Source organism: Humulus lupulus, chromosome 8 (genome assembly GCF_963169125.1).
Source record: "Humulus lupulus chromosome 8, drHumLupu1.1, whole genome shotgun sequence".
Classification (NCBI taxonomy): Eukaryota; Viridiplantae; Streptophyta; class Magnoliopsida; order Rosales; family Cannabaceae; genus Humulus; species Humulus lupulus.
This window is the reverse complement of record NC_084800.1, coordinates 111773702-111845790: the sequence shown is the minus strand read 5'-3', so window position 1 is coordinate 111845790 and position 72089 is coordinate 111773702. Positions and strand designations below refer to the sequence as shown.

The 72089-nt window shown below is 37.7% G+C and overlaps 3 protein-coding genes across 3 annotated transcripts; all 3 read right to left on the bottom strand.

Moving 5' to 3' along the window:
• Window positions 1-22764: 22764 nt before the first annotated feature.
• LOC133794011 (protein EXPORTIN 1A-like) lies at window positions 22765-25448 on the bottom strand. Its single transcript, XM_062231201.1, has 4 exons — window positions 25317-25448; window positions 24684-24781; window positions 24334-24442; window positions 22765-22899 (listed from the first exon to the last, which is right to left on the bottom strand). Exons 1-4 carry the CDS (start codon window positions 25434-25436, stop codon window positions 22894-22896), a joined length of 333 nt encoding a protein of 110 aa, XP_062087185.1. The 5' UTR covers window positions 25437-25448; the 3' UTR covers window positions 22765-22893.
• Window positions 25449-25892: 444 nt separating this feature from the next.
• On the bottom strand, window positions 25893-26542 carry LOC133794010 (probable sucrose-phosphate synthase). The gene is made up of 3 exons (XM_062231200.1): window positions 26372-26542; window positions 26220-26273; window positions 25893-26005 (listed from the first exon to the last, which is right to left on the bottom strand). The coding sequence occupies exons 1-3, from the start codon at window positions 26537-26539 to the stop codon at window positions 25964-25966; spliced, it is 264 nt and encodes an 87-aa protein (XP_062087184.1). The 5' UTR covers window positions 26540-26542; the 3' UTR covers window positions 25893-25963.
• An 18657-nt stretch (window positions 26543-45199) lies between these two features.
• On the bottom strand, window positions 45200-50836 carry LOC133798319 (coronatine-insensitive protein 1). Its single transcript, XM_062236554.1, has 3 exons — window positions 49603-50836; window positions 46962-47433; window positions 45200-46291 (listed from the first exon to the last, which is right to left on the bottom strand). Exons 1-3 carry the CDS (start codon window positions 50079-50081, stop codon window positions 45467-45469), a joined length of 1776 nt encoding a protein of 591 aa, XP_062092538.1. The 5' UTR covers window positions 50082-50836; the 3' UTR covers window positions 45200-45466.
• Between the last annotated feature and the right edge of the window lie 21253 nt (window positions 50837-72089).

The window sequence follows — 72089 nt, the reverse complement described above, 5'->3', positions numbered from 1 at the left end:
CCAAGCTTTTGGATGGCAGCCGACCCCCCAGCCAAGTGCCCAGACCTTTCCCGGATATGGGATGGAATATCCCACAAACCATTATCCGACACCCCCGGTGGTGCCAGGATCAACTGGCACTCATGGAATGACCTTCGCAACCCCGGCGGTCTATGGTCCCAATTCCTCAAAATATCAACTGGCACAATCCGCCCCATCTCCAAATATAGTATGGCGTCGGTCGGATACAGTGCCGCTCCCGGTGGAGCCCAGTCGTCTCTAATGGGGGAACAGAGGCAAATGTGAACCCTTCCCGGGGGAAGAGATTGGGAAAAGGACAAAACTGACCCGAGCCCTCCAAAAAGGGCAAGAGGGGTTACGAGCCCCAACACATAGAATATACCAACCTAGTGGACACCAGGGAGAATATATACCTGGCCATGGGAAGTACATTCCATTACTAGAAACCCACCCCCATGTTCAAAGGGGGAAAGAACTCAAGAGACATCAGCAAGAGGTGTGCCTACCACAAAGATGTGGGTCATACGACCGAGGAGTGTCGTTAGCTGAAGGACGAAATCAAAAATCTGATCAAGCTAGGGCATCTCCACCAATGGGTCAGGATGCCAGTGGGAGTTTTGGGACTGTCAGCAGCTCTCAGACAACCCGAAGGTCCGGGGGCACAGACCCCTCAGGGGGCCCCAATTATGCAGGCACCCGAACCAGGAATGTCATATCCCTTCGAGACTACGCCTCCACGGATAGATGGCCACGTGGACACCATATCAGGAGGGTCGCATCTGGGAGGACCATCCCAGAATGATCAGAAATGTTACCTGAGTGAACTCAACCATAACCACGAGGTATGCGCCTTGGTTCAGACCCCAGCGCAGCACCCTAAGTTGATGAACTTACCCATCACGTTCATGGAAGAGGATGCCCGGAATGTCCACTTCCTGCATCACGATCCTTTGGTCATTGATGCCCAAATCACCAACAAAATGGTGTCCAGTGTGTTGGTAGACGACGGAAGCTTCGTCGATGTGCTGTTCAAGCCGGCCTTCACTGCCATTAGCTTGACCGAGGCAGATCTGGCCTCATGTCCAACGCAGATTTACGGTTTCAATGGGGACTCAATACTCCCAATGGGGAAGATCCAATTGCCTGTAACGTTGGGGAACAAGATTCAGGGCTCGTTCAAAATTTGTACGTTCGTAGTAGTGAACTGCCCCATTGCTTACAACATTATTTTTGGCCATCCCGCGCTGGTCAATTTCGGTGCCATCACCTCCATCCGCCACCTCTGTATGAAATTCCCCTGCGACAATGGAGGGGTGGGAACTATCCGGTGAGACTAGAACAGCGTCCGGAAGTGTTATCACATCTCTGCCCGACTAATTTACATGGTCTGCTAAGAGCCTCTTGAGGCAGATATTTCTAATCCAATCTCGCCCCCTCCCCCGGTGCGTAGGATGGTTTGGGATGAAGATAAATTAGATCCGCGACTAGGAGCGAACAGGGCACTAGATCCCATGGAAGAGATAGAAGAGGTGTGCATCAATGACAACGACCCGACCAAAGTAATCCAGGTCAGGAAGAACCTGAACTCAAAAGTCAGGGCTGCCATTATCGCCCAATTCAAAGAAAACCAAGATGTTCTGGCCTGGTCTCATGCGGATATGACCGGGATCGACCGCAACATCATATGTCACGCCCTGAACATTGACGAGAATGCAACTCCAGTCCGGCAGAAGCGGAGACCTTTAGGGGCAGAAAGGGCCAAATCCCTAAAACTAGAAGTTGAAAAGCTATCCTCAATCAACTTCATCCAGGAGGATTTGTATCCCATTTGGCAGGTCAATCCGGTATTGGTTCCAAAACCGAACAGGACGTGGAGAACTTGCATCGAATTGACCTCAACAAGGCCTGCCCCAAAGATTGTTTCCCTCTACCCCAGATCGATCAGATGGTAGATGCGACATCCGGGTATGAGATGTTGAGTTTCATGGATGCCTACTCCGGATATAACCAAATATCAATGCACATAGCGGACCAGGAACACACCAATTTCTAGACAGACAACAGTGTGTACTGCTACATTGTCATGCCCTTCGGGTTCAAGAATGCCGGAGCCACTTATCAGAGGCTAGTCAATAGAATGTTCCGAGCCCAGTTGGGAAGGAACATGGAAGTCTACATAGACAATATGCTGGTCAAGTCCAAGACCTCCGAGGGACATACTGACGATTTGGCAGAGGCATTTTCCATCATTCAGAAGTATGGGATGAAGCTGAACCCCAAGAAGTGCACCTTTGGCATGGCATCCGGAAAGTTCATTAGCTTTATAGTAAGCTCACGAGGAATAGAAGCCAACCCGGACAAGATCAAAGCACTGATCGAAATGCCCTCGCCCCGGAAGCACAAAGACGTTCAAAGCCTGAAGGGAAGAATAGCGGCCCTAAGCCGCTTTGTCTCAAAGTCCACGGACAAGTGCATCCCATTCTTCAACATCCTTCGCAGAAGCCAAAGGTTTGAATGGTCGGCTGAATGTGAAGAGGCCTTCTAGAAGCTGAAGGAACATTTGGCCCGAGCACCAATTTTGGCAAAGCCAATAGATGGGGAGCCGTTATACCTTTACTTGGCCGTGTTTGAACACGCCATCAGCGCTGCACTGGTGTGGGAAGAGGGAAAAGTCCAGCTCCTGGTTTATTTCATGAGCAAAAGGTTATTGGGTGCGGAGTCCAGATACCCGCTAATTGAGAAATTAACATTTTTCTTACTGATTGAATCCCTGAAGCTGAGGCCTTACTTTCAAGCCCACACCATAAAGGTATTGACAAAGCATCTCCTATGACAAGTGTTACAGAAACCCGAGTCATCAGGAATACTCCTGAAGTGGGCCATGGAACTTAGTCAATTCGACATTGAATACATGCCCAGGATTTCAATCAAGGGGCAAGCCTGGCCGACTTTATCGTGGAGTGTACCAGGATCACTGAAGATGAAGATCTCGTAGACCCCATCGAGCCTCTATGGAAGGTCTTCGTGGACGGAGCCTCAAATGAAAATGGGGTCGGGGCCGGGTTCATCTTAATATCCCCTCAAGGACATCAGTTGTAGATCGCCCTATGCTTCCAGTTCGAAGCATCGAATAACGAGGTCGAGCACGAGGCCATGTTGGCCAGATTATGTCTAGCCCGGGAGGTAGGAGCAACAAGTCTAGAAGTCTACATCGGCTCCCAATTGGTGGTCAGACAAATCTCGGGGGAATAACACACGAAGGGGGAAAGGATGGCCGCTTATGTGACACGAGCCTGGGAGCTACTCCAACCCTTCAAGAAATGTTCCATCCACTAAATCCCCAAGGAACGGAATGTGTTTGCATACACATTGGCGAAGCTAGCCACGGATGTTGAAGCAGAGCTCTCTAGGCTTGTCCCAATCAACAACCTTCCCGCACCGAGTATTCAGGCCCCTGCAGTCAACGCCATAGACTACTCCACATCTTGGATAGGCCCTCTCCTCCATTACCTAACCACAGGGGGCTTACCCGCGGACAGGGAAGCCTCCAGGAAGCTTCAGTACCAGGCTCCCAGATACGTCATGATGGATGGAAAACTGTATCGCAGAGGGTTGTCCATACCATACCTTCGATGCGTGTCCGGGACAGAAATGAGTGCAATCATGCACGAAGTGCATGAAGGTTTCTATGGAGATCACGCAGCCGGACTCAGTCTGTCCAAGAAAATCCTAAGGCAGGAATATTTCTGGCCAACAATGAAGAAGGACTGTGTTGATTACATCCGCAAGTGCGAACAGTGCCAAAGGCACGCAAAGATCCCGCGAGCCCTTCCAACATTAATAACCTTGATGACCACTCCTTGGCCTTTTGCAGTGTGAGGAATCTACTTGGTAGGATCGCTCCCGACCGGGAAAGGTGGTGTAAAGTACACCATCATGGCCATCGACTATTACACCAAGTGGGTCGAGGCAGAACCAATGAGCACCATCACCTCCAAAAAGGTCCTGGACTTTGTCATCAACAACATTGTGTGCCGATATGGCCTCCCTCACAAAATCGTGTCCGACAACGGGAAGTAATTTGATAGCATCCACTTCACCGATTTTTGTGGAAGACATGGCATCATTAAAAGCTTCTCCGCGGTCATGAGGTCTCAAGAAAATGTGAAAACAGAGATCGTGAACAAGATTTTGAAGGGGACATTAAAGAAAAAGCTTCAAGTCTGCAAGAGCAAGTGGCCGGAAGAACTGCCTTGTATCCTATGGGCATACCAGACCACACAAAGAACGTCTACCAGACATACTCCCTACTCAATGGTGTACGGATGTGAAGTAATCATCCCAGTGGAAACGGTCGTCCCGTCTCACAGATGAGACACATATGATCCCGTCCAGAATTATGCCTTACTCCAAGAATATTTGGACCTCTTTGAAGAGATCTGGGAAGAATCCCAAGTTTAGCTGAAGTTGTATCAGGGAAAGATCACCAGGCACTTTAACTCTAAATTTAAAAGCTAAAAGTTTGAAACCGGTGATCTAGTCCTGAGAAGAGTCTTCCCTGCATCCCATGATCTGGGAGTGGGGGTTTTAGGACCGAACTGGGAAGGACCCTATGAAATCCAAAATGAAGTATGTCTGGGAACGTATCGCTTAAGGCGACTAGATGGAACAGAGGATCCAAAGGCCTGGAACGCAGAACACCTTCGCTGGTATTATCAGTAGTCGGGAAGGCATGGTTCTGTTCTTAGTTTTTCTTGTAAACAATGTACGCCCCAGGGCGATTTCTTACTTAATAAAAATGATGTGTGCAAAACATCATAAAGAAATATTGTAAAGAAATAAAGTTCGTGTCCATCTTTTTTTTACGAACAAGTGACCCAAGACTACAGTCTTCGCTCACTTGGGGGTGGGGTGGGGGGGGGGGGGGGGGTATGACCATCTATACAAACAAGTCTAGGAATAAAAACAAAACAGGATGCAAAACGCAAAGTTTATCCCTGATCTGGACCATATAGACTGGGTATACAAAACCCAACTCCCAACCAAATAGTACGCAAGGCTCAGGCCTAGCCCTAACCCAGACGTACATGGTCTGGGGGGTACAAAACCCAACTCCCAACCAAATAGGATGCAAGGCTCAGGCCTAGTCCTAACCCAGATGTACATGGTCCAGGGATACAAAACCCAACTCCCAACCAAATAGGACGCAAGGCTCAGGCCTAGTCCTAACCCGGATGTACATGGTCCGGGGGGTACAAAAACCCAATAAGACATATTGCCTAGGCCCAATCCTAACTCGGACATACATGGTTCGGGATTACGAAATACCCAAAAATCAGTTGACCTAATGTGGTCTCAAATAACCAAATACCTGTCCACGTTTCCTCTGTAATGGCCCAGAACCATTGGAACGTTAAATGTGATGATAATTATTAGCTCCCTAACGCTCCGGGCCATTGGAACCCGAACTATAAAATCGGGGTAAAAAGGCTAAATTATATTGACAAGTCCAAAACGGTCGAGGCCGTTGAGACCCAAACACGGGTCCCCAGACGGGCTAAATGCCTTCAACTTTTCTCTAGTGGTCTCGGTCGTTGGAACCGGGACCAAACATTCAACTCATGTTCATGCAAAGTGGTAAAATACTTAGTGTATCTTGGAGAAAAAGTAAATGAATGAAAAAGGGAAAACATGGTACAAGAAATAAGACCAATATATAAAAGCAAAACAATAAAATTGTCTCGGACGCATCTACGTCCATAAAAAGCGATACAAGTACAAAAGAAAAAAAAGAGAAACCACGGTTACAACTTAAAGGCCCAGGCCTAGACTTCAACTTGCTCCAAGGCCTCTGGAACGACTTCATCTTATTCATCCCTGGCCAAGAGCTCCGCGTCAGCTTTTTCCTTGGCCACGAATTCAGCTCTCTTCGCGGTAGGATCGGGGTAAACGATGAGGTTCATGTTTTTTTCCTAGAGCTAGGCCATATAGATGGCTTCATCAAAGGTGGCCCCCAGCAAAGCATCTTCCTGCTCCTTTGCTTGGCGAGCCTCTTCATTTTGTTTCACCTCCAGCTGAAGCAAGCTGTCCAGAACTTGGACCCGGGAGTCAATAGTTGAAACCTTCTCCTGATCTTGAAGAGATTGGGCCTCGGCTTCCTCCAGGAGGATTTTGGTCGATGCCTCTGAGCCACAAACTTGAAGAAGCTCTGCCTCCATACTATCCACCAACTTTTTGTGGTCGGCATCCTTCCTAGACAAAGTTTCCTCAAGTTTGGCTTGAATTCGGGCGGCCTCCTTGCGGTCAGCTTGGATCTGGACAGCCTCTTTGGCTAGGGCCTCCCTGGCGGCTTCCCGCTGGTTAATGGCCCCCTCCAGCTCTAACTGGACTGTCTCTAGCTTCATCGCCATCTCTGCCACCAATTTCGCGTTCCTATGGGCCAACAACGCGTTCTGGAACAAAACGAAGTTAGAAAACATACAGACAAGTATGTTAAAATAAAATATATATATATATATATATATGAACATATAACTTACATTCGTGGCTTGGTGACATAGGGCCTGGGATATGAACAGGGCATCCTGATTGCCCAGGGTGGCATACCGCTTCAGTTGCAGGTTGGACATTGTCGTTCCAACCTGGGCCAGCAAACTCTCTACCAGCGGAGCCGTGTCATGCCCCAACTTAGGTCGAAATCCAGTCTCAGCCACAAACCAGTCCGCGATCAGTTGGGAGCGTTGAAGGCATCCAGACACTCGTCAAACTCCACTTTCCTACGGATAGTAATGGCACAGTACACTTCCTCCCGTTTCGTCCGATTGTTTTCCCAGGCCTGGGCCACAATTTTTCTCTTGGAGGACCATGTCTCTTTCCTCGGGGAGAGCCGGGTTGATCGGGAGCACAGGAGCCTCCGGAACTTCTTGAGTAACAATAAGGCTCTCCCCAAAAGAATTCTCTTCAGTCGGGGCGAGCTCCTTGGTCCTGGCCCGTGTCGCGGGTTCGCTAACGGCCGAGTCCGCAGCCCTTTTCTCTGATCTCTGGTCTTCCAAGGGATCTTGCTCCAAGTTGATGACCGGAGGATGAGCAGGCAAGGATGGAACGTTCCCAATTTGCGCCGCCAGGGAGACACTTGTGGCCAAAGTCTTCTAAGTAACTTCCGGTTCCGGCCTTGATTCCCCGAGGACCAGCTCAAGCAATTTCATTTTAGTCGAGCCCTTACCGGCCTTCTTCGCTGAAGCCCTAGCAGCGACTGCCATGGCCTCGATCATCTCCTTCATCTTGGCCACGGGATTCGACATGATTGAATCGTCTGAAATGGGCAAACAAAAGATAGTCAGGAAGACATATAAACGGGGATGGGAATCAAAGATAAAACAAATATTAGTCTAAGGTCCTCCGGGACGAACCCTTATCTAAACCACGGGCATGAATCAACTCCCTTAAGGCGAAGGAATGAATGTGGTCCCCATGTCATCCAGGTCTAGAAAATTACCATATTGTAGGAACCCGGACGAATACATGAGGGCTGATGTATCCAGGACAATGGGGCAGGGAAGGCCCACTTCTCGGATGGCCCAGTCAGGTAGTCTCGGTATATTTTCCTATCCCTAACTAAGTCCTCGAGGTGAGGAGCATAAGTTAAAAGCAAAGGCAAATTACCTTGCCTTGAGATGCTGGCTCTGGGAGCCCCAATGTTCGGCTGAGCCTCCTCGAGGAGGGCGTCCAACTCCTCAGATGCAACTCTCTCTGCTTGGCGGGCCTGCTCATTTTTCTTCTTAGTCGCATCTGCATGAGCCGTAGCCTCAACGACCTTGATATGAACGAGGGCTAATTCCTCCCTTAGGGCGAGATCTCTCTCGCACTATAGTCCTCAGAATCTAGGGGTCGCGATTGTTTGGTTGGTCACGAGCATTCCAACTAATCATAAATTCTCCGTGTTCACGTAGTCCCCCACGTCTAGCTTCTCCATACTCAGAGTGGCGTAATACTTCTTTCGATCCAGGATTGACATGGTGAGGAGAGTTTGGGCATACGGTCCTGTTTTCCATGAGCATGAATGAGGAACAAAAAAAACAAAAGGAAAATGAAAAGGAGTTAAGGAGAAAACAACTTACCCACGCGCTAGAAGTCCAGCACCAACATGGGGTTCTTCTCCAGGAGAAACCCGGATGTCATGAAACAGTAATGCCTGACATCCCGGGGGTGCTTCCAGGAACTATTAGGAGCCGGATAGTTACCGCGGGGCTTCAATCCATAGAAGCCATCCCGGGTCTTGTCTTTGATGTTAAGCTACAACTCTAGCTTATAGAAGTACATCACCTCTGCAGGAGTAGGCGTCGGGATCTCCTTTGACGCACAGAAAATGAGCCACCCCACGAGCAACTTTGTAGGCCTGGGGCAAGAGTTGGAACGACGCGATTCCCACGAACTTAAGGAATCGCGCGAAGTAGTCATGAAGCGAGAGCGTAGCCCCCACACTAATATGGCCTATGCTCCAGGCCCCGAACTCACCCACGCTGGTGTGGGCCATCTCCTCCTTCCTAGCCAGCCGGTTATAGAAGAGTCCAGGAGTCGATTCTATTCCCAGATGCTTCTCCAGGGCATCCAACATCTGGTAGTTCCAAAACTTGTTCTTTTCCCCAACCATTTCCCATGTATTGCCCGTGGGGGGCTTGGGCCCTTCCAGGACGACGGGGCCCAAATTTACAAAGTCCTTCGGGTGAAGAGTGATGTCGTGGCTCATGATCAGGAATCTGGGGACAACAAAGAAAACAAAAGACCAAGTAGTCAGCACTAAAATCCAAGAAAATTGGTTAAGGTGCAGGGGTTTCTCCTAATACTACTTGGAGAAGTCCCCTCCAAACCCAAGACCAGGATCAATGGAGATCCCAAGAGCCTTGGTCGAGTACTAGGAATGAAAGGCTCCTTCCCTAATGATCCTAAATCAATTTCAGAAATTCTGAAATGATTCGGGATGGCTCTGCACTACAAATCATCATCGTACTCAGAACCACCCTATGCAGTGGTCCTGACCCTAACAATCCTATGGTCTCAAATGTAGTAAAAAAAAAGAGTAAAGTACCAAAAAACGTATTGTGGGGTATCTGATCTAGAAGTCATGGTGTCTCCGGCAATAAATTCGGCAAGATTTCGACTTTGAATCGACGGAGGCAATGCAGAAGCTCGTCCACTAGTTGAACCGGGACCGGACTGTCTGATGGTGGTACAGAAAGAGATTGATCCGGGACAAAACGGTGATGGAGATGAAGCAGTCATCGGAGAATCTCGTCGACGAACTCAAACATAAAATGCTCTCTCTCAACTCTAAATGTTCAGAATGTGTAAAGTAGCAAATGAAAATCTGGGGGTATTTATAGGGCCAAAAGCATAATATTTGATCCAACAGTTTAAAATAACTTCCCTCATCTAACGGTCCCAGATTGCGTAGAGGCTTTAATTAGCCCAATCGAGTATCGGATCATGGATTCGCCAACTCGCGATCCGCCTCCACCTGATCCAACGATCCACGATTAGGAAATTTTCAAAAAAGCCTCATCCAAATTTCCCAGATGGTACAAAGATATTAAATAGCCCACTCAATCACCCTATCAACATCACTGGTATAGATGGGATGCCTCGGAAGTCACGCTAACACTTGTCTGACAACACAACAATCAAAAGATTCTCTCTAGATTTGTGAGGCGCGAGTGACACAAACACACCAATTTCCAAGGAAAACATATGCAAAGCATGGGGAATTCGAAAGGACAGGCATCACCCAAGTGGCCCCTAAGTAAATGAACCCTCCTTCTGGGAAGCAAACCAGGTTGTTGGGAATTGATCAGGGATGCTGGGACAAGCCTCTTCCATGAATGATTAACCAAGTGGCCCCCATGAAAATGAACCCGTCTTCTGGGAAACAAACCGGGATGTTAAGATTGGGTCTGGGAAAGTGAAGCAAGTCTCCACTGTGCAAACACAGATGGAGACTTGGGGGGTAAATTTTATCCCCGTTTTGTCCCAAAACATGTGGCACGACATATTGGGTTTGGGGGCTCTTTCATAAAGATCAAAGTCTCAGCCCAAGCCCAATGGACAGGGAGGACCAGGGGCCTAGTGGCCCAAATGTCAACGAGCCCAAGACTGTTCAATGGGCACCACCATAACGAGGGAATCAAGACGAAGGTCCACATCCAGCTCCTCCTCCCGGTCCTGATTCAATGGCATCATCCGAGATGCGAGTAAGGGTGAGGCTCAACCATCTGAATGGATTGAGACATTGGTAAATAAACCTGAGTCCTAGTAAACAAATGGGATCCTAGTGAATGAATCAGGACATTAGTAAATGAACTCGGACCTGGTATCCAGGTTGGCAGGATTGAACTTCCCTGACTCTGACACATTCCCGAGAAACACGGAGCTTGGTCTCCCCAACTAACATGCATAAGAGGTTACATACAGAATGTACACTGATATTGGGGAATGGTACTACCACTACTCTGATAGATCCTGTCCTCAGGATCTCCTTAGAAGCCCACGCGGACCAGTCTGAAACTACGTACTATTGTCAGTTGTAAAGCGTGACTATGCCCAAGCCGGCCCAATGGGCCCTAGTTAGTGTGTATTGTTTAGCAAAGTTCTTTGTGTTAAGCCTCCATTAGAGAGTGAACCATGATTATATCTCTATTGGGCCCGGATTAGTCCGGCCCAAACCCAATGCACCCAACTGCCTATAAATATGACCAGTTGTGCACTGTAGAGGGGATCACAAAATTTTCTCTTGTAAGCAATTACTCTACTCAACTTGCAGAAAACCTCATTGTAAAAGCTCTCTAAGCTCTAATACAATAGACTCGTGGACTAAGGCTCTTTAACGCCCAAACCATGTAAAAAAACCTTTGTGTGATTATCTTTAAATCTTTTCTTTTCACTCTCTTATCTTTCTTAATTCTATTTTCTTAAAAAATTCGGTAAACAATTAGATCAAAGAGTTTAATTAATAATCTGGTTTATTGGAGCTTCATATTATAGGTTCATGGTCCCCAGATCACCTCTGTCCTACACTGTCAAGGATAAGGATGTCATAAGGAAGATTTGTGGAGAGAAGGACTAATTTGCAAATGAATTAATTTTCCAGGGTAAGGAAATAATTATGTGACAATTATCAGAAATCGGTTAATTGTGAATTAATTAATTATTTAACTATATAGTTTTTATTCTGAAAAAACTTTATGTTAAAATAAATATTAATCATGTTTGAATTAATATAGAGAGAATTTAATTATTATCTTAGTATAAGATATTTATTTATTTAAAACTGATACTTTAAGACAAAGTTAATTTTGAATAAATAGATATTTATTTTTGGATAAATATATTATCTTAAATATTAATTAAACAAACAAATGAGAAAATCAGGGAGAGTCACTTAGTGGCTCATGCCACTCACTGTATTGCACAGTGAGTGGCGCCTCTCTGGGATATTTTTATCCCTGAGATTTAAATTTTGAATTTCAAATGAATTTGTTTATTTAATTGAATTTAATTATTCTTAATATGATTTAAATTAAATAATTAAAATAGATGCAACTGATCAATTTTATTCAAATAAAATAAAATATTAATTAAATTAGTTAATTATCTTTATAAACCTGAAAGGAAACGATTCTTTTGAAAAATAAGTGTAAGAAATTGTTTTTTGACTATCAAACTCTCTCGAGAAAGAAACAATAGAATTAAACTATAGCCTCTCTCTTCTCAATTTTCTCTAGATCTCATGTATTGAGTACATCTAGAGAGTCTAAATCAACCTTTGAATCATGTTTGCCCACACACGTCATTGTGTGTTTGAGGATTGGCTTGGAAGGCTAAGGTGTGAGCTTTCAAAAAGGATAGGAAGATTGTTGATTTATACAAAAAAATTCAAGGACACTTGATAGGCTACGAAAGGTAATCTCTATTCCTTTTATGTGTTATTTAATATATCTGTATACATATGATCAAGGCTGGTATTACTAATTTTTTTAAAGATCATATTTCGTTGCGTATTCTTATTTTCCTCATTAATTACCAACACCTCCATCGTGGTGCTGTAAACCACGATATCATCTAAGTACACTACCACGAACTTGTCTAGATACTCATGGAATACTTGGTTCATCAGTGTGCAGAAAGTGGTTGGTGCATTCGTCAACCCAAACAACATAACTCAAAATTCAAATGCTCCATACTGAGTAACATAAGTTGTATTTGGCTCATCCCCATCCGCGATCCTCACCTGATAATAGCGCGATCTCAGGTCAAACTTCGTGAAGTACTTCGCTCCACTTAGATGGTCGAACAAATAAAAAATTAGATGGATGGGGTAGGTGTTGCAAACCTTCACTTTGTTGAGAGCCCTGTAATCAATGCACAGTCTCAAGCTCCCATCGTGTTTCTTCTGGAATAGCACATGTGTGCCAAACGAAGCATTTGACGATCTGATGAAGCCTGCCTCCAATAACTCCTACAGTTGCTTCCTCAACTCTTCTAGCTCGGGGGGTGCCATTATATAAGGCACTTTTGTTGGAGGTTTCACTCCTAGCACCAGCTCTATTTGGTGATCAATCCTCCTTCTTGGTGGTAAGGCTTTGGGGAGTTTATTTGGCATCACATCCCCATACATCTTCAAGACCTTTTTAATATTGGGTAGAGCAATCTCCTCCACCTTCTCTTCAAACACGATGGGTACCGCTACATAAGTGGGCTCCTGCCTCTTCATGACCTTCTTAAATTGTAAGGCTGATAGGAGCTTCACACCAGGCGTAGCATCACCTTTACAAGCATCATTAATAGTGTCTCCCCCATTATGAGCAAACTCCGAGTAACAGGAATGGAAATGGCTTCTTTCTCAGCTAGAAATTCCATTCCCAAAACTACATCAAAGTCGTCCATATGGACCACCACTAAGTCGGTCTACCCTTCCCACATGTCAATCTTAACTTTCACGCCCTTAGCCACTCCTGTTGCGGCTAAGGCTTGTGACCCACCTCTTTCTTCAGAATCAGTCCTAGTCGTTTGGCTTCAAGCATCGAGATGAAATTGTGTGTGGCACCAATATCGATCATCCACATACATCAATTCCTTCCCAAAGGTCTTCTTCCCTTTTGTGCCATGTTTCTTGAGAGCGTTCAACATACGAACAACGTTCATGTGCACGTACTCTTCGTCCTCCTCTTCTTCAAACTGCTCCTCTTAATAGTTATTAATACCAGCCAAGATCGTACACACACACACACACACACACACACACACACACACACCCACCCACACCCACACACACACACACACACACACACACACATATATATATATTAAATCACATACAATAAGATTAGAGATTACCTTTTGTAGCCTATCAAGTGTGCTTGAATCTTTTTATATAAAATCAACGATCTTCTTATCCAAGTTCTGAAAGCTCACACCTTGATCTTCCAAACCAATCCTCAAACACACAAGGACGTGTGTGGGGACGTAGGATTCAAAATGTTGATTTATGACTTTCTAGATGTACTCAACACATGAGATCTATAGAGATTTAATAGAGAGAAGTGGAATTGAATAATTTTCAGGTTTAGGAAAACTACCGTTCTATCTCAGAGAGAGAGTCTGACAGTTTATGAAAACAATAATCATGAAAAATATTGATTCTTTTCAGGTTTATAAAGATAATTAACTAATTTAATTAGTCTTTATTTTATTAATATAAAACTGATCAATTATAACCTTATTTAGTTATTTAATTTAAATCATATTTAAAAAGAATAATTAAATAAAATAAATTATTTGAAATTTAAAATTCAAATCCTAGGGTTAGGAAATCCCTTTGTGTGGCGTCACACTCAATGTACAGTGAGTGTGTCGACCACACCATTAGGGTTATCCCTAATTTTCTCATTTTTTTTATTTAATTAATATTTAAGACAATATATTTATCCCAAAATAAATATCAGTTAATTCAAAATTAACTTTATCATAAAATATCATGTTTAAATAAATAAATATTTTATTCTAAATAAGATAATTATTAATGTCTCTTTATATATTAATCCAAAGAAGATTAATATTTATTTAACCTCTAGTTTTTCAAAATAAAAATTATATAGTTAAATAATTAATTCATTCATAATTAATCGATTGCCCATAACTATCACATAATTACTTCATTGCCCTGGAAAATTAATTCTTTTGTAATTAAGTCATTTTCTCTACAAATATTTCTTTTGACATTCTTACCCTTGACAATGTAGGACATAGGTGATCTGGAGACCATGGACCTATAATACGAAGCTCCAATAAACTAGATTAGTAGTTAAATTTTTAATCTAATAATCTTATTTATTAATTCCATGGTTACTCCACTATAAATATGGAATTGCACTCTAAGTATTTATAGAATTATATTTACAGAGTTTTCCCTTGTAGTCCAATGATATATTCAATAAATGTAGTTATGTCCTCCATTTATTGGTTTGTTAATTAGAGCTGGTCAAGAATATCGTTTTACCCTTCTAATTACCTCTTGATTCTTAAGTATCATTAATTCATTAGTGAATAATTAATCTATAATCAAATTATAGAGTTGATCTCAATAACTATTCAGTTACAGAATTAACCCTTAAGGAAACCAATATTCGACCCGTTAGGAAAGTATGAATTCCATTATTGTAATTCATGTTCCCAATCATTCATGATATTGAATCTCCAAAACAAAATTCATTAGCCTCATTATACTAAGAAACCTTAACGAGTGAATCAAAAGATCCAATAAACACAAACAAGAGTTCATGAATACTCAAGATTTAGACTGATCTACAATTGATCATCTATTATGATAAGAATCAAATCTTTATGTCAAACGACAAGTTTATAAAGATAATTAATTATTATCGATCCTGTCATATATAATCTCTGTTATATACAACACCTTTACTAAGATGTCTATCCACATCAGTAATCTGAATCTAGATCACTTGCATCCTATATGCTTAGTAAACCGCACTAGTAACCATTAATTAAAGATTCCATAATTTAATATGTTACTGACTATTTTATTCATCATATATGATCTTAATTCTCTCGTAATATTACACGATCATATTCTCATGAATGAATAAGGAATTTTCTTGATATTATTATATAATTAATTCAAACAATAATTATAATATTCAAATATAATAAAATTGTTTTTGTATTTAATTCGATAAAATGTCTTTACATGCTTTTAGGGCATTAATCCTAACAAATGATGGCACTCAGCTTGGACTTATAAGGACAACTATCGATTTATGTGGCTCTTTGCAAAGCCAAAAAGAAAGAGGCTTCTTACCTACAACGGTGACAGTCCCATTTGAATAACTAGACTCTGTCGTCCTCTTCTCTCCCCCACTCTTACTTTGCCACGACTTCCCTGACTTCTTACTCCCAACATTACTTGAGATGGTTGGAGGTATAGTCTTCTTCGAGTGGGTGCTCTCCGGTGTGTAATCTGCCAAGCGTTCGGTAGTAGCTTGAGCAATAGCTAGGTCAGTCACTCGCTGCCTTTCAAGTTCTTGCTTGGCCCATAGCTTTAGTCCTTCGAGTAAATAGAAGAGCATGTCCACTTCGGACATGTCCTTAATATCAAGCATCAGTCTCGAAAATTTCTTCTCATTTTCTCGGACTTTCCCGACTTGATTAAGCTCTCTTAACTGGCGTCGAGCCATGTAGGAGACATTCTCTGGAAGAAGCTGTGTCTTACTCTCTCTTCTAATCTCCCCATGAAATAATTGTGCATCTAGTGTTCTCATTGTCATCATACTTTGTCCTCCACCTCACCTTGGCATCCCCAAACAAGTACATGGTATCCATAGCGACCTTTCCTTATTGAGATTCGGTTCGCACAACTACAAAGTAGTGCTCCATGTCAAAGAGGAAATTTTCTAAATCCTTTGCGTCCCTAGCTCCATTGTAGGGCCTCGACTCAGGCACTTTAAATCGCCATACCCCATACCTATGGGATCCACCATAGGCGCATTCCCAATCTCTTACATGGTTAGGTTCACCTTTATGGATAGCTCAGTCATCTCAGCTCTAAGCACACTAACTGACTCCCAACAATCCTCTATGATGCCATTCATGGAATCTTGTTGGTCTTTCAACATGCGCTCCACTTCCCAAATACGCTCCTCCCACTCAGGGATATCGGATGTACTCGCGGGAGTGTCTCTCTGCTCCAACGCAACTAGCTGGGATAGTAGGAAGGCATTCTCCTTCTCTGGAGTGGCTAGGAGATTGCTTGTGTCAGATGATCCGGATATACGACTAAAAGAAGATAGATCATTGACCCTTTCATCCAGGCCATCTAGTTCCCCCACGCACTTCTCAAGCGCTTCGATCCTCTGAGTATTGCTCACCATTTTGTGTGTGCCACCAGGTTTTCTCTAACCTGGCTCTGATGCCAGCTGTCACGATACTGCTATTTGGGATCTCCAAGTAGACAAAACATGCGACACTTGCTGGCACTCCAAGCTAACAAGTTAGCCTACAACTCACGTATGCAGGCAAACAAACTCATTGGTTAGCCATAAACACGTCTCGTACATGCAATAGGCAATAATGAAGTATGAGTAAGCACAAAGCAAGTCATCCCATAGATACATCCACACCATAAAAAAGCATACAACAAAGGCAAGTGGCACGTGATGACCCAACGAAGGCAACAACAAGCAACACATATACAATAAGGAAGCATATACGGGCAAGTATGGATAAACATTGTTTTATTAATAAATGGCATTGAAAGGGCAAGGGAGTACACAGCTTAAGCCCCTATCTTTTATTGGCCATGATGCTTCACTAAGTCACTAGGTCATCTCCTCCTAAGGACCATTCTAAGAATAAAAGGTCTTCTCAGGAACATGTATGATTTTTGTGTGGTAGACATATACATAATTATAGTACTGCCACATACCCTACCCCATGAGGTTGCTTGGTGCAATACTTGACTAATGATCAAGCACCAAGGCATGCTCATTCACAAAATGGCCCCTGTGGGTGTGCCAAAGGGGCAGCATGCCACACCAGCCACCTTAGCCAAGGGAGAGAAAACAAAGAGGAGAAAAAAAAAAACCCTAGCATCTAGGGTTTCAAACTTTTATTATTATTATTATATAGAATTTAAAATTTGTATAATTTATAGGGTTTATACCTTCTTGGACCTTGTATTTGTCTCATTACCTGTCTGGACCCTGTGTTTTGATAAATTACTTTTTAGACCATGTGTTTGTTGGAAATACTTATACATGATCTTATTTATTTTCATATAAATCATATATTAAACAAATCAATATAAGAAAACCTGGAACATGTTTCTATAATTGAATTAAACAGAGATAATGATAAGAACACTTACATTATATGCAGCGGAATGAATAAGTCTTCCTTCGGTTTCTCTAACCCTTATATCCTTTCTGTCGCAGGGTATCACTAAGAAACTGAACCGATCTTCAAATTTCTTCACAACCTTCCATAGTATCCTTAGAATCACCTAGACTAGAGTGGGAAATTCTCAACACATGAGATAGATACAGAGAGAAGAAGAAGATAAGAGAATATAGAGGCTTAGAAAAAGATCAAAACTAAATCTTCTAATCATCTATTTTCAACTCTCACTTAGCATTCCTTTTCAGGGTTTAATTAGGTCACTTATTTAATAAAAAAATCAATAAAATAATAGGTAATATCAGCCATTAGGTCAAAATTATCATGGGCTTTAGACCCGTGAAATTTCTCATTTAATGATAAGCATGTTGGACTTAAAATCAAGGCCCATATTATTTTCTATTGATTAATTAATTAAATAATTATTTATATCCTTTATCAAATTAATTATGTATAATTTGAACCTTGATTTAAACTTATTTATTAATTTAGACACCAATTTGTCTTAATTAATAAATCTTTCCTAACTGCAAAACTATCCAAAATTGACCTAGTCAACTTTGATAATTCTAATTGATAATTAAATCAATTACTTGAGACTATATGAGATGATTTTATCCAAGGTACTGCGGGGACCATGGGTCTACGAAATCAAGTTCCAATAAGTTATCATAAATTTAACAAGTAAATTTACTAACTTATTAATTCACTGGGACTCCACTAAAGACTCAGAATTGCACTCTTGAATTCATAGAACACTCTATAAGCAATATAGAAACGTTATTAGTTATCCATTGTTACAACCATAATTATCACTCAATCCTATATAGACGGTCTACAATGAGATTAGACTAAAATACCATTTTACCCCTCATTGTACTTTATCCTTAAACACTTACTTCCTTGTAAATGATATTTCAGTAAACTAATATTAATGAATGAAATGAGATCTCTATCATTTAGCACCTCAAACATAACTAAAAGGTAACCATCGTTTTACTTCTTCATCAGAAGCTATAGATGTTTATATCTATGATTAACATTCCCACTCAATTATACTACTGAGTTCCCAAGATGTAAGTATGGGCTAGTCCGTAGGGTAAGCTAGTAACGAACAAGTCAAAGAACTCATATAATACAATCACTTAGAATACTAACCACTCAGAATTGAGATTGAATTGACACATGGTCAACTATATGATATGACTAGAATGGATAATAACTGTATGTTTACTTATCCTATCTATTGTCAATATCTGTCCAGTCTGATGTAACAAATACATCTGATCTTATCTACTTTGCTAATGTTCTAGAAATAACATAACACTACAATGTGTAAGTAGATTATACCGTAGATTGGCAAGTCAGTCTAAATCTTGTGCACTGACTAATCTTTGGACTAACTTATTTTTTAACATATAATCATATTTATATTCCACTGTGATTACATCACTATAAATATGATTAGCTATATGCTCAGGATTTAATAGAAGTTTATATTAAACAAATAATCATGAAAATAAAACATGTGAGCAAAGTGATTGACCAAGCCAAAAATAATTTCTATTATTTTATTGATAATAAAATGAGATTACAAAGAAATTAGGTTTTAATTAGGGCATAAAACCCCAACAGTGTTTTGTAAAATGATTCAAATAGACCCCTAAACTCGATATTGATCGAAGTTTTTCGAACTAAAATCATAAATAATTCACCAAACTAACAATTTAGAACAAAAGTGCAATCATTATGCCTAATAATTGTGTTGTTATATTCAATTTTTTCTCATCAAAATTGGGTTTAGGGGTCTATTATAACCATTTTTTTGGGGGGGGGGGGGTCTATTATAACTATTTTACAAAACACAGAGTCCAAAAAGTAATTTGTCAAAACACACAGTCCAAACAGGTAATGAGATAAAACAAAGAGTCCAAATATATATAAACCCTAATTTATATGACTTTTAATACTTACAATTATAATAAGGGCACATACCATTTTGGACCCTATGTTTTTCAAAAGTTATTGATCAGACCCTGTGTTTTGTCAAATGACAATTTGGACCCTGCATTTTACAAAATGGAACAAAAGAGTACCATGGACCAGATTTTGGTCAAACTTAATTTGAATATGACCAAAATGCCCTCATATTTTATTAATTAATGAATTAAATTATATAGATAAAATATTAATAAATTAAAAATAATAAAAATCGATATTCGAACTGCGTCACAGTAGTACCTCTTGTTGAACAATTGTGTGAATTCCTCCCAACCCATCATAACAACATTCCGGGTCAGGGATACCCCAGCCGTGGCGGCTAGCAGGCCAAACATGTACGCGCCGCTCCATGCCCTCTAACTTATGCTTGGTTGGCCTTTCCTTTGCCCTTATCTACGCCATAGAGCATCCGTGTGCCGAAGCTCGGAAAGAAAACTTCACAACACATCATATAATAATTTATTTCAACAAATGCATAATTAATAAACACCACAGACAATTACAAGTTCCTATCAGAATTCACAACAGCGACCTACGTTGATCAGGGTGCATTACCAGACACCAAGTTCATGGTCTTCACCAAGTGGGTGAGTACAACATCCTTAGAGGGTCTTGCGACTCCCGGCCTATGCCATTCCCGACCTTTGCCAATCTCGACCTCTATCGATCCCAGCCTTCGCCGCTCTCGGCCTTTTTCGCTCCCGACCTTTGCCGCTCCATCACAAATACATGTATGACGTAATAGTTACAAACAATACGTTAAGCATAATATAGCTCTACGGGCACAGAAAATTTTCTTACCTGAGTCCCGAGCTAACCATATAGTGTGATCCCGAGCACAATCCCCTAAATCCAAGCCTGAGCGGTAAAACCTAGTAACAACGCAATAAGGGGTAACCATTAATACCTAAACCAACTTAAAAGCTTTGGAATAATAAACTAGCCTTCGGAACCCCAGATTCTACTAAACCGGGTAGTAGAATCCTTCCCGAGCCTTTAGATTTGAGCTCCCGAGCTTAAAACCCTCAATTGGCCAATATCCTCTATTTGAGTCGTGTAATGCCCCGAATAATTCTAGACCTCGGACCATTAAAACCTACTAAACATAACTACTATTTTGGAATACATACATACATAAAATATTATAACTTTATTAAAAATCCAAAACACAATACGAAATACACAATAAGGTATGGGTACCCATTGTTTAGTACATAAAACATAAAAACATATACTTTAATCAATTGTTTAAATACTAAGTGCGAAAATACATAAAACATGAATTAAAAGACTTTAAACAACGTCATCCTCGATCTTTCCACAGTCCATTCAATCCACCCATCCCCAATACACATGTCAAGCTGCCACGAATCTGTCCCGCCTTCCAAGTTCATTTTCTTGCACCATCTAAAATAAAAGGAATGAGCCTAATGTCCAGCAAGGAAAATCTACTAAAAATATATATCATAAATCATAAGACTATATCATAAAACATATAACATAAAAATGTATATCATATAGGACTTCAATATTAATGGCCACTAACTCATTACCGTGGTATGTGATAAAACCATCTAGGTCCTCAATCTACTAATTGAGATAGGTTAGATCACAAAATAGTATATGATAACCCATCTTGGTCCTCTGTCTACTAATCGAGGTAGGGTAAATCATAACTCTACTCCATGATAATGATAAAAACCTTGGGGTTTGCTATCTAAGCAACAATATGCCCCAAGTGACTATAAAACATATTCATATATATAACATCATAACATATCATATCATATAAATATATCATAACACATATATCTAACCTATTTTCCTTACCAAAAACCGGGATATTGGAAACAAGAACGGGATTGGAACACTCCTAAAACCAACAGTAAAAACCATGAGTTTCTAAGGAAATAGAGATGAAAAAAAGATCTAAACCATCAAGATAGAAACTTACCGAAGAACCTTAAGTTTCAAGAAATTAAACACCTAACCAAATTCCATAATAATGAGTTAGGATATGAAAGAAATAAAAGAACTGTGATGGATTAAATCTGAGGATAAGAATACCTTGAATGGACTAGAACTTCGATCTACACCTCAATACTGAAATGCCACGCTATCTTACTTCCCAAGTGTTTAGAAAATCTTAGATTGGAAAAGCTTTTAACCCAAAACCTAAGTGTTTTTTCTCTAGAGTACTCTTAATAGCTTGGAGGCTCTAAAGAATGCCTGAATGATGAGTGAAATGGCTGAGTACTAGGTCCCATTTATAGAGTTCAAGGAGTGAAACTAACCCCTTTTAAAATGAATAATAATTGAAAATATTTGAATTTTCATTTCAACAGATGCCCATAACTTAGTCAAAAACGTTCAAGAGAAAGTCCAAGTGGTTGGGGGTTGTTTCTAATTTAAATCCACAAAGATTCAAAAATGGCTCCAGGAGCCGATATATCGCCTACCCTAGGCGATATATCGCCCCTACCTATGTCACGTGCTTTCGTCGACGTGTTTTCTGTATCTCCCGTAGGCGATATACACTACAAGAAAAAACAGTATTCATAACACTTAAAAACTGCTAACCGGGAGTATTGATAACGCTTCTGAAAATGCTAACATAGCCCCTGTTATTAAAAGTCCTGTCTTTTCTATAACAGTATTCGAATGTTATGTTCGGTGTTATCTTAAACTATTCAATAACACATTTTTAGTTGCTATAATATTCAAATAATAACATTTAGTTAGAGTATTTGATTATAAATTTGGAGTTTAATCTTATACTTTATGCATAACACTTTTCCACTGTTACATTTGATTATTTTGATAGCATTTTTAGTTTGTTATATTATATAAATCATAACGATTTGTTATGCTTATAATATATTTCTAACTCATAACATATTAAAAGTCTAGTAATAAAATTTTGTTACTTTAGTGTGGATAATATATTTTAAATTTTATTTTGATAAGTATACTTATAAGGTTTTTTTTTAATTAAAAGATTTTCATTATTGTATTTTGATAAAAAAAAATCAAAATTAATCATAAAATGTAATTCTCAATAGACTGATAAACCACAAGTATTACATTAAACAATAACTAATTCAAACCATGAATATGTCTACTTCATGAGATCTTAGTTCTAACTTAAATTTGAAAGCATAACATAATAAAGTTTTATAATCTTGAACATCTTTTACTTTCAAAATGAAAAACAGAAACATTACAAGATACACAAAAAAATCATGCATGAAACATGCTCCATCCTTCAATTCATCATCCAACCAAGTACTTGTTGCTGAAGTTGTTTATTGCCATCTGAAGCTCTCTAAATTGAAATCTCCTCAGGTTTCCAAGGCAAACCTCCTCATGATGTTGCTCTGAAATTTTTTAAAGCCTACAACTGTTAATCTCTTCTTATTGTCAAACAATTTAACTCTGCAATGAAACATATATGAAAAGCAAAAAGCAATGAAACCCAACACTACTTAAGTAAGTAATGTTAGATTAAACAAAAATATGTACAGTATAAACCATAATAAAGCAGCTTTGCAAGATATGAAACATATATGAAATAGTCATGTTCATTAGTGTAAAACTAAACCCAAATTCTCTTATGAACTAGTCAGTAATGAGGTCAAAATTAGTAAAGAAGGTGAAAATCGCTTTAGGAGTTCAAATGGCTAAATCGCTTAAGGATTTAAAATGGCTAAGAGCTTAAGGAGATATTCTAATTCTTAACTGCCCTTACATTTTCATGGCCAATATGGCATAGGAGTTCAATATCTTCCCCAATTTAGTTGAAGCAACTGCTTATGAGCAAATAAAAAGAAAAGGCCAGTTAAGCAGTGGCTGGACATGGTTTACATTGTATCAGTTAAATTGAATAATTACATATGATCAACACTTAAATCTCATCAATAATGAATACATTCATATATACCCAATAATAGAAAATAACAAGAAATCAAATGCACAAAGTAAGATCTTGAGATCATTTCAATCTATCTAATCCCCGTCTTCATATATTTCAATGATAAGAAAAAAAATTACAACTTTATACCCAACTTGTTTCCTTCTAATTTATCATTCAGAAATGATTATTTCCCTGTCTTTTATTTCTATTTTGATGGAGTTTTCCTTCTTTACTTGTATTTTTCTTAAGTAATAATACAGGTAGTTTTGTTTCAAAAAAAAAACAAATTATGTTGCACCAATTTGTAAACAATATATTCTGGAGATCATCTGAAACTCAATAAAAAAAAGGTATATGACATAGTATTTTTTTAGCAAATAACCATTTCAATGTCAGAAAAATCTAGGCTGCCCAGTGTTAGGCTTCTGAAATTCTCCTCACACCAATGCTCCACATACATCACAGAAGTGAAGTAGGAGCCAAGAATCTATACACACATGTTAATGAAATTAACACATGCCTACAGCCAAACAAGGTCAAAAGGCCACTAGAAGTACAGGAAGCATTGTGCCAGATCCATATATATGTAGTATTGAAAAAGAAAGATTCACTAATAATATTACAGAATGTGTTTTTATTAATTGTTGTACATAGTGTTACTCACTATTATAAATATGCCTTAGTTTCTTGATCTTGTGCTAGTTACCTGTTGGTGTCTGTAGCCCTTGTTCTGACCCCAACTTTAAAGCCAACTTTAAAGCTAGATATAAGCCACAGAGAGGCCTTTAGTGCTGCTGCAAAGAATGTGAGACACCATTCAGGATTCCTTAATTATAATATACTTAATAAGCTAGCTATAACAAATAAAAACACTTATTGACACTATAATAAATAAGAGTTCAAGAAAATGTTTTGCAACTGTTAATGAGACAAGAAAACAACAACAGAACAAAAACCTGAACACCAGGATGTGTCTCATGCATGAACTCAAACAATTTGTTCACAACAGTTTTTAGGAACTTCCAGTGAGCTCTTAGAAACCTCGGGTACTGTCCAACAACATACCTGCAGAAAGAGAGGAGGATTATGTACAAGATTTCAAAAAAGTACTGGTTGTATACCTCCAACCAAGTTTCTCATAGTTCTCAAATTTACTCAATTAAAATCAAGTGGCTAAAATTCATGGTTTCTACAAATGACCAAAGAATCTGGATGGAATGAGGTGTTATGGCCTGGCAGGCTATATCTATGTGCATTCCACCTCAACTCAAGATAGATAATCAATCATTCAATCATGAATACTTACATAATGTTACTTGCGATGATAGCTTTGTTATCCTTCCCTTTCGTGATTTCGCATAAATTCAGCAAGTCACGAATGACCATAACCAAAAATCTGTTCTCCTGCCAAAGCAAACCAACATAAAAAATATGAAGGGCAAACATTGACCTCTAGAACATGAATGTTTCTTATGCATTTGATGATGCAAACACATTATCAAGAAACAGGTATAACATTTTAATAAATAAATAAATAATTTTAAAAAAAAAAAACCCATTCAAACCCACATATTTTCCCAAATGAGAGGGGCATGTAATAGTGATCTCTAGGTTCTACATCAAGATCCCTAACACCACATGACAGATGCATGGACATTGCCCTCACAAACTCATAACAATATGTGGTGTAACTAACATTTACAAGGAAATAAAGTACAAGCTTACACTGACACATGTGACTATCTTTGATCAGAATAAACATTTTTTTGTAGTCAAAACAGAAATGCCAAGTAAACTATTATCACAACTAGGGAGGTGGGACATAGACAATATCTCGAGAAGTAAATGATGAGTTTATAGTTGAATCAGAAAGTATAAGCAGTGACCACAAATAGAAAATGAGTAGAAATAACATTTATAAGGTAAGTTAAAAATGTACCTGTTCTTCCATCATCGAACCAGATATAGACCCTATTGCCCAACATAATGTGTTTAAGTTGTTCCAATTCCAATCCTCGCCACTTAATTGTTTGCTTAGCTTCTTTAGCATATGCATCATACAAGAAGAATAGACAGCATAAGATAGAATTTATAATGAAAATAATATATAACACAATCAAATGACACATTTTCTCTGCAAGTGTCTGACAAGATAGAAACAAGGTGTTCCATTATAATTATACATGCAGAAAATAATTTCAATTGAATGGCCAATAAAAGAAATTCCCCACTCATATTTTTCCTCAAACTATTCACTATCAGCAGCCCCCAAGCTGTAGCCACATGACTTGAAAGAAATTTCCACTCAAAATAGGTCACATCATAACAGAAATATTATTAGACATAAATATAAATAAAAACTATAGCTAACACAAGCTTGTACTAACTTTGGTACAAATAGAAAACATGAAAAATATTTCAATACATTTAGTACTTTATTTTCCATAAATCCATACCAGCTTTTCCGTGTCCTCATGATCAAGATGTGACAAATGTATCAAAGTCTCCCTCATGATCTGCAACAATAATAGACCATAGAAATTTGGTTAAGGAAAGTTGCCATAATAAATAAGAGTTCAAGCAATTTTATACCTTAATTCCCTTTATTACATCCTCAAGAGTAATAACCTGTAACAGAGACAAAAAAAATAAGTCTAGATTAATAAAAAAAAATGTTTTGCAACTGTTAATGAGAACACAAAACAGTAGCACCACCAAATTGCATTATTTAACTTTTTTATTTCTGTATTAGTAATTTATTTCCCTTTTGTAGAATAAATAAAAGAGATCATGTTGGACTTCACATTAATCAATATCTGAAACCAAAGTTAAAAATAATCACCTCAATTAAAGTAAGTCCAAATGGCTCAATGAAGGCTGGATTTATGAAAACACCCTACCAAAACAAAGATACTCAAATCAGGTTGAAAAACATACCTCCTAGATAAAAGAAGTGATAGATTTCAGGGACACGCGCACACATATGATATGTACCTTTGTTTTTGCTGCTAGACGATAGATTTCAGGGACATCAGATTGCTTATGACATTTAGGATATGCAACTTGACCATATAGATCATATTTGTCAATCAACTTAAGAATTGAAAGAAGCACAGAGCTATTTGTGCTAGGCATTTCGTCAATATTGTCACGGTTTCCCATTATTAGCGTCTGTATCAATAGGAAAACAAAAAGTGAGATTGCTAGGAATTCATGTAAAACTATTGTATTTAAAGAAGAAGTTATGTAACAGGAAACAAAAATTCTAAAAATTACGCACGATATAGATAACAGGAAACCATTAAACCAGTAGCTTGTATGCCATTACACAAGTTCAAATTATAAGAATAAATAAAAGTGAGATCAAGAAAAAGCTCAATATGGAATATAATAATATTTTCTAGTTATAAATTAAAATAGATAAGCTGGTAAAACTATATAAAAAAAAAAGTTCAAATGGTAAATTAGTCATTGAACACTAACCGATGCCCCGGCCAAAAATGTTGTTGGATTTCTTACTCCAAGGGAAAATCGTTCAACTGCAGACCATATAAATGAACAACCATGTTACAATATCCATAATATGGATTAGTTTTTATCAAACAATGTCAAGGATGAAAAGAATTGAGATCTCACCAAAACCAATGAGATTGCCATATTTTTGAACAACACGAGTTATGCTCAAACCTTTCTCTTTTCCAATCCCTAACTGCAGTCACCATCAAGATTAGAATACATTATTAATGTAATAGAAGTTGAAACCAACCAGAACTAACCTTTGAACAAACATCATCAGATGCCCCAGACTGCTTGAAAAGCTTTCCAAAATAAAATGGTATCAAGTCACTAATGCACACTCCCCTAATAACTATACAGTGTCAGATTGATTTTTCAATATAAGAATATCACCTAAAATGGTAATGGATAAAGAGCTGCAAGTGAAAAGCTTCATCAAACATTTTTAATAAAAATAACTAATTGAATTAGGAAGCTAACTAGTACACCCAAAAAATTGTCAATGTTATGTATCCAGCATTCCTAGAAAAGGACTCAGCAAGAGACTTCCATGACCCATCCAAAGTTAGCATCCTCGCTATAGATATGCCAACCTAAATCATTTACTATAAATAAGAATTCAGGCATACAATGAAACCATGAAACACACAAATTTTACTAAAAGGAGCAAGAAAATTTCTTGAGCTTGTGAAACAGAAGTACCAGAACAGAAGACAGACCCAGATATTTAAAGCTTCTTCACTGATGAAAAGACCACAAGCAGCAGCCAAAAGTAAATCCACCTATAATGAGATTAAAGTGAGATTAACCCCATATTTCAAAAGTGCAAGACTTAGTGAGGTGGCAGGTTTCTATTGCTTCTGTGTTGTGCCCAGTCTGTGAGCAGGTGGACGAATCGCATCAGCACCTTTTCTTTGATTGCTGGTTTTCCCAGCAAGTTTGGGCTCTGCTCAAAGGGTGGCTGAGTTCTGGTATTTGGCCTCTTCAGTATGTTGGCTGGAAAGAGTGGTTAGATAGGAAGCCTAAGAGTTTTCTGCACAGCTTTTCTATTGCTGTTTTGGCTGTTGCGGTTTATGGTGTGTGGTTTAATAGGAACTCTTGCATTTTTTCTGTCTGTTCCTATACTCCTTTGTATATAGTGAGGTTGATTAAGCAGGCTGTGAAGTATAGATTGAATGGTAGGCTGAGTCAAAAAGTCCTAAGGCTGAATTGTTCTCTAGCTGCTGTTATTAAATGTCTATAATATGTTAGCCTTTTGAGTTCGTTTTGAACTGGTTGTATTTGTTTGTTTTGGTGCAATATATTCCTTTTTTCATCAAAAAAAAAAAACTTGACACATGATTTTTAACAACTTCAATTAGTGCATGAACAAATCAATATATGGGAATGAGCATACATAAGATGCAAAAATAATTATATAAATATGACTCATTGAGATTCATCCATACTTATTAAGATATATAGTAGGGATTTTGATTCCAAACAAGAACAAACAGTGACTATTTAAGAAAAATGCTCAACCTGAAGCTAAGAACACACATGTATGCATATATAAATCATCCAACTAATCCCCAACAACCCATAAATCATTTACTTGTATTAAAGTTGTTTGTTGAAGTAAGAACTAAATAAATTGATAAGATAAGTATATTTGTTCAAGTAAAATTGAAATAACCCCAAAAAAATCAAACACCAACTCTAATGAATGAAAGCCAAGGAAGAAAGAGCTTACCCCACAGCTCAACAACATTTTCCAATTTCTAAAAACAAAATCTGAAATAGAATTGAATAGAGAGAAGTTAGGGCAAGAGATTGAAATAAAATAGAAAGATTCAGATTTTACCCAAAATTGCAGAAGAAAAAAAAGATGAGAGACTTGGATTTCTAAGAGAAAAATCTAAAATGACAGAGAGTAATCTATATTCATAATTCTACTTTGGTTAGGAGTGCCCAGCAAGAGTAATAGTTGCACACTTAATTGCTACATTGTACCTAAAGAGATGAAATGATCAAAGAAAAATTATGCCAGGCATAAAGAGTATAAGCAAGGGAAAATGATTTCACATCACAATAAGATTAAAACAAGAGGAATTATGTATATGTATAAGACAATGTACAGACATGGGTTTCACAAGTCTATTAAAAGTAGGGATAAGTATATTGTTGGTTTAATAACAAACATAGAAAGCTAGATCAAGGTGATATGTACAGAGAAGATTCACTTCATCATGGTGAGCTCTATTAATAAATCAAGTTCAAACAAACACTCAATTGAAATTTGTAATGTGTCTTGACAAAAATTGATTGGCTCGGACAATATTCAATATTCAAATTTATTACTTACATAAACTATATTCAATTGTATAAAATTCCCGGTCATGACGACATATATATTTATTTTATTCATCATTTATAATTTGTATGTTCATCCCAAATCATAAATCTACCATGTTCATTACCAATCCTACAGTGGACTATGGTATTTTTAGCCATTTTCTTTGTTTTTTCTGTTCTGCATCACAAAGAAATCTATGGCTCATGGCATAGAATTTTACCTGCTCAGTAATCTAAAAGAAAGAAATGCTACTATATATATGTATATGTGTTGTATGCACATAGGTTTTGTTATTTCTCTAGCTTTGAATATAATATAAAAAAAATGAAATCAGATTATAAATCACCCTAGAAGTTCACCCTATATTTATATATTGATTATATGAAATTTGTATAAAAAAAAAACTCACCTCACAAAGATGTTCTTGCTTCCAGCAGGGGAGAATCATTATGTGAGGCAGAGATAGACGAGACAACCAGAAAAATGACCTCCGTTGTGTCCTCCGAAAGCTCTCACCGACGTCGTGTGCTCCAGAGACTTGCGTGAGGCAGAGAATGATGAGACGAAACCAGAAATTAGTGAGTGAGTGGTTGTGTCGACGAGAGTGAGTGAAGGAGAATAACGTGGTTGTGTAGACGAAAAAAAAAAGAGAAAGAAAGAGAAGCTGAGAAGCAAAGAGAAGCAAGAAAGAGAAGCTGAGAAGCAAAGAAAGAGACTAGGAAACCAGAAAGAAAGAGAAGCAAAGAGAGGCAAAGAGACGAAAGAAAGAAAGAAAGAGAGGAAAAGAGACGACACTAGAAATTAGGGATTCAATGGAGGCTTAGGGGTTCGGAGGCTGAGACTAGTTTACTGTGTGCTTCCGTGTCTCTTATTTTCATTTGGCGCCTAGTTATATATTTCATATGGCGCCAAATGAAATTTCACATATGGGGCCATGTTTTTTTTAATTTCTTATTAATAACACTTTTAAATATGTGTTATTTTTTAATGTAATATATACTAAAAATTGTTGTAGTGATATCGGCCCCTATAGCTGCAATATATCGGCATATGTTGATATATCGAACACGTTTTTGCACTCTTTCAACATATTTTAAATTTGTTTAAAAAAATTTGACCGAGTAAAACGTGATCCTAGCAGCTGCTGGAAGGTTCTAGAGCTTCTAGATTTATCCTTTATTAAATAATTCATCCAAAATGCTTAAATCATTAATAAACATTCTTGTGACAAGTGTCACGTTCTTATTAATTCTGTTTAAACCTTATGTTATAATAAATAATATTTCTAGGACCAGCTATATTAATCAAACCTTGTGTTATAATTAATATTTCTAAACTATAGGTTAAACTTATAAAATCTATAATTGTTTCTATGAGTTTCCAACTAAATCCCTGATTGAACCAAGCTACTACTACTACTAAAAGAATTTAGAGACACTACAATTCTCCCCTACTTGAAAGAATTTCGTCCCCGAAATTTACTTACCAAACAATTCTAGATACCGTGTTAAGATGTCTTCCTCGAACTCCCACGTTGCCTCCCGTTCAGAACTATTACTCCATAGGACCTTGACTATCGGAATACTCTTAGACAGTAAAAATTCTGAGACACTACAATTCTCCCCTACTTAAAAGAATTTCGTCCTCGAAATTTACTTACTAAACAATTCCGGATACTGTGCTAAGATGTCTTCCTCCAACTCCCACATTGCCTCCCGTTCAGAATTATTACTCCATAGGACCTTGACTATCAGATTACTCTTAGACCGTAATTCCTTCTTCCCTTTCTCTAGGATGCTAATCGATCGTTCTTCGTAACTCAAGTCTTTCTGGAGTGCTATCATATCGTACTTGAGGACGTGAGATGGGTTTGGCACATATCTACGCAACATCGAGATGTGAAACACATTGTGGCTATCTGCTAAAGCTGGCGGTAGGGCTAATCTATATGCAACTGTTCCCACCTTGTCCAATATCTCAAAAGGACCTATAAATCGGGGACTAAGTTTGCCTTTCTTCCCAAACTACTTCACTCCTTTCATAGGAGATATCTTTAAGAAGACTTGATCTTCGACTTTGAATTCCACATCTCACTGCTTGACATCCGCATAACTTTTCTGTCGGCTCTGAGCAGCGAGCATACACTTTCTAATCAGTAACACTGCATCTTGAGCCTCTCTAACAACCTCGGGTCCAAGAAGTTGTCTTTCTCCTACCTCGTCCCAATGTAACGGCAATCGGCACTTCCTTCCATAAAGTAACTCATAGGGTGCCATACCGATCGTTGACTGGTAGCTATTGTTGTAGAAGAACTCTATAAGTGGAAAATACTTACTCCACGATCCTTTGAAGTCTAGTACACAAGCGCACAACATATCTTCTAAAATATGTATGGTACGATCGGACTGACTGTCGATCTGAGGATGAAATGTTGGACTAAGGCTTAACTTGGTACCCATGGCTTGCTGCAAGCTTCCCCAAAATCTCGATGTAAACACTAATCCTCTATCTGATACTATGGTCTTAGGGATTCCATGCAGTCGTACAATTTCTCTAACATAAATGTCTGCGTACTGGTCTGCAGTGTACGTAGTCTTGACAGGTAGGAAGTGAGCTGACTTGATTAGTTTATATACCACTACCCAAGCTAAGTCGTGCTGCTTATTTGTTCGTGGTAATCCTATCACAAAGTCCATGGCTATGTCTTCCCACTTCCATTCAGGAATACTAAGTGGTTGCAATAAGCCTGCAAGTCACTAATGTTCTGCTTTTACTTGATGGCATATAAGACATTTGGATACATATTCTACTACATCTTTCTTCATTCTTGGCCACCAATATAGTGCCTTAAGGTTGTGAGTCATCTTGGTCGACCTCGAGTGAACTGAGTATGGGGTAGTGTGTGCCTCATCTAAAATCTTCATCTTAATTCCATGTTCATTCGGCATGCATACCCGACCCTTATATCTCAAGAACCCCTGTCCTGATATAGAGAAATATGTGGCCTTGCCTTCTTTGACTGCATCCATATGTGTTACTAATGTGTCATCATGCCCTTGCTCGATCCGTATATCTTCTAATAGATTTGACTAGATGGAGAAGTTAGCCAGTTGACCAATGATTACTTCTATTCCGGCATTGATCACCTCTTACTGTAGTGGCTTTTCTATTCTGGATAATGCTGCTAGATTTCTGTAACTCTTCCGAGTTAGCACATCTGCAACTACCTTTGCCTTTCCTGGGTGGTATAGGATTTCACAGTTATAATCCTTTACTAGTTCTAACCACCTGCGCTGCCTCATATTGAGCTCATTTTAAGTGAATAAATACTTTAAGCTCTTGTGGTCTGTATAAATCTCACACCGTTCTCCATAAAGATAATGGCACCAGATTTTCAATGCGAAGACCACCGCTGCCAATTCCATATCATGTGTTGGATAGCATTGCTTGTATTCCTTCAGTTTCCTTGAGGCGTAGGCTATCACTTTTTCATTTTTCCTCATCACACAACCCAAACCTTGCTTCGACGCATCACAATGTACTACAAACTTGTTGTTGGGTGTCGGTACACAAAGTACTAGTGCTGAGCATAGCTTATCATTGAGCAACTGGAAGCTCTCTTCACATCTATCCGTCCAGTAGAACTTTTGTTGTTTCCAAGCTAGGTTGGTAAGTGGAGTGCCTTTCTTAGAAAATCCTTCTACAAATCTCCTATAATAGTCTGCTAGCCCAAGAAAACCTCTAACTTCTGACGCATTCTTAAGTCTTAGCCAATCCTTCACAGCCTCTACCTTAGCTGGGTCTATAGCAACTCCATCCTTGGGTACTATATGGCCGAGGAATGCTACTTGCGAAAGCCGAAATTTGCACTTCTTGAACTTGGCGTAAAGTTGATGCTCCTTCAGTCGCAACATTGTCAATCTTAAATGTAAGGACCATTATTTTGTGTATGACAAATTAGGTTTAGTTGCGTCTGGAATGGACTTTTGTTATGTCTGGAGTGTATTTGCTTTTAGTTAGAGTCCACGTCAGCATGTGTGTAAAGTAAGACTGTTAGTGAGTTACAGCTGTTAGTTAGTTCGGGATTATGCCTAATTGCAGCCAAGGTTATATAATGGGTTGTGCAATTAGTTATAACTAACTCTCTTTGTTCGAAAGCTTTGATTGGGTGTTTTTGCTCTGCTTTCTTTCTTCTTCTTTCATTGATTTTTTGCAGGTGTTTTCAAGAAACTCCATTGAAGATAGCTGGAGGTTTCTGTGCAAGCTGCTGGATCAAGCCATAATTGCTGAAGGAGTTCAGCTGGGTCTTGAAGGTGTAGATCCGAAGGTTTTCGGGTTTGAGAAATTGTTGAAGGGAGTTCAACATTGAAGCAAGGGGATCTTGCATTAATAACCAAGGGATTTGATTTATTAGGGTAATAGCTTCATTGTATATTGAGATAGTTTGTACTGATTTTACATATTGAGTCTTGAACTGGTTTATGTAAAATTACTTCTGAATATAGTGAGAGTTCTTACCCTGGTTCAGGGAACCCAAGCACTAGTCGGCTGAAATGTGTTTTCAGTGCAGATGAAGCTTGTAATTCTTGTGTGTCAACTCTTATAACTGTTTAGTTAATATACAAGCATAAATCAAGATAAAGATTGTAAAACTGGAAAGATAGGCTAAAACTTAGGTTTTTCAATTGGTATCAGAGCCTGGTTGCTCTAATTTTTTTCTGATCCTCCTATCTTTTCTGTACTGAGATTGAGTTTTGATTTGTTTTCGTGTAACTCGCAATTTGTTGTTTCTGGGTTTTCCAATTGACACTGACCCCCTCTGAGTTCCGACTCTGGGAACATATTGTCTCTTGTTTTTGTTCAATTGTGTGTACAGAATGGAGATGTTCAGAGAAGGAGGTTCTACATCTTGACCCCCAATGCTTGAAGGGGCAAATTATCCTTACTGGAAGACCAAAATGCGTGCATTCTTGAGAGCTGTAGATGAACGAGTGTGGATGGTTGTTGAAGATGGATGGAAATGTCCAACAGTTGTTGAAGATGAGGTTGTTAAGCCTAAGAAAATGAGTCTGTGGACTGCAGAAGAGATGGAAAGGGCCAATTTTAATTCAAAGGCTATGCATGCTCTCTTCAATGCAGTTTCTATAAATCAGCTGAAAGTCATAGCAAATTACAAAATTGCCAAAGAAGCTTGGGAGAAACTGAGAATAAAGAATGAAGGAACTGATGCTGTAAAGAAGTCCAGACTAAGGGCTTTGGCAAAAGCATTTGAAAATCTGTCTATGGAAGAAGAAGAAACTGTAGCGGAGTTCCATGCCAAATTGTGCGATATCTCGAATGAATCTTATGCACTTGGAAAGACTTATTCAAATGCAAAACTGGTTCGCAAGGTTCTTGGTGTTCTGCCTCGGAAGTTCATGTCAAAGGTACCTCTATCGAAGAAATGAGAAATGTTGAGGAACTTGATCTTGATGAGTTAATTGGGTCCCTGCAGAACTATGAACTGAGTCTCACACGGTGGAAGAAAGGCAAGAAGCAGAAAGATCCTGAAAAAGAAAAAGTTGATAATAGTCTTGCATTTGTGCATAAAGAGGAAAAGAAGTTGATCTCAGGTGTATCTGAGGGTTTCACTGATGAAACTTTAGCGCTGCTGACCCAGAATTATGCTAAGTTCTTGAAGAAGAATTACAAGAAAAACTTTCCAGGAGGAAAAGAGAATGGTCTCAGAAGAAACTTTGGTGGAAACAATAAGCAAACTCAGCAATTTGGCGACAAGAAAAACAGGGGAGAATTTAGGAATTAATGATCCCTCTTCGTCCAAGAACAAGGAAGATAAGACTCCTGATGACTATGTGCACAATACTTTCAGTCCTGTTTTCCCAGATTCCACTAAACGGATCAGTGTCTCATCTGGACCCACTAAGTTGAATTTTGAAGGAAGGAAGCCTATCCTGGATGGTCAGATTCACCAAGAAAGATTTGTTCCGGTTTGTCATTTTTGTAACAAAAGAGGACATATTAGACCCAGATGCTACAAGTTGCAGGCATATTTGAAAGCTATGATTGATTGTCCGAATAGCTTTCCACAATTAAATCGATTTACAAGAAGGTTGTCATCTAGTGAGTGGAGACCCAAGTCTGATCTTAACAAGAGTGTTGCATTAGTTGCCCACACCTCTCTTTCAGCTTTTCAAGAAGACCAATGGTACTTCGACAGTGGATGTTCTCGCCATATGACCGGCAACAGAAATGTGTTGGTAAACTATAAAGAAGGAAAGGAGGGAGTTGTGACTTTTGGTGATGGGAACAAGGGTCAGATATTTGGAAAAGGTGATCTGGTGTTAAACGGAGTCGCTCCATTGACTGAGGTGTTGTACGTCAAAGGTCTCAAGGACAATCTTATTAGCATCAGCCAACTCTGTGACAATGACTTCACTGTAAGTTTCTCTAAAACTCACTGTTTTGTTGTAACTAATGGGTGCTCAGTCTTGACAGGTAATAGAACCAGCGACAACTGCTATGCACTAAGCAATCAAGTCGTATGCAACAGATCTTTTCTTGATAAGCCAGACCTGTGGCACTATAGACTGGGGCACTTGAATTTTAGAGACTTGACGAGAATTGTGAAATTACAAGCTGTTCGAGGGATCCCAGAGATGAAAGTCATTAGAGATAGGCTGTGTGGACCTTGCCAACTGGGAAAACAGACAAAAGCATCACATCCTCCTGTAAACATGCTTCTCACCTCTCATGTGCTGGAGTTGATTCATGTGGATTTAATGGGACCCATGCAGAATGAAAGTCTAAGTGGTAAACGATTTGTCATGGTTCTTGTTGATGATTACTCTAGGTACACTTGGGTAGATTTCCTCAAAGAAAAGTCAGACACTTTTGGTCTCTTTTAAGCCTTGGTTCTCAGACTCCAGAATGAAAAGGAATCTAAAATTGGGAAAGTCTATCGACTTCGAAGTGACCATGGAAAGGAGTTTGAAAACACTGTGCTCTCTGATTTCTGTGATCAGTTAGGAATAAAACATGAGTTTTCAGCTCCAAAAACCCCTCAACAGAATGGGGTTGTTGAGAGGAAGAACAGGGCCCTCCAGGAAATGGCTCGGGTAATGATGCATGCTAAGGACATTTCTAAGCATTTTTGGGCTGAAGCAATTAATACAGCCTGTTATATCTGCAATCGGGTCCATCTGAGAACTGGCACGACACAGACTGCCTATGATCTTTGGAAAGGAAGGACTCCTAATGTCAGTCATATGCACATTTTTGGGTGTGTGTGCTATGTCCTAAATGATCAAGAACATTTAGGAAAATTTGATCCAAGGAGTGATGAAGGAGTATTTCTTGGGTATTCACTTAACATTCGTGCCTATCGTGTGTTCAACAAAAGAACTCGTTCAGTGGTTGAGTCCATCAATGTGCGATTTGATGACTTGGAAAATTCTGAAGAACCATTGGCAGATGATGACACTCCAGTCTTAACTACACCTGTTCTAGTCACAGCTAGCCAAAGTCAAATGGTTCCTGACCCTCCATCTGGGTCCATTCATACTGAACCAACTGCATCAGAGGAACACGAAGCCGGTCCTAGCGGCTCACAGTGTGATGAGGAAGCTACCAGTGTTCTGCAAAAGGAATCTCAACATGCAAAACTGTATAAAAATGGACCCCCTGCTTGGATTCAGAAGGCTCATCCCCCTGATATTGTTATTGGAAATCCAAATGCTACCATGGTCACCAGAAGAAAATTACAAAATCCGATTGCTTTCGCCTGCTACTTATCTCAGATTGAACCAAAAAGTTCCAAGGATGCTCTTTTAGATGAGTTCTGGCTTGCTGCCATGCAAGATGAACTGTTCCAATCCAAACGAAATGATGTGTGGACCCTAGTTCCCTTACCTGAAGGAGCTAATGTTGTTGGAACTAAATGGATTTTCAAGAACAAATCAGATGAGTTTGGCACTATCATAAGAAATGAGGCAAGGTTAGTTGCACAAGGCTACAGTCAGGTGGAAGGAGTGGATTTTGAAGAAACCTTTGCCCCAGTTGCACGGTTGGAATCTATTCGATTACTTCTTGCAATTGCATGCCATCTGAGAATCAAATTACATCAAATGGATGTAAAAAGTGCGTTTCTGAATGGTATTCTCCAATAGGAAGTTTATGTGAAACAACCTCAAGGTTTTGAGGACCCTCAGTTCCCTGACTATGTTTTCCACCTGAAAAAGGCCCTATATGGGTTAAAGCAAGCTCCTCGCGCATGGTATGACAGACTTACTGCCTACCTTCTCTCCAATGGATTCACCCGTGGTAGTGCAGATAATACCCTCTTTATCAGGTATCTCACTGATGGAATATTTGTTGCACAGATATATGTGGATGACATAATTTTTGGGTCAACTTGTGAGAATGAGGTTACTAGGTTTGTAGATCTTATGAAAAGTGAGTTTGAGATGAGTCTAATCGGAGATCTATCTTATTTTCTAGGACTTCAGATTAAGCAATCAGATCAGGGAATGTTTATTTCTCAGTCTAAGTATACTAAGTCCATGTTAGAAAATTTTGGTTTCACTCAGGTCAAACATGCACGCACTCCTATAGGCACTACCTCTAAACTCAACAAAGATGAATCCGGGGACCCGGTAGATCCAACCCTGTACCGTAGCATGATAGGAAGCCTGTTGTATCTCACAGCTAGTCGTCCTGACATTTCCTTTAGTGTTGGTCTATGTGCCCGTTATTAATCCAATCCTAAACAGTCTCATCTTACTGCTGTCAAACGTATTTTTAAATATCTTGCAGGGACTATCGAACTTGGGTTATGGTATTCATGTGATACAACTATGTCCCTGGTAGGGTATAGTGACTCTGATTGGGCAGGATCTCTAGATGATAGGAAAAGTACTTCTGGGGGTTGTTTTTATATCGGGAACAATTTGGTGTCTTGGTTTAGCAAGAAACAACATTCTATTTCACTCTCTACTGCTGAAGCAGAGTACATTGCGGCTGGCAGCTGTTGTACTCAGCTCATCTGGCTCAATAAGATGCTCACTGATTATGGCTATCCCCAAAAGTCATTGACCCTCTTTTGTGATAGCACAAGTTCCATTAACATTTCCAAAAACCCAGTTCAACATTCAAGGACCAAACACATTGACATACGTTATCATTTCATTAGAAACATGGTTGAGTCTAAATTGCTAACAATTTCTCATGTTTCCACTAATGCCCAGTTAGCAGATTTGTTTACAAAAGCTCTTGATGCTCAAACTTATGCACATCTCCGAACCAGCATTGGTCTCTGTATCATCTGAGAGGTTCGGTGTTTCGTCTGGTCACATTTTTTTTTCTTCATGCATTACCAAATTTTAATTTTTCTAAGTCTGTGTGAAGTTCTTGTGTCCTGCTCACTGCTTCTTACTCACACTATTGTTTTTCCAAGATTTAAGATTTGAGCCCTTATTTTCTCCAGCTCAAAAGGCTACCATTATTGGATGCAATGGGAAGAGCTTCCTTTGTACCATCTTATGCCCTGAGGAGTTTGCTCCTTCTCTTGGTGTTTGATGAGCAAAATAAAAATTAAAAGGAGACGGCTACATCTCTGATGATGAGTGAAAGCCAGTGCTGGGTATTCGAAAAACTCTGAGTGTTTGTTGTCAAAAGAGGATATATATAAAAAAAAAAAAGGGCAAGTTTTCTTTTCATGTTGAGTGAGTGAACCTCTTAATGATTTTGGTCCACATGAGGTCTTTTTGCACACACAAATGAAAATAATGGCTCACATCTCTTGTTAAGAAAAACTTTGTGTGTTTAGGCAGTGTTTCTTTAGCATACATATATCACACACTTTTCCCATTTTTTTTGGTAAGCATGATGTGTATATTTTGATCAGATATTTTAATCCATGTTGAGCTTATCAGAGTTGTTGTTCATAAATCTGTTCTGCCATTTCTGTGTGCATTTTTTTTTTTTTTTTGGCTATTTGGATTCTATTCATTTTTTTTACAAAATGTGTGTCAGTTTTGGTCCTTCATATATTAGTGTGGGTTATTTTTTTAGTGGGCTTTGTCATTCTTTGTGCACGGTCACTTTCTTTTAAGGGAATTTATAAAGTCTCTCTATCAATATAGCATCCCTTGAGCTTGTGTGAGTTGTGTTTACAGTGGTCCAATTGCAGAAACCCTAAACAATTCGGCATTATGAAGCAAAGAGCCAATCGCCGTCGTTCCCGTCTTCGGTCTTCTCCTGTCGCCGATGTGCCGATCTTTCCTTCTCCGGAGGTGGCTGTCTCATCCTCTGTGGATGCATCTGTGCCATCTGCAGTCGTCACATCATCCACTCGAGTTGTGTCTCCTGCCCTTGAGTCTAGCGTGGCTATGGCTATTGTTCCGGTTCTGCCTACCGTCGCAGAGTCATCTCCATCGCCGTCCCTTCCCGAGGTGGTGACTGGGTTTCTTCCTACCGTCAGTTCCTCCGACAAAGTCCTCCATGCCCATCCGCCTTCTTCTGTTGGTAAGTCCTCTAAACGCATTACTCGTTCCTCTGCTGAGTCTGCGTCCTCCCCTGTTCCATCCTCACCATTGCCGACCTCAACCACACCATCTATTTTTTCTCTTAAGTCGGCTGTTAAGCCGTCCTTACCCAAAACCCCCAAGGCTCGGTCTGTCTCCAAACCTGCACCTTCACCTCAACCCGCACCCCCACCAAAACCAGCACCTCCACCCCAACCCAAACCCTCACCCCAACTCAAACCCGCACCTCATTCACAATCCACACCCACACCCCCTCCAAAAACTCACCCAACGCCTCTCCCTAAGTCCCGTGTTCTTGTGCGTTCCAAAGGAAAAGATCCAATGCATGATTCCTCACCACTCCCCAAACCATCTGCTCCAAAACGTAAACCTAAGGAAACTCCGGTTGCCCCATCTCCTAAAAAGTCCAAGCTTAGCACTAGTTCTAAGGATTCTGTGTTTGTTGATCCATCGTCCATTCAATATTTTGTTGATGCAACCAAGGCCTCGCACTATCAGAGATGGTTTGCTGTGCGAGAAGTGTAGCCTGAATATCTTGTTGTTTTAGAAGATTTTCCTGAATTAGTTGCCCTTTAACAGTCTAGGCAGTGGGTTCATACAGTGTCTAAATTGATGTCCCCTCATCCCATTCTCGTTAGGGAATTTTATGCAAATTTAGATAAGTCAGTTGTAGATGGGAAAAATGAAAATTGTCTTACTGCATTTGTTCGGGGTTGTCGTATCAAATTTGCCCCATCCACTATATCTCGTGCACTTAAGATTCCTAAAGTTCTTAAACCTGCATATAATAAGTCATATCGTCCAGATCAATCTACAATGGGTCATGTTTTAACTGGCCAACCTGATTATGTGTGGGGGAACCATGAGATTCTAGTAACTCAATTGACTCCCTTCTATCGGATTATGTATCGTGTAGCTCTCTATAATTGGTTTCCCAATTCTCACCTTTCCTCTATTACTCTTGAGATTGGGAAATTTTTATATGCTGTGGGTACCGGCATCTCAATTGATTTGGCCACCCTAATTTTTTATCGTATTGTTGATGTTGCCTCTTCCACTGGTACTCGTAACAAGTTGCCATTTCCAAGCCTAATTCAGCAGATTATTCAGTCTGCCAAACCCCCGCTGACCATTCATGACTTTCAGGTTCCTAATCCCATTTTGAGTAAAGGATTTCTGGCCACTCTTAAAAGGAAAGTCTCCACTACTGCTCCTTCGTCTTCACAGCAGTCTAAGTCCCAAGCTCCAATGTTTAGAGGTCTGTCGGATTCCAGTTGGCAAGTCCAGATGTATACTGAGTTCAAGGCATTTACTACACAGTACAAGAAAGATCAAAAGAGGCAAAAGGCCTTTGAAGCGTCGATGTATAAGCTACTTCATGTGGTCAAGGATCTCATAGTTCAGACTGAATATGGCTCTCAGTTATCGCCATCAATAGATGTCTCTTCTCCACCATTTCATCGGGCTTCCTTTGGTGAGTCTTTAGTGCCTTTGGAACCTGTTTAGGGGGAGTTCACTACTCCAGTTGCATCTCCTGTGCCTCTAGTTTCATCTCTAGTGCCTCCGGCTGATGCAGTGTTAGACCACTCTGTTGCACCAACGCTTCCTGATGCCTCTGATAAGGCTCCTGCTTCGACTGCACCTATCCAGGGGGAGAAATAAGCTGCCGCTTTCAATTGAATTTTCTGGGAGATTATGATCAATGAAGGGGGAGATGCTCTTCTGTTTTTTCTATTGCTGTTTTGATCAAGTCCTACTCTATGTTATTTTGATTGTCTAAAACTCTATTTACTGCTTTTACACACTCCTTTATATTTGGTTTGTATTTTGGCTGGTTAAGACTCTCTTTACTGTTTGATCAAACTATTATTGGTTGCATACTTAATCTTTTGTTTTTGTCATTGACCATAATTTGTCAAGGGGGAGAATGTAAGGACCATTATTTTGTGTATGACAAATTAGGTTCAGTTGCATCTGGAATGGACTTTTGTTATGTCTGGAGTATATTTGCTTTTAGTTAGAGTCCACGTCAGCATGTGTGTAAAGTAAGACTGTTAGTGAGTTACAGCTGTTAGTTAATTCGGGATTATACCTAATTGCATCCAAGGTTATATAATGGGCTGTGCAATTAGTTATAACTAACTCTCTTTGTTCGAAAGCTTTGATTGGGTGTTTTTGCTCTGCTTTCTTTCTTCTTCTTTCATTGATTTTTTGCAGGTGTTTTCAAGAAACTCCATTGAAGATAGCTGGAGGTTTCTGTGCAAGCTGCTGGATCAAGCCGTAATTGCTGAAGGAGTTCAGCTGGGTCTTGAAGGTGTAGATCCGAAGGTTTTCGGGTTTGAGAAATTGTTGAAGGGAGTTCAACATTGAAGCAAGGGGATCTTGCATTGATAACCGAGGGATTTGGTTTATTAGGGTAATAGCTTCATTGTATATTGAGATAGTTTGTACTGATTTTACATATTGAGTCTTGAACTGGTTTATGTAAAATTACTTCTGAATATAGTGAGAGTTCTTACCCTGGTTCAGGGAACCCAAGCACTAGTCGGCTGAAATGTGTTTTCAGTGCAGATGAAGCTTGTAATTCTTGTGTGTCAACTCTTATAACTGTTTAGTTAATATACAAGCATAAATCAAGATAAAGATTGTAAAACTGGAAAGATAGGCTAAAACTTAGGAATAACATTAATTTATGTGGAGATAGGTTAATCTAAGCAACAAATCAATTTAGCATATAATTTGTTTAACCTAGGTTCTAAACTTCATCACAATCAATAATACCTATGATACTACTATCAATTGCAAATTATCACATACACTTAGAACCCTAAACTATTAGGTGAATAGTAATTCTAAGATGATAGTGGAACAATGAAACATCCTAATTAGTTGGCCATCTAACAAGATATCACAATATCCATAACATTAATCATAGAAGAATAGAAGCAATTTAACATTGGAGAAATCAAGAAATAACATTCATTATTGAAAATCAAGAATTCGTGTGTTTGGGTTTTGAAATAACCCTTAACCTAAAAGAAGATTACTTCATAATTACAAACATAACCAATAACATAACCATAATTGAAATTAAAGAGTTTTAAAGAGAAGAAGGAAAAACTAGTTTGATGTATGAAAGCTTGTTGTCCTCTCCTCTCCTCTCTTCTTCTAATCTCAAGAATTCGTAATTAAAATCTTATGAAAACCTTAGCCCAAAACTCTTTATAATCCTCTTAAAAATCTAATTAAAAATAACATAAAAAACTAAAATCGCGTTGACTGATCGCGGCCTGGAAAAGTGGTTGTCGCAACCAGTGTGCCTGATTCTTAATAAAATTCACCTTGAGCCGCGGCCTGGAAAACTAGTGGTCGCGGCCAGTGCACGAATTCTCTTAAAAAATTGTATTTAGGGCGCTACCTGAAGAAGTACTCGTCGCGGCCAAAACTTGTTGTTTCCAAAATCCTAATTCCTTGTAATTAGGTTGCAGCCACCACTTCTTTGAGCCGCAACCAACGCTCTAAATTTCACTTCACTTGATTTTGTAAGCCACTACTCAAGCTTCATTCACCACAACATCACCATATATGCTTAGAGACTTCAAAACACATTAGAATTACACCTCAACTTCATCTTGCAAATCCTTTTTATAGCCTAAAAAAATCTTAAACCAAAATTGCATCAAATATATCAATGTTATCAACAAAAATTAAAACTTAGTTTAAATATCAAAAACTTACCAAATGAAGCTAAAGTCTCTTAAAGCACCAAATTAGCATCATCCAAATACAAAAGAACTTGCAATATATATATATATATATATAACAATTAACTTATTAGCGACCTCCTCCTCTTCATCAATATCTTTAATGGCAAGGATGAGTTCCTAAGGAGGAGGGAGCTCGGGGGGAGGACCTTGAGCTCTGATGGCCAGTGTCTGATCTTTTTTGGATCAGTTTGCAGGTCACCATGAGAGCATCATTAACCACCATTTGGAACTCTTTCTTCTTGGCAGGAATACGAGCCAGAGCCTCATATCGACCTCCGAGGTTCTCTGACCGCCCTATTATCTTATATATAGCTGCACAAAGTAACAACTCAATCAGAATATGTTTAAACTTGATTGAAAAGGAATTCAAGTACAATGTTCAAGGAGCTGAGAAACTTACGAGGACGGTTGAAATATTGATGGGTGCAGTTCTTGAACACGTTTGACATGAAGAATTGATCCTTGTAGTCATTCGGGTGGTTGGGGAGGTCAATGATGGATGTCGTGCTAGGGAATCTAGTGAGGTAGTAGAAGCCATCATCTCGCCCCTTTGATTCTGGATTGGCTTTGAGGCAAAAGAAGAACATGATGTCGGCAGGGATGGGAACCTCCCACTTGTTCTTCAAAAATAGATATTTTAGCCCCGCCAAAAGTCGGTAGGAATTTGGGGGGAGTTGGAATGATGCCAAATCGACGTAGTTGAAAAAATCTACGAAATACTGGTCCAAAAAAAGAAAGGCACATGCCTTCAGGTGCTCGTCACTCCAGGCCCGAAAGGAAACATAAAACTCTTAAACTAAAACCAATGCCAAGCTGATTTTTTTATTTTTTTTTGCGGATGCCAAGTTGACATTTTGGAGTATTGTACTAATCATGGCAAGAATATGAATACTATATTATATTAGAATTATAATCAAACTGCCAATTGCCTTTTCCACAGAAATACAAATTATCGTGAATCAAATGTATAGGGTACTTATTGTAATCAATCGCTTCCTTCTTATGTGTAATACGAGGAAAATGTTGACTATGTTATCTCTATATAATACGCCAATATTTGCTCATCTTGTAAAGAAATGACTTTAACGTAAATTCAAAACTTATATGAATGAGAGTGAATGTTGCTTTGCAGATTTTTTTTCTTCCCTTTTAGTTATTAATTAAATCTAAATGTAAGGAACGTGAACTCAACATAGATAAGGATGAAGGCCAACTTTAATATGAGAAGCAAAGAGAGTTACAAAAGCAGCTGAACTATGTTGATTATGTTAACTGTTGAGCAAAATTAGAAAAATCTCAACAAAATGGACATTGGGCCTTGGAAACCGGCAAATATGGTCAAATTACAAATGAAGGCTTCTACTAATTAGTTAGACGTGGTGCATAAATGAACATATATAAATAATGTGTCCAAATCATTTTTCCTACAAAATAAATCCCTCCAAATTTTTATTTTTATTCTTTTCATGCTAAAGATTTTCGGACCAATTAGGTTAACATAATTGAGAGACATGCCCTTCCCAAAGTCGAAAAAAGAAAAAACATTAATGAGAGACATCATTTTAGCATAAAGGTTAATTTGTAATTCATTATGCAAAAAATGTGGGTAATACCCACCTCATGCTCAATCACAACCACAATATCTTTGGAAGAAAAAAAATACTTCAAGCTAAACTGCTCCCGGCAGGGAACGAAGACTGTATTTTCATCAAAAGACCGCATATGTTTTCAGATTACACAAGAAACCCAAATTTTATTACAGGACTACAGTCTAGAATTAAAAAAAAAAGAAAAAGAAGTAAAAATCTGAAATTACCACCATCTTAGCAAAAAAGAAAAGAAATAAGTTAACATGAATTTATAAACAAGGCGTGGCAAGAAGGAGACTTCTTTGAGGAAGATGAAGGCGGAAAAAGTAGTATGTACAGCTCTACTCGGGAATCATGGCTGCTGGTTCCAAGGGAATAACAGTATCAGGAAAATCTGTTCTTTGTCCAGCAAGAGAGTAGTAGGCAAGTATGTGAGCTGGATGTTCTACCATCATAGGCTCCCCAATATTATCAGGAAGAACAACTCGTCTGGAAGGAATCAACTCGATATTCCAAAACGGACGAGCCATTGCCAGAAGATCGCGACCAGGCGCAACTGAAGATGCTCTATAGCCCTGCACCCACAAGTACCTCAGGGAAGTCAGCTGCATCACTGCACTAGCTAATGCATGCTCACTGAAGCAACATCCTCTCATCTCTAGCTTTTGCAGGCTAGGACATCCCCTAGAGAACTCCAAAAGCCCTGCATCGGACTCTCCAACATAACCCAAAAGCATCCACCTTATATTTTGACTATACTGCCCAATATAGCTGAGACCAGCATCAGTCAAACCCCCAGGCCGGAGATACAGGGCAAACCTTTTAAGCTTTCCACAGCCTCTCAAAAGAGCTCGAACTCCGTTGTCCAGTGGTAAGTCTGTTATCCTCTCTTCTCTATCAAGCAAAACTAGACGAAAATCACAAAGGTTCTTAGAGTAGGTACCAATGCATTCCAGTGAAGAATTTGTAATATCAGATACGTAGACAGCCAGGTATTCCAATTCAAGACAGCCTTGAGCCAAAGCAATCAAACCCCTTTGTGAGACAACACCTTCTTCATCCTCCATCCCTTGCTCATCGTCACCTCTCTCGATTCTGAGCCTCTTTAGTCCCTTGCAACTCTGGGCAAGAACTTCCAATCCTCTATCTCCAATGACATTCCTTGTCTGTTCATAATCAATAATAGAATATCAGAATATATTTCCTGAACAGCTATGACTACAGAACAGAAGCACAAGAAATAAAATCTAGGGTTCACCAAATATCGAAATGTGCACTCTGGCTGTACGGAAAATAGTAAGGCTTTGTTTGGAACGTGGATTTTACAGTTAGATTTTTGTGAGAAAGACTAGAAGAACGAGTAAAATACTTTCCAACAATTTTATTAATATATATCTTTTTTAATCTGATCTCATATATTTACAAAAATTCTAAATTCTATAAAGTTACTTTAAAATGAACTCACTTTTCCCATAAAAAAGATCCTTCATCGTTTGTTTGAATCTAGAGAAGATAAAATAAAATCACTAAAATTTCGTTTTAATATCTTTCTAAGATCCAAGTTTAAGAAGGTAAAAGTATCAAAGTTACTTTTAGGAAAATTACCAGTATGGGAGAAATAGCAACAAAATGGCTGGAGTTATACGTCCATAAAAATCAGGGAAAAAATAAATGACATGCTCGTACAAGAAAATTATACAAGTATCCCAATGATACCATACAACTATAATTTTCATAGATACGCTTAATCACGAGTAAATGAGACTCATATGGTAACACTGCAAGAGCACAAGAGAACAAGTATAGAAAGCACGAGAACAGGGATAGCGATACTACCTCGAGCACTTCCAAATTGGGACACCTTTGAATTAATGTACAATGATCCTCTGTATTAAGCAATGCATAGAGAAGATCCAACTTTTTCAGTAGGTTTGCCAAAGGGAATACTATTGGGATTTCATTATTCCCCAAGTATGTTAGACCCAGACGGCATAATTTTTGTGGCAATGATATGGCCGAGTACCTTTCTGGCTGTTCATTGAAGGAACCCCCACAAAATTCCTCTAATGTAACTGCAGCACGGAAGAAATCCACAAGGTCCAAGATTTCACAATCACTAATTTTGACAGAAATCAATGAGCGACAATTTTTAGCTATGAGTGCGAGGTCCTCAAACTTGACTTTGGCAAGATCCGTCATGTAGAAATTTAATGTCTCAAGAACCGAGTTGTTGACTGCAAGTTCATGCAGCCATTCACCGTCTTTGTCATTTATTGAGCTTTCCTCCAAAAACAAGGTTCTTAAACTCCTGAAATAAATACAACAATTCAAACATTTTATGGTATCTGTTAGCATTATGATTCCAGAACCAACCACTTGGATTAGGTTGACTGGAAAAAGCATGTCATATCTACAAAATTCACTAAGAAAAGCGCAAAGAAATTTATAACATAAAAAAGCCAAAGTAGTACATGTCAGGTAAGTTTATAGGTTTATCAAGCACAAACTGAAGAATATTCTACAACCACTTTGACCAGGTGAGACAATAGATGTGCAAATGGAATAAAAGCATAGAAACTGATCTAGATGGCAACACTACAAGTCATATCATGAAAAAAAAAAATCGAGTTCAAAGTCAACAAACTTTAAATAAATTAGCTATTGTCTATTGTCTATTGTCTGACTCCTCTACAGTCAAATATTAGATAACCTTCCCCTGTGTTTACTTTCTCTTATTGCCAGCATCCCGAAATTTAAATTTAAAAACCTCCCATTTCACTTTACTATATTACAGCAATTTGGTCAAAGGACTCAAAAGGAGAGGAAGAAAGAAAGAATCATATGATAAACATAGGTGAACAGGAAAGTTTAACTCGTTAATTGGCCATTCTTAGAAGAGGAAGGGAGCAAAAAGTAGAAATTTTATCGAGTCAGAGGACTTTGGGTAGGGGGTAGTTTAAACTTTCCAGCAGAAATTGACAACTGATTCACTTATGCTAATAACATAGTTCTTATACTTTTCCGCATCAATAATCCCTTTTCAGTAACCAGTCATCCTAATTATTGTGAAGAATTAAAATCAAACCTCTAAGTCAGTAGACCATAACTCAAGTCACATCAAGCAAGCACAACCTTGCATTTTTTAAAGTATTACTATTATTTCGACAAAGATAGCACAGCCTTGAATTTGGATGATTAAAAATTCAGTTCCTGGGTTTAAGTATCAAAGCAAAAGTGAGGCTTAAAACATCACCTTTTTCATTTGGCATCAGATACTACACCAGCCAGATAAAATGTATTTTGACCTCTTTTTAATAGGGTCACAAGTGAAAGTAATTCATATTAACCTTGAAAACTTTGTTGACGTTCTAATCTGATTCCACTTTCCATAGTAAATCAATATACACATGAATAATTCCCTAATTCTCCCACACAGAGCAGAATTCCAAGTCAACTTTGCTTCCATAGTGATCGGGCATCTATCAGTACACATGTTTTCTATCCATTCATCTAGCAATTCTTTCCATCTATACAAATACAGAATTGATGACTTATGCAGAGCACTGAGAATCCAACATCCTCATCCTCTGTATTATGTAATCACATAGGATATGAATACAAATAAAACAACTCTTCAGTTTAAGCCACCATAAGACAGAAAGAGGGTTCATTTTTTTTCTTCACTAAATTACTAAACTTTGAGCAACCTGGCCTTTTTTTTCCGAAATAAATCCAGTACTCAAAATATCAGTAAGGTCGAGTATATTTTTAAACTCCAGATGCACTACATTTAAGGTGACCACACTAAAGTTGCAAGCAGACACCACACTATTTAAGATGCAAAGAAGTCAATATATCAAGCAAAGGGTTTGTCTAGTTTTGGCTAACTAGAGCTATAACTATAAGTCGATCAAGCAAGCTGTCTACTATGTACCAAGGAATGGCATACAGCGTTACTACGCATTAAAGAAAACTGCATATAACGTCTACTATGCATTAATGAACATGGCATATAACTCCTTCACAACCCAGCGGACAATAACAAAGTTAGACACTTTTTCTTACATTTCTTGACTCACCATGTCGAAATTACAAACTTTGGCTAACTATTGAAATCATGATAAATAAGATTATTTCACAATGTAATATGTGAACCATATGCATATAAAACCAATAATCAAATGCTTCATATTCCATCACAGATAGAAAGGCCGCTATATTCCAAGACAACAGCTATGAAAGAGGAAGTAAGCTCAGCCGTATGATACAACCTATCCACATGAAGGGAAAAAAAAAATAGTTTCACGTAGTCTATAATACCATGAATCAAAAGCTTCTTGCAGCTTTATAAAACTAATTTAGAACATTGGTAATAGAGAAATTTAATTAGAGCAATCTACAAACTCAATCGAAATTTTTTAACGATATTTCTTCTAATTTTCTCACCAAAATTCTGTGATTAAAGAACTAAGAATACCTGCAGTAGCGGCCGATATGGAAAAGACCATCGGTGGAGAATCCCGAGCACTTGTCGATTTTGAGCACCTCGAGCTCGCGGCCACGAGAGCGAGCGAGTAGCTCAAGGTCTGAATCCTTGACGATCATGCGGCGAAAGTGCAGAGACCTTAAGCATTGAAAAGACTCGGTAATTGCTTTCACCCACGGCGTGACGAAACCTCCCCAATCCTCCGGTATCAGATTGAACATGGCAGCCCTAGGCTTCCCCTTAAGTTTCAGAGACTCGAGAAACCCAAACCTACTTCGAAGCCGATCAGGAGTGGTGGTGTAGCAAAGAGCGATCGTAACGTGCTTGCGCGTGAGCGCATCAAGCTCGTACCACCGGCGGCAGACAAGTGAGACGGCGTCGCGATCCTTTGGGTCGTGGATATACGGCATCACACATCCGAGTACCTCGTCGGACATTCCTATACTCATCCTTCGATCCTCCATAGCCATATCTCAAAATCAAATACCAAATTAAATAAATATATATATGTATTTTTTTTCTCTCCTCAATCACAGAACTTCAAGTATCACAACTCCGAGCTAAAGTTCGACAAACCTAAAGCTTCTAGTATAACAGTGTTCAACTCTTCCTAGCTCAAACCTCTAATCTCATGCCTAAAAAAAGAAAGTAAAGCTTTTAGATACGGATTTCGTTATTGAGGAACGAAGCTGAGAAGAAACGGCGAGTTCAGCATACGAAGACCGGCGATTAGAGCCGGGGAAAAGCGGAGGTGCATAGAAGCAAGGATGGCCAAATGAATCGTGGGTGGATCGAGGCTTCGACCAATCGGAGAGTGAGGGGACATGGAGGCGCTGCGAACGCGAACCACATAAGTTTTTTTTGTATAAACCTTTGATCAGAGATGAAGATTGATCAGAAGGGGGAGGAGGCGGTGGTGGTGGGTCGGAAATCTATTCCGGCGGCGACAGTTGGAGCGGTTTTTGTTGTGGAAGGGATTACTGGATCAGATCCTAGTTAGGGGTCTATATTATGCGCCTCAATAATTTAAAAAAAAAAAAAAAAAAACAGAAAAGCCAAAATTGTTTTTTTATTTTTTATCTTTATTCGTTTAATTTAATAAAAAATAGAAAACAAAATAAAAAGAATGGAGTGAGAAGAGGAGGAGGAGGAGGAGGAGGGGAAGTGGAGAGATGGGGGCGGAGAAGAGAGAGATGAGGAGTAGAGCAGTAGAATAGAGGGAAAATGATAAAGAGATAACGACAAATATTTAATGGGGTCGGTCTGGGACTGGGGATGAACTAGAAACGTCACCGTTTGGCGACTAAATGAAATCAGTGAATTATGGCCTAATAATAATTTCTATCTATATATATATACTTGAGCTAAGGGTTAAGTGACGTGGCGATGGACTAGTGGCTCAATTATTATGTGTTTCGTTCCTTTAATTGTGTTAACGGTTGATAGATACACATAACACATACCTTCGAACTAGAGATTTTCTTTTGTTATACCAATTCAATTATTTTGTCTTTTCTTAAATTTATGTCAATTTTTAGATCAAATTTGCTTAGTTTATAATTCGTTAAAATGGACAAAATTAATAATAATACAAGAAAATATTAACATTTACTTTTTTTTCCCAGTGATAACACTATTTATGATGTAAAATAGAGATAACTTCAAAATATAGAGAAAATAGATAAAAAAAAAAAAGTGCATTCCAATAAATGCTTCACTCAATATCTCACTCTTCTCTCATCCTCTATTTTCTTGTCTCTCTTTTTTATTTTTTATTTAAAATAAAAAGGTTTAAAAAATATTATATTTAAATGAATTAGAGAAATAAAATAAAAAAAATGTATGGAATAATGAAAAATTTTGATGTAAAAGAAATAGAGTTGGTTAATGTATTTTAAAAAATAAAGTAGACAAACTTATGGAAATGCTTTAAAGTCTTAAGACATTATTAATTATCACTCTTATTTTTTTTATTTTAAATATGAATTGAATAATGAAGATTTATTCAAATAATTCTTACAACGCATTTCCCTAAAAAAGTATTTTTACAACACTTTCACTTTTACTTTGAGAAAACAAATATAATTTTTCTTTTAGACAACCCAAACTTACTAGATCAAAAAAATTAAAAGCTTTTAAAAGATCTAAATGAAAATAGAAATTAAACAAACAAACAAGAGGAGGAGCCGATGAAATTTAGTCCGACGTGGCAAAATCCAATAGTGCAGTGAGCTCGTCACATTTGAAAGTTGTAACTCACAAGATTGTTGGGATTAAAAGTCATAATTGGAAGATGTTTGTGACGCGGCAATAGAGATTTCCATTACATGTATTTTTGAGATTTTTGCTATCCTCCCTTATGCTTACATTTGTTAGCTCATTCTCAACTAAACTTGAGTAATTTGTCGTTTTGGCCTTTTTATTTTCATTTTTAAGGTGGTTTTGGTCGAAATTGAAATTGGTATTATTTTTTGTTTTTTATTTTTAAAATTGTATTTTCAAAAATGAAAATAGAAAACAGTGTAAGTAGTTTTAAAACAAATATTTGGTTAATATTTTTTAAAAATAATTTTTTAGTTTTATTTTGTATTTTTTAAAATATTTAATAAAAAATTAATAAATATAATTACAAAGAGAAAAATCTTTTAGAAGTTTTTAATAAATAATGAGATAAAGTAATGTGAAAGAAAAAGTGATGAAAAATAAGAAGAGAAATTTTGAGGAAGAAAAATTGAGAAGAGAGAAATTAATACAAGAGAGAAAATGAGGTGATAGAAAAAATGAAGAGAGACAAAATGAGGATATAAGAAATGATGAAAGATAAAATAATGAGATAATATATGATGAGAGAAAAAATAAGGAGATCAAAAGTGATACTAGTGAAAGTGATGAGAGAAAAAATGTAGAGAGATAAATTAATGAGAGAGAAAATAATGTGAGATAATAATAATTAAAAAAGTTATGTGAGAAAAAAATTAACAAAAAAAAATTGAGAACAACTAAAAACAATTTTTTGTTGTTCTCAAAAGTTTTTGTTTTTTGTAACTTTGTTTTTAAAAATTGTTTTCCAAAAACAATGTCAAACGCTCTTACTTGTTTTCAGAATACAATTTTTAAGTTTTAAAAACAAAATACAGTTTTTTAGTTAATGAGTCAAACATCTTTCTACTTTTTTCTGGTTTCAAGAAACTTTTTCATGAACTTTATTTATTAATAGCGTGAGTCGTTCTGTTATTTAATTATTGAATGCCTACTCAAATGAAGCGGTGAACGGAAAGAAGTGACATATATGGGTAGACGAGTCGTTCACAGTTGTCATGTCAACACTTAAAAACTAGAATATAACAATTGATCATTCGTGTTGTGTTTGGCTATTTATAGTAAGAGTTTATATTTTTTGGACCATGTGTTTTGTCCAATTAACTGTTTGGACTTTATGTTTTGACAAGATTTTTTAGTTCAAATAGAATCCTAAACTCGATTTTTGTCAAAGTTTTATGTGCTAAAATTATAAATAATTCACTTTACTAATAATTTAAAACAAAAACAAAATCATTTTGCCTAATAACTATGTTTTATATTCAATTTTTTTCTTCATCAAAATTGAGTTTAGGGATCTATTTGAACCATTTTACAAAACGCAATATCTAAAAATAAATTTGTCAAAATATAAGGTCCAAACACGTAATAAGACAAAACACATTGTCCAAAAATATATAAACCCTTATAATAATGATATGTGCACTTAAAATGTACAGTTAAATATTACATACATTAATAATAAATTTTTAAGTCAATTATATTTATTTAAATTAGACCTACTTTTTTTATAAAAAAAAACAAATAATATTATATTTATAATATTTAAGTGCATATTTTGAGCTCCTACTAATTATTATTTTACCATTTGGAAGTAAATTTTCACCTGTTCTTATTCCTTAATTTTAGTATATTTACTATGATTGAATATATTTTGTAGGTATCTTTTTTTTTTGTACTGCCATACAAAAAATAAATATATTTTTCTACTATTAATGAGGCTATGTGTATGTCATCTTTGGTATGTCCTTTGAGTTTTATTTTTCTTAATTTTTTATATATATTTTACATTGGTATGAGTCCAAGAGTTAAAAAAAAAAGAAGCCAATTATTTTGTTTGCGTAGAAACAACAAAATTATATCAGTTTATATAAACAAATTCACCATATTGAAATGTTTAGTCTGAATTAAAATATTAAAAATAAAAAATGTTCAAAACTTCAAATTTTGTCAAAACTTAAATATTTTTATTATTTGTGTGATTTTATTTAGAGAAATTTACATTTCTTACTGTTTTTTATAATTTAATTACAAAAATTACTTACAAAATTTTATTTACAAAAATACATTGTTACGTCATCAAAAAATACCGAATTTTAAAAGTAATATACCTGAATTTAAAACTTTTTCGTAATTCCAGTTTTCCCATTTTTCTGTGTTTAAAAAAGTAATTTTTGGTTACTTAAAATGTTAATAAGTTACCAATTAGTTATTTTTTTCATAAAAAAATTTGTTTTTATAATAAATTATTTTATATATATTTTGATTACATCCAATATTTATTTTTTTGAAATTTTTTTATCTTAAAACACTAATTAGTAATATTTTAAAGTTATATTATGGTGTCTTATTACTTAAAATACTTTTACGTTGTCGATTGGTCATTTTTTATAAACTAATGAGTTACAATAAAATATAACAAATTACTGTATAACTTATTATTAAAAGTTACTTTTAGTATACTATACAGTAATTTTTTTTATATTCTATTTAAAATCCAAACAATGCCTTAAAGAATCTATTTTAAAAAAGTTATTTGGAATATTTTTAAATAAATTTAAGTTGATAAATTTTTATCAAGTTTAAAATTTAGTTACGTTTTTGTCAATATAATATAAAAAATAAACTAAAAGGTTGTTTTTTATTGTGGTCATCTTCTCCGGCGACGATCAAAAAACATATGCTTCCCACATATCAAAATGATCATCTTGAAAAGTAAGTCGTGATGGTACCACTTTTGAGCCCAACAGACTTGTGGTGTGGCCAGAACAGATTTTTGAAATTAAAGATAAGAGAGAATATAATAAATTAATAATAAAAAAAAATAGATAGTAGAAAGAGAGGGGCTCGTACCATGAAATTTATAAAAAAAATGGTATAAAAAACAGTAAAAAAGTAACTAATTAATATTTTAAGTAATCAAAATGTTACTTTTTTAAACTCAGAAAAACGAAAAAATCAAGATTGCGGGAAAGTTTTAAATTTGTATATATTACTTTTAAAATTCGGTATTTTTTTATAACGTGGCAAAATATTTTTGTAATTATTTTATATTATATGTATATAATCGTATAGATCCATTTTATTTATTATTGTATTTAACTTCAATTTTTTTATTGTTTGTACTTTTTTATCATTATATAATTAATTTTATATATCTGTCTGGTTATTTAAAATTTTACAAATTATTATTTATTTAGGTGTTCAATAGTGAGTTTAAATAAATGTTAGACAATAACGTGTAAAAAAATGTAAATAATGAGACCAAAAACTTTTATTCTTGCATTTAATATCACGAGTATGTAACTTTTTTTTACCCATATATAATGAAATTGACATTGTTTTACGCATATATAATGAAATTGTTAATAAAGTTATGCATGCATAAAAGTATGCGATTATATATTAGAGAGAATTACTTTACAAATAAAGGGGGGAAATTTTCCGCGGGAAAACGTACGTATTAAAATAAAAATATCTTTGACCCGAAAAATTATATCTCTTTTATATAAAACCTGTGGTATTTAAGAGTTTTTTTTTAACTGCTTTTCTTAATTTTAACAGTTTTTTTTTTTAATTTTAATAGAGTATTACAAATATTTAATAGAAAATATTTTTAAATTAATTTAAAAATATAGTAGAATAAATATTATGTAATTATGTTAATATAAATTCAAATATTATAAAATATAATTATTATAATAATATTTAAAATATGACTAGATATTTATATAAAAAATTAAATATTATAAAATATAATTATAATAATATATAATATAAAATTAGATATTTAATAATTATATTAATATAATGAAAAATACTAGTTTGACCCCAATATTTTGTCCGAATACTCGATCGGCCTCTGTGTTTTGTTAAATGACAAATCAAACCCCATATTTTGCAAAATTGATCAAAATAGTATCCTGAACATAATTTTGATCAAAATATTTTTCAATATAACAAAAATACCCTCATGTTTTTTCATTAATGAGTTAAATTTTATAAAATATATCTTTATTGAATTAAAAAATACAATAAATTAAAAAAATGATAGAAAATCATATTTAAATTAATTAAAAATTTAAAATAATTATAATAAAGAAAATCAAAATTAAATCTAAACTTAAACAACATTAAAATACAAAAAACTATACTAAAACATAACAAAACAAAATTAAATTACATAATAAATATATTTTTCTTTCTCCTATTTTTCCTCATTCCACTCTTTCTTCTTCGCTTTCTTCCCTTATGCATCTAGTCAGCCCTAGCAACTCCTCCATTGTAGTACATGCACATTCGTCTCTTCCACCCTGCATCTCATCCACGATAATAGATCAACGATGATGCGACGATGTTTTCTCTCCTCTCCGACCTCTGAAGGCGGTGGTTGTGGGCAACTAGTGATGATAGGTTATGGGCGAAGGTTGAACGATGATGGGTTATGGGCTATGGGAAATTACAATGACTAAAGGTCGAAGGATGATGGGTAGAGGGCTTCGATCTAGGCTATTGTTTTAGAAACAATCTCGGACCTGAATATCTGACTAGTACTGTCAAATTGGAGACGAGAGTCAGGGATATTTGGAACCCTGACGGGGAGATATTTTCTTGAAGATCGTGCATTTTCGCATGGGAAAGGAAAGGGGACACTTGTGATATGGATGATTTGTTGATGAATTGGTGGAAAGTAGAAACCCTAACTCTAGGTCTGATTTGAAAATGGGGAGGAATAATGTATTGGATACGCAAATGAAACAACGACTAAAGGTCGAAGGATGATGGGTAGAGGGCTTCGATCTGGGCTATTGTGGAAGTCGCTGGAAACTTTGAGCAGGGATAGAAGCAGCTGGTTTGGGGAAATTTGGGTTTGGGTTTGATAGGTGATGAAGAAGATGAAATCTAGGTTTGATTTTTAAATTTTGATTTAAGAGACTTAATTTTGTTTAACTTTGTTTTGTTTCATTTTGTTTTTTGTCATGTTTAGGATTAATTATGGTTAGATGATGGACAAAAAACGAGTATGTTTTAAATATTATAACTCGCAAGCGCACAAATCGTATATGAAGTATAGTGTTCGTGTAAGTACGAGATCGAACCCAAAGGAGTTGTCTAAAATAAAAATGAAAACTATTTTAAACCAAAATTAATAAATTCTAACCTAGTTTCAAAGATTGATTAGATTTAATGTCATGAACATAAAATAAAATATTTAAAAGTAAAGCTATTTAAGAGAATAAAAATAAACCAATTATGATTTGAAAATAAGTTGTAAAAGAAAGATTATTAAGATACTAGAATCCACAAAATGTAAGTTTAATAATACTTATTAGTATATTGATTCCCAAGTTTTAGTGATAGTTAAAATAAGTCAAACTATCATTTTCCAAATAGATTTATAATTTTAAGTACAAACTATTTCTAAAAAGATGGAGTTTTTCTTCACTTTTCAAAAAAAGTATAATTTCAAAGTATTAAATGTGAATCAACCTAATGAAACAACGAAAAATCAAATAACATTATTTATAAAGCAAAACACAATATTTTTGTTCTAAGCATTGGATGTGTACAATTTAATGACACATCTTACACAAAGAATATTATGTTTTGCAAAGTGAAGAACAAAGTGCAATATTATCTAACAATCCAAAGTATGAGATATTAAAGATGAAAGACATATACGAAAAAGAAAAATTCATAAACTTTGTTGCATTACAAGGGAAATCAGCATACAACATACATATTATCTAGTTACAAGTTGCTTCATCATGATCTTAATAATCTTATGAAAAAGATTAGAAGCACATAAATAGAATATAAATTACAAAATAATTAAAATACATACTTGAAAATGCTCTTGAAAAACACTAAAATGGAAGAGGGAATGGTAGAGAGATAATGGTAGAAAAGATAATTCTTACCAAAAATTAAGCACCCTAAAATGGTCTTGAAATTCCCTATTTATAGCCAAAATGAGAGCATTAAAATAATCAACTAAAATTAATTAAATTGATTAAATTAATTAAACAAAGTAGATATGGCATGTAGAGGTAAATTATAGGGTATAATGATGATTTTTGTGGTGAAATGTGTATAAAAATTGGGTAAAAATTGGCATTTTAGGGACAATGGGACAAAATGGGCTCAAGAGGAGAGAAGGGTGGCTTGGTGGGTGGTGGCAGGCGACTGGACCAGGGAGTGCTGCTGGGCTCGATGGGCTGTGAGGAAGTTGAGGCGTGATGGGTCGTGGGGCAGGCGGGCGCATGTGAGGAGAATGAAGGCTGGCTTTGGGCCTTAGGCTGGGGCAGATGCGGGCCGAGGTGGCTGGGAGGGCTGCTGGATGGGCCCGACGTGGGGGCCTGTGGAGGTTGGGCTGGGGCAGACACGGGCCCAAGTGGCTGGGAGGGCTGCTGGCTGGGCCGAGTGGGCCTGGGGGGCTGGAGGTGTGATGGGCCTGGCGTGGGGGGCCTTTGGAGGTTGGGCTGCAGCTTGGGCCATGGAGGCTTTTCTTTAGTCTTTTCAAAATTGCTATTTTTTTCCTTTCTCTTCTCTTCTTTGTTTTCAAGCATAAGAAATGCAAAATACATCTTACAAAATATGTTATACCCAGATTTCGAGCTATGTTAATTATGATCTCGAAAGTTGGATTCGCAAATCAGTGGACTCATAAGGTTGGAAGCATGCTCCAGGATTGTATGTCGAGCTTGCAGGATATAGACGACCTCGAGTATGGTGTCCTCGAAGTATTCATGATCTCGGAAGATAGCTCTGGGAACACGCTCATCTTCAGGGACGACTTCGGATCCGGGGTCCCGAGCTCGACGCACATACGATCTCGAAAATCATGTGGCCTCGGGAGATGTTTCTAGCTCGATAAATGACGAGAAGCCTGGGAGGCTAAAGCCTTAGAGATACGCAATAACCACCTTGAATATCTGCAAGTGTTATAAATATGAGATGTAATCCTCATTTATTATTGTAAATCCCCTAGAATCGTGGGATATTATTTGGTATCATACGTCTCTTGGTCTTCAGGGGACGTTTCCTTTTATATCTGATTATAGGCATTTAAAGCCATTAATTTTATTTATACAAAAAGAGTAACTACCCAAAATATGTGGGATAGTATTCTTTAGCCTTCTCTATAAATAGAGAAGCCATGCACCATTGTAAAGGACCGAAATTCTGATCCTTGAGAGAAAACTCTGGAGAATTCATTCTTGAAGAATTCCTAAAGATAATCTTGAGATTAATAACAAAGACTCGTGGACTAGGCAGATTTAACTGCTGAATCACGTAAAAATCGTGTGTTTTCATTGTTTTATTTCGATTGGCCATTTTCAGTTATAGTTTACGTGCTCTTCTCTCACTGTTTGACGAAAAACGGCGTCAACAAAATAAATAAACATTAAATTATAATAAAATATTTTCAATTATAAAATAAATTATATTAAGTTCATGAAAATATTAATTAAAATTTAATTTACTTTGGAAATTAAGTTCAATAAAATCACATTTTTTAACTTTCAATCTAACAACACTAATTTCAAATAATTAAACTACAACATACTAGAATAGAATATCTATAAAAACATATAAAAATCTAAAAAATTACAATAAGACTAATAAATTCAAAATTATTTAAAAATTTAATAAGTTACTTAAAAACTCAAAGATTAAGCAACAATTAGCATAAAAATGTGGTAAAATAACTCTATTTTGTAGAGTTATCATTAGATGTAATCCAAATTTTAAGTTTTAGATTCAATTTTATATTTTTTTAATTGTTTAATAAAGATTTAATTAATTTAATATAATTTTTTTAATTAAAAATGATTTATTTTATATAATTTAATTCATTAATGAAAAAATATGAGGGTATTTTGGTCATATTGAAAGATATTTTGACCAAATTCAGGTCCAGGGTACTATTTTGATCCATTTTGCAAAATACAAGGCCTGATTTGTCATTTAATAAAATACAGAGGCTGATCGAGTATTTGGGCAAAAAATGGGTCAAACTGGTATTTTCCCTTAATATAAATTCAAATGTTATAAAATATTATTATTATTATACATTATATAAAATTAAATATTTATTAATTATATTAATATAAATTCAAATGTTAAAAAATATTATTATTATAATATATACATAATCTTAATTTATATAAAATTTCGGTAGAATAAATATTTAGTAATTTTATTACTATATAAATTTTAATATTATGAAAATAATATTATTATTATTATTATGTTATTTAATACAAAACTACATATTTAATAATCATATTAATATAAATTCAAATATTATAAAATATCATTATTATGATAATATATAATATTTATTGTGTTACACCCAAATTTCGAGGATGCAAAAATGAGTCTCAAAATGTAGGTTCGTAAAGCGTAAGCTCGAAAATAACAAGCATTGGCTAAACACTTGTATGAATAAGCATGATTCCGGACTTATTCTTGTTGGCGATCGAGCACAAGTTTAAAAGGCTTGAGCTTAAGCATAAGCTCGAAAGAACGAATTTTCTCTGATGCACGTGGGTGTTATTCGAGCCTTAGTTGTAAGCTCAAAGATATTGGTCTCCGAAGATTGAGTTCGATGAAACCACTGGCTAAAAGAGGAGGCTATTTGGAATAACAAGCTCGAAGTATCGGTCGATCTCGAAAGCGCATTAATCTTGTATTCGAGGTCAGCAACGCGTTTTGCACACGCTGTTATTAGGAGATCCCTATTCCTTAAGGATTTGTTGTTATCTTGTATTAAATCCCAATTATCATAGGATATTATGCATTTAATGTATTTATTTATATTTATTTCAAATCTATATAATTGATTGTAACTTCCCTAAATTAATGAAAGATATTCTCCTAACCAGGCCTATAAATAGCTTGGTATTTTTCATTTATACTCACGCACAATCTGGTACTGAGAATACTCTGTTGAATTGCGCTGAGAAAGCTTTGAGAGAGTATGACGAATCAATAATATTGACTCGTGGACTAGGCAGATTTTAGTGCTCTGACTGTTCCACGTAAAAATCTGATTGTTCATTTCTTCTTTTCTGAATCTTTGTTTAGTGCTTTTCAAATTTAAGTTCACAAAAAACGGCGTCAATAGTTTGGTGCTTTCATTGAGAGCATTAAGCAAATCTTGGGATTGTTTAGTCAAAAACCTCTTGCATTACCAATGGCTGCCGCGAACAACCTAGGAGCTGGTGGGCGACCATTGCCCCAAATACCTGAGGAGCAAGTTCCTTACACTGATGATTACCCACGGAGGCCTGGGAAGCTGTAATGCCCCGGATGCCCTATTATGGTTAATGGCTGGATTAGTAGGCCGGGAGGGCGATAACTGTTTAATTATGCCATTAAATGTGTTTATGCATGTTTATGAGAATTATATTATAATATGATGTTAAATGCATGCATGTGAGTCCACATTTGCCTATAGGGGTATTTTGGTAATTTGGCCCGTTGAGGGTATACTTGAATATTTGTTTGCGTGATAATGATATATTGTGAGATCACATTATAATGTGGATTGGTTTGATTATTTCGACATGAGACGATCTTTAAACATGATTTATCGGTTTGGTCATAACAGGTTTGAGCTCGGGGCTCGGGGTGAGTCTCGGGGTGATATTGGTGGTTATAGCGTTACCGGGGATTTTAGGGTAACAGGATGTGAATTATTGGTGTTTGAGGATTTTGAGATTAGCAGGAATTGGGAAGCGTTAATTATAATTAACGGGTTAAACTAGAAGTACCAATTTTACCCCTAGAGTAGCTTAAAAGGCTTAGGATGACACAAGGGAAATTTGGTCATTTTAGGGGTGGATATACTTGTTTTAAATGGCTGAAGCTGTGGAATAAACAGAGTAAAACAGGGGTTTGCTTCTTCTCTTCCCGTACCTTCTCCTAGCTTCATCTTTTCCATTGCCTTCTTTGAGGGTTTTGAGTTCTAGGTGGGATATCAAGCTAAGGAACTTCAAGGCTGAGTTAGTAGACTTGGTTCTGCTTGTGTGGGAGTTCAAAACAGGTTTTAAGGTAAGTTTTGAACACTGAACTTAAGCTATGCTCTGTTTTCGTTTTAGCTTTTCAGTCATGGGTTTTGATGTGGAAAGTGTGAATCAAAGGGGGTTTTAGTGTTAGTTTGATTGGGGTTTGATGTGAGTAAGCTAAGGGTGTTGTTTGGGGGTTTAATTGTGTGTTTGGAAGAGGTTTTAAGATGGTTTGGGGGACTGGTTTGAGAGGAAAGAGCTCAGGGAGAAAAACTGGTTCGTGTGGCCGACTTAGCCGTTCTGGGCTGAGCGCCGCGGCGCAGTAGGGGAGCACCGCAGCCCTTGGTGTCTGTCAGGAGGGAGCCCTTCTGTCTGAAGGGCGTGCCGCAGCGCATCAGGAGAGGGCCGCGGCCCTTAAGGCCAATTTTGCTAAAATATGGTTTTTAGCTTGGGAATTCAAGCCATAGGCCTCGGGGTTGGACCTGGTACCCGGTTGGGTAGTATTTGATGTCTTGGGGGGCTGGGATTTGGTTTGGGAACCCTCGGTTATCATTTTTATTGATAAATTCTATAATTTGGTTATGACTAGGTGATCGTCAAGGATTTTAAAGGTTGATCGTTCTCAGGGGTCGTTCATATTATAATCCTCACTCGAACCAGAGGTAAGAAAACAGTGTATGAATACAGTTGCACCCTGTGTAGATATATGGCATGTATGGTTTGATATTTGAGGCATGCTGGTTGATATATGTGGACATGGATTGCATATTAAATGCTATTGAACGCTGATTACCTGCTTGAGACACTGACTAGTCAGGGACCGACTCTAAAGTCGAGAATCATGCATTGAATGGCTCTATAGCATTAATGCCAGATCGACCCTAGGGTCGAGAAACTTACAAGCGCTTGCCTGGTCTACGACCAGATGACTATGGCCAAGGTGTATGACCCCGGTGACTGTTTGTCACAAGGCTAAGGGACGTTGTCCATAGTTTCGACTCTAGAGTCGTGAGGAAGGTTATGTTGGTGACCAATCACCATGCACCTGTCCTGAACAAGCTTATGGAAGAATCACCTATCTGTTAAGCCCTGGTGACTCTATCGTCACATGGCTAAAGGGAGCAATGCTCATTATTGTGAATTTTGGCTATTGTCACCTATTTTTTGGACTGATAGTCCTGAATGGTTATTATGATCGTTGTTGATATTATATCATGTTTTATTATGTTTTCTTGCTCGGCCTTGGCTCATGGGTGCTGTGTGGTGCAGGTAAAGGAAAGGAAAAGCTTGGCCAGCCTTGAGTGGAAAGCTTGGGCGATGTAATGTACATACAGGGCCGCTTGACTGCCACGGTCAAGGAGTTCTCAGAGGGACTAGGGGTTTACCCTATTTTTGCCGCTTAGGCCGGCGGGGATTGTAAATCTGAAACTGTAGCAACTCTTTTGTATTACGAACTACTTGTAAACATTTTAAAAGGCTCATGAGCAGTTTATTTACTTAATGAAATGTACCCTTTCCTTTTTATTGGTTTTTCACCTTAACCTGTTAATGGTACCTAGATCACGTTTTTAACCAAAGGACTCGGGTAGCGAGTCAAATTTCCGGTTCACCGTAACTGTTCTAGGGTAACCAGGGCATTACAACTTGGTATCAGAGCAATGCCAAGGTTAGGGTTCCTGTAGACTGGCTGGGTATGTACACACATCGTCGAAGACAAGCTCGACTCACGGTTTGGTAACTATTTACGTGGTTACATGAATAATTGTTTAAATGTGATATATATGCTTTACCTGCGTGTGTGAGATACTGTGTTGAGCCTGTACCTTGAAATACTATATCTTCAGCAAATGTGTACTGATTAGTACTGAGATTGCTGGCACCTGCTTATTAGCATGGTCGTTTATAAGTTATTATGTGATACATGATGAGTGCTGAATGCCATGAACATATATCTGATTGTGAATATTGAATGACTGTGGAATGTGATTATTATCTGTTTGTTCTTGGACCGTAGGGCGGCAAGAGGTTTAGTTATTACTACCTGACTGGCCGTATTGATTATTGTTTCAGTAAGGTATCAGTGACAGAATGAACCCAGAACAGACAGACACTGTAGCTGGCCAGAGTGGTCAGGGTCAGAGTAATGACAATAGTCAGGGTTTAGAGAATGACCAATCTCAGGTTCCACAGCCAGCACCTGCAAACTGGCAGCAGATGTTTGATGATTTGCAGGCTATAGTGGTAAAACAGGGAGAGGAGCTTCGTCTCCTAAGACAGCAACAAGTGCCTGTGGTGGCCAGTGTTGCAGAGGCACCTTCTGTGTCGGTGCCAGTTATTGGGCCATTGCCTGGGGTTGAGAACAGATTGGAACCTCTTTATGAGCGGTTCAGGAAACAGCAACCTCCTGTGTTTGAAGGCAGTGCTAATCCCACCAAAGTTGAACAATGGATGAGCATGATTACCACTGTTCTTGACTTTATGAAGGTAGTTGGTACTGAGAGGGTGGCCTGTGCGGCCTATATGTTTCGGGAAGATGCCCGGATTTGGTGGGAAGTGGTTGGTCAGACCAAGGATGTTAATCTCCTGAGCTGGGAGGAATTTCAGATCTTGTTCAATGAAAAGTACTACAATGACGCTATTAGAGCGGCGAAGGCTGATGAATTCATGAGGCTACTTCACCACCACTCCGAGAGGCACCCCAGCGAACTCCTCATAGCACCGCAAAGGCCATCTCGACCCGGACATGGGGGCGAGCGAGAGGAGAGCCAAGTACATAGGGTTGCCCAACCTGCAGGAAGCCATATGTCAACATCACAAACAACTAGAGCAAGAGGGTTGGTGGAAGATCCCCCTTGTAACCTTCGAGCCCATTAACTAGAACGAAACGTTAGTTTTATGAGTGGGAGCTTAGACCTCACTAGGTCTGTAAGCGTATATGATATCGAACCCAGGAATACTATGAATTATGGAAATAATCCTGATCTTCGAGATCATTTGAACCAGAATCGGGGGCAGGCCAATCCCTCGAACCCTGATGTACGCGATCATTTGAACAACCAAAAGGAACCTGTGCAGCCAGTATATGGGAACCAATATAACCCTATGTCGGGACAGTGAGCTGGAGTTTTTATAAACAATAATCAGCTTGGGGTGCTCAGCCTCTAGTGGACTTGGTCCAGGGGAGAATTAATTAGCTCGAAAGAGCGTTTAGGCTCCTTCAGGATGAAAGGAATAGGGACAAGGTCGATGACTCCGATGAGGAGCTCCAGCCTTTTGCTCCACATATTTGAAACACGCCATTCCCTCATGGGTTCAAGATACCCCACGTAGCGCCATTTTATGGGAACTCAGACCCATACAACCACCTGAGCACATTTAATACCATCATGCGAGCCAACAACGTAGTCTACGAGCTCAGGTGCATGTTATTTCCAACAACTTTGATAGGACAAGCAAAAAATTTGTAACACCCTGGATAGCCAAGACCGTTACACTGTGTGTTTATAAAGTGCTAGACTTGCTAATCAAGTCATTTAATCTAAAACGTGTTACTGAAACTATAAAGGAACTAGGGTTAAAACATTTTGGTCTTAAAAGCCACACTTATCATAAGAAACATTTCCTGTTTACACGGGATCCCAAAAATATTAAGTTTGAAGACCATTTACAAAAGTCATAAGGTTTAGATACAATAACTAGCCATATTAAGGCAAAACAAACAGTTAGGCAATCCCTGTCCTGATCCACTCCTCGACCATGATGATCGAACAGCTGGCTATGTACATTCAACCCCGCAGCCCTCCATCTCTGGATTGGTCCAGCATGCCCTTGCCTTTACCTGCACCACGTAGCACCCGTGAGCCAAGGCCCAGCAAGAAAACATAACAACAGAGCATAAGCAAGCAACAGAAATATCAATATCTCATATTGCATCACATAATCTCAACCATATAACCATTCAGTATAATCAAGTATTCAACATACTAAACATATCAACTCATATCATTTACAGTTCACAAACGATAACTAGGGCTAGCGCCCTCAGGCCGCTCCCTCCGTTATCCCACTGACTCCGGCCCGCTTAAATCGAGCTCAGTGAATATTAAGTTGTCCTCGGCTACCAGTGGTCGAGCTGCGCCCTGTGCGCAAATATAGTGTTCGGCACCCTTAGGCCACTTTTACATGTCCCATGGAATAATACCATCATTGACACGATACAAATATCAGGAGCACTTAGTCCCATCATAAACATATAACCGGATGCAGTTTTCTTACCTTTCGATTTGCTAGCTTTGATCACTTGACTCCTTGAGCACGATCCCTCTCGAGCCCTAGCGCTCACCTAAACACAACCATAGGCCAAAGTCATCATCAAACCTCAAGTCCAAAACCTAGCCTCGGGGCTAATCCCGAGCCCCCGGGAAGTCCTAGTTCCACCAAACAAGGTGGTGGAATCAAACCCCAAACCCTTGGTTAAAAACCCTTGCAAACAACCCTAAAATCCCCTTCAGAAGATAGGGTAGCGCTACAGCGCTCATGGGAGGGCGCTACAGTGCTACAAAAAGAAGCAAAATCCCCTCAACATGCATGGCCTAGCGCTACAGCGCCCAAAGGCTAGCACTAGTCACAGACAGGCAAACACCAAATTTCACTTCCTGCGATTCCCTCGAACCAAACTCAACCAAAACTTCTCCAAACCTTTACCAAACTAAAAAACAACCTTATAAACATACTCCACTCATCCCAAGCACCCCAAATACCCAAAACTCAAGCACATGCATTCCTAATCCCAAAATTCACCATAGTTGACCCTATACTCAGAACTCAACATAAACCAGTCAAAATACCAAAGTCTAGAGCTCAGAACTTCATACCTTTTAATGGAATTTCGATTTCAAGATAACCTCTACACCTCCTTAGCTTGCTCTTCCTCAGCCTTTGGCCTGAATTCCCTAAAGCTCCCATCAAATTCAACTTAAACACCATAGTTCAAAAACCAGAACCGGAAACTGAAGAACTCTAAAGTCTTACCTCAAGTGTTAGTGTGTTCTTGCTAAACCTCTGCCAATTCTTCAAGCTTAGCTCAGAAACCTTATGGCTTAGTTGACCTAACTCCCCTGAAAGTTACTCCAAGAAAACGCCCAGAAATGGTGAAGAGATCACTAACCGTCTCCAAGGAAAACAGCTTTGTTTTTCCTTCCTTTTCTCTTTTCTTTCCTTCTTTTCTCACTTTTAAACTTCTACACCTTTCTACAACTCCCGCTAAGTATAAAGCCTTAACTTATCTATCTCTGAGATGCCAATTGACCAAAATGCCCTCCCTTTTATTTCTAACCCTTTAGTCCACTTAGGGCCATTTTAGTCATTTTACCCAATTCCCGCTAACTCCTCGAGTGTTTCTAATATTTCCCGCTTAATTCCCGATACCTAACTAATCTCCAATTATATTCCTCGATGTTAAAAATAGACTCCAATATACTCACTAAATTCCCATTTATACCCCTAGGCTCACCCCAAACCGGGTATAAATCACTGCCATGACTTTTTCGCTACTTTGCTCACTAGGATCGTCTCGAGTCACAGATCACAGATATATCCACATAATAATGTGGTCTCGACAATTATCACATATATCAAAGCAGTTATGCCCATAATGGCCAAAATTACGATTATGCCCTTCTAACCTAATCAGGGCCTACATGCATACTAATACACATAGTCATGCATCTCAAATATTCAAGTAGTCATATAACATGATTTAAATCATAATCATGCATCTTACTCATTAAAATCACACATAATTCCCATTATGCTAATCAAGGCCCTTAAGCCTTATTAGCGAATTTGCGTCGTTACAAAACTGGTTTGAAAATTTAGAAGACATTCGATCTCGTCTTGGGATCAGTTGGCGAAGGAATTCAAAAAATAGTTCAAATCCATTGTAGGTGTCAGGCCTGAGGCCTCAACCTTGACCAATGTCAGATAACATTTGGGAGAATTGTTAAAAAGTTACCTCGCGAGGTTTAACATAGAGGTGGCGCGAGCCCGAAACATCGATGACATTGGTCATCTTTGTTGGGGTTTTATGCCCTAATTAAAACCCAAATTCTTTGTAATCTCATTTTATTATCAATAAAAGAATAGAAATCATTTTTTGACTTGGTTAATCACTTTTCTCACATGTTTTATTTTCATGATTATTTGTTTAATATAAACTTCTATTAAATCCCGAGCATATAGCTAATCTTATTTATAGTGACGTAATCACAGTGGAATATAAATATGATTATATGTTCAAAATAAGTTAGTCCTAAGATTAGTCAGTGCACTGGATTTACACTGACTTGTCAATCTACGATATGATCTACTTACACATTGCAGTGTTATGTTCTTTCCAGAACATTAGCAAAGTAGATAAGATCGGATGTATTTGTTACATCGGATAGGACCGATATTGACAGTTTATAAGATAAGTAAACATACCGTTATTATCTATTCTAGTCATATCATATAGTTGACCATAGGTCAATTCAATCTCAATTCTGAGTGATTAGTATTCTAACTGATTGTATTATTTGAGTTCGTTGACTTGTTCGTTACCAGCTTACCCTACGGACTAGCCCATACTTACATCTTGGGAACTCGGTAGTATAATTGAGTGGGAGTGTTAATCATAGATATGAATATCTATAGCTTCTGATGAAGAAGTGAAATGATGGTTTCCTTTTAGTCTGGTTCAAGGTGTTAAATGATAGAGATCTCATTTCAGTAATTAAATTAGTTTACTGAAATATCATTTATAAGGAACTAAGTGTTTTAAGGATAAAATACAATGAGGGGTAAAACGGTATTTTAGTCCTATCTCATTGTAGACTGTCTATAGAGGATTGAGTGACAATTATGGTTGTAACAATGGATAATTAATAGCATATCTATATTTGTTATAGAGCGTTCTATGAATTCAAGAGTGCAATTCCAAGTCTATAGTGGAGTCACGAGGAATTAATAAGTTAGTAAATTTATTTGTTAGATTTATGATAACTTATTGGAGCTTGATTTCATAGGTCCATGGTCCCCATTGTACCTTGGATAAAATCATCTAGATAGTCTCAATTAATTGATTTAATTATCAATTAGAATTATCAAAGTTGACCATGTCAATTTTGGATAGTTTCACAGAGTTGTGTAATTTTGAGAAGAAAAGAGAAATTATGGCAGATTTATTAATTAAGATAAATTGGTATCTAAATTAATAAATAAATTTAAATCAAGGTTCAAATTATAAATAATTAATTTGATAAAGGATTTAAATAATTATTTAATTAATTAAATCAATAGAAAATAATATAGGCCTTGATTTTAAGTCCAATGGGCTTATAATCAAATGGGAAATTTCACGGGCCTATAGCCCATGATAATTTCGACCTAGGGCTTCAAAATGGCTGTTATTTTATTGATTTTTTAATTAAATTAAATGGCCTAATTGATTCTATAAAAGGAGTGCTTAGAGAGAAGTCAAAAAAGAAGTTTTGATAAGTCACAAGTCAGATTTTCTGATAGTTTTATATTCTCTCTAAACACAAGTCCTTTTCTAAGCCACTTTGTTATTTTCTCTTCTTCTTTCTATATCTATCTCATGTGTTGAGAATTGCCCACACTAGTCTACATGGTTCTAAGGATACATTGGAAGATTGTGAAGAAAATAGAAGATTGGTTCAGTTTCTAGATAATACTCTGCGACAGAGAGGATACAAGAGTTAGAGAAACTGAAGGAAGGACTCTTTAATTCCGCTGTGTATACTGTAAGTATTCTATTTTTTGTTTCACTTTGAATTCAATTTTAGAAACATGTTTTAGGCTCTCTCGTATTAATTTGTTTAATATTAGATATACATGAAAATAAATAAAGATCATGTATAAGCTTTTTCTAACAATCTTATGGCAGTTCGAGCTGGTATATTACTAGGAAGTCCTCTTTGGGATGATATGCAGATAAAATCGATAAGAATAATAACTGAGTTCAACAAAAAGGCTTAGAGATTTTTCAATGTAGAGATTCACAAACCAATCTAGTCTCTCCCGGCTCTGTTGGCAAAACTCTGGTAGTATCTACCACACTATCCAGAAAACCTATACTTCCTCCCTGTAATAGGTCTCTGACTCTCAACGTTGATATCATGGGTATGCGGGGTCCACATACCGCACCCACAAAAAACAAAGGGATCCTCTCCCTCCGGCTCAAAGATCACCATCTTCTTCCTACTACAATAGTAGCTTTGTATCTAACCATCCAATCCATCCACAAAATCATATCAAAGTCCTCCATACCTAACTCAATCAAGTCCACTGATAGCTCCCTACCACCAACCATCACTGGCAGTGTTCTAATCCACCTTCTAGAAACTACCAGGTCCTCTGTAGGTAATATAGTCCCAAACCCCGAAATACATTACTCACTAGGTCTACACAATCTATCAATTACCTTACTAGAAACAAATGAATGTGTAGCACCAGAGTCAATCAACACAGTAAAATAAGAGCCAACGCTAGAAAGCTAACCTATCACCACCGAGGGACTAGCCTTGGCCTCCGCTTGAGTCAAGGTGAACACTCAAGCTGGAGTCAAGTTGTCCACCTTCCATGCTTCCCCTTTCTTCACTGTTGGGCAATCCATCTTGAGGTGTCCTACCACCCTACACACATAATAGGCCTTAGCTCGACATTCGCCCGGATGGCGTCTTCTGCACCTTGTGCACTCTAGATAGCTCCTCCATGTGTCACTACCTCCCTGACGGCCACCCTGAACACCCCGAACCCTCCTATCAGGATCAGTAGTGGTCAAAGTGTCAGGGGTCTTCCTCTTTAAATAACTGGGGCCTCCGCCCCTACCAGACCCAGAATATGGAGATCACCCTGTGGACCTCCTACCTCACAACATTCTCCCTCCAGATCTTGTTCTCCTCTTCCTCAGCGGTAAGAGCCTTCTCAACAGCCTGGGCATAAGTCATCCCCCCAGGTACTATTGTAATCCTCACATCTCAGGCTATCATAGCATTAAGCCCTCTGATAAATTTGTCCTGCCTAGCTACATCAGTAGGCACAAGATCTGATGTGAACTTTGCAAGACTATCGAACTTCAGGGCATACTCTGTAACTATCATGTTGCCCTAAACTAACCCCACAAACTCATTCACCTTCGCTGCCCTGACGAAAACGTTGTAATACTTCTGACTGAACATGTCCTTCAATCCATCCCAACTTAGAGTAGTAATATCTTTGGTCTATGATGCCACTTCCCACCAAATGAGGGCATCCTTTCTCAGCATATAGGTGGCACAGGCCACCCTATCATGACCCTCTACCCTCATGAAGTCCAAGATAGCAGTAATCATACTCATCCACTGTTCAGCCTTTAGTGGATCTGGCCCCCCCTTAAAAGTTGGAGGATGTTGTCTCTTGAACTGCTCATACAACAGCTCCCAACGGTTTCCAACTTCCTGTGTCTGAACAACTGGTGCCACTACAGGTGGCACAATGGATGCAACACTCCCTGACGGAGCCTGCTGTCTTAGAAGACGGATATGATATTCTTGGCTCTGAAGCTGGGCTTGCATGTCTACCATAATCTGAGGACTGGCGGAGGGTTCTGGCCCTGGTCATCACTTCTAGCCTCAGACCCAATGTCGGCTAGTCGTATAGATTTCCTTGGACGCATAGTTATCCAAGTTAATATGTAATCAATGACTTGACGGTTAGACTTATGATGACAGGGTAACAATCTTTCCATGTATCACCATTGGAACACAACTAATCACAAGCAATCAAGATATAACAGTTCATTCAAATATTCATTCACATGCAACAACAATGCTAATAAGCATGCCTTAATATCATCACAGTCAAGGACCAGGCCCTATCAGTATCTCATGCTCCCTATTAATCAAATAGATAACAACATTCATATTTCTTTCCAATTACTTAAGCATATATACATGTATACACAATTACCAAACCCTGAGTTGAGCTTGTCTTTAGTGGCGAATGTACATGTCCAGCCAGTCTTCAGGAACCCTTAAACCTAGACCGCTCTGATACCAAGTTGTAATGCCTTGGATAACCAAGACTGTTACATTGTGTGTTTAT

Bases quoted from the DNA above. Each gene is read 5' to 3' on its own strand.
- LOC133794011 (XM_062231201.1), bottom strand. From the start codon at position 25,436: ATGATGCATATGCTAAAGAAGCTAAGCAAACAATTAAGTGGCGAGGAT. The intron at 24,782-25,316 runs GTACATTTTTAA...TTGCTTTGGCAG, and splicing joins GTTCGATGATGGAAGAACAG to GAGAACAGATTTTTGGTTAT. The intron at 24,443-24,683 runs GTAAGTATTCAT...CTCTTTCTGCAG, and splicing joins ATCATCGCAAGTAACATTAT to GTATGTTGTTGGACAGTACC.
- LOC133794010 (XM_062231200.1), bottom strand. From the start codon at position 26,539: ATGGGAAACCGTGACAATATTGACGAAATGCCTAGCACAAATAGCTCT. The intron at 26,274-26,371 runs GTACATATCATA...TTGTTTTGGTAG, and splicing joins GTCTAGCAGCAAAAACAAAG to GGTGTTTTCATAAATCCAGC. The intron at 26,006-26,219 runs GTGATTATTTTT...TCTCTGTTACAG, and splicing joins TTGGACTTACTTTAATTGAG to GTTATTACTCTTGAGGATGT.
- LOC133798319 (XM_062236554.1), bottom strand. From the start codon at position 50,081: ATGGCTATGGAGGATCGAAGGATGAGTATAGGAATGTCCGACGAGGTA. The intron at 47,434-49,602 runs GTATTCTTAGTT...TATTTATTTCAG, and splicing joins CATATCGGCCGCTACTGCAG to GAGTTTAAGAACCTTGTTTT. The intron at 46,292-46,961 runs GTAGTATCGCTA...GATTATGAACAG, and splicing joins CCAATTTGGAAGTGCTCGAG to ACAAGGAATGTCATTGGAGA.